Source organism: Lynx rufus, unplaced genomic scaffold (genome assembly GCF_022079265.1).
Source record: "Lynx rufus isolate CCGP_SWC_20201006 ecotype Redwood Valley unplaced genomic scaffold, mLynRuf1.p SCAF_16, whole genome shotgun sequence".
In the NCBI taxonomy this organism is placed as follows: Eukaryota; Metazoa; Chordata; class Mammalia; order Carnivora; family Felidae; genus Lynx; species Lynx rufus.
The window spans coordinates 8,259,265-8,320,212 of NW_025814830.1; the positions used below are offsets into that span (position 1 = coordinate 8,259,265).

Sequence of the window (60,948 nt, forward strand, 5' to 3'; positions counted from 1 at the left end):
CACGAAGAAAGACCATAGGCCAATATCCCTCGTAAACACAGATGCACAATTCCTCAACAATTACTATTAACAAGCAGAAAACAACAACATTTGAAAAGAGCAATACATCATGTCAGGTGGGTTTATCTCAGGAATGCAATATCATTCCAACATTTGAAAACTAATGTAATTTACCATATTCATAGACTACAGAAGAAGTGTATGACATCTTAACAGATGCAGAAAAAAAGCACGTGAGAAAATTTAACATCTGTTCATGATGAAAAAATTTCAGCAAACTGGGGATAGAAGGATTGTCCTTAACTTTATAAAAGACATCTACAAAAACCTACAGTTAATGTAATACTTAAAAGACTAAGTGCTTGAAGAGAAAGGCAAAAATGACTTCTCTCAACATTCCTATTCAACAGCACTCTGGAGGATCCAGACAGTACAATAAGGAAAATAACCAAACAGACACAGAACCAGATCGGATAAGAAATAACGTTGCAGACAACAGACAATTTGCAGACCATATATATAGAGGCTATAAAGAATGGAAAAAAAATCAGGAAATACTTAAGTATAGGTCTAACAAAACACAGGCAACATCTGTGTACTGAATAACAAAAATTACTGATGAAATAAAAGATCCAAATAGAGCTATGCCACATCCACAGACTGAAAGATTTAAGATGTGAAATATTCCAACACACTTCCCTTGAAAGTCCCAGCAAATACTTTTTTAAAGAAATCAACAAGATACTTCTACAACTCAAAGCAAAAGACCTAGAATAACTAAAGCAAATTTGAAAAAGCAAAGCTTCTCTACTTGATTGACAGGCTTATTATAAAGCTAGAGTAGTTGGGAACACAACAAGTTGTATTGATACAAGAATAAACACAAAGATCAATGTGACAGAATAGAGTCCAGGAAAAGAAAAAACCCATTCATATATGGTCAATCAGTTTTTGACAAAGATGGAAAACCCAATTCAATGGAGAAAGGATGGTCTCCTGAACAAAAGTGGTGTTGGAATAACTAAGCATCCACGTTTTAAAATGAACCTACATTTTGTACCATGTACAAGTATCACAATGAATGATCAAACATGATCAAAATGGATCAGAGACCTAAATGTAAAACCTAACTTATAAAACTTCTGGAAGAAAACATAGGAGAAAATCATAGCGACCTTGGATTAGGCACAGATTTCTTCTGTATGACACCAAAAACATGATCTATAAAAGAACAATTTCAAAATTGACCTCATAAATATTTAAAATTTCCACTTGATAACTTGGTGAAAATCTTTGCAAATCACATACCAGATAAACGATTTGTACTCAGAATATACAAAGAATCTGCAAAACCGAAAATGGGTGTTCAGTTTGGTTACAAGTGGCGAGTTAAAGCTTTCAACATGGCTGTTTTTTCTCAGTTTGAGTTAATTTTCAGAGTTGGCTCTTGAGTCATCAAAGAAAAATGTTAGAAAACTCATGGCATTAGTGAAGTCAGAAACAGTCAAGGAAATACAGAATATAAAACGTATCCCTTAGGTTATTGATTTACTATAAACAAAAAAATAAAAGCCTGAGTAGAAATGTAACAAAGGCTTCCTAGATAAATCTGGTATTTTTCTATGGATTTTCCATTCTTACATTCATGATTCATTCATGTGAGACAGGGAGAATGCTCTATAGAGCAATTTTAGGGGTTCTGGCCCTGCAATGTAATTCATGCAGATGGCAGTTAAAAGTAGCTTCAAAGTCTGTGAGAATGGAGTTCAAACTCTGGTCGTGCTATTTATTATCTACTGTCTTGGGGAAAATAACCTCTTAAAGCCTAAATTTTCTTACATGCAAAAATGGAGAAATAAATAACCTGTATTCTTAGCACTGCAGGTTAATCAGACATTAATAATAGCATAATAGCATATTGCTTCTTCATAAATGGCCAGAACCTTGTATTAAAAAAAAAGTTTCCTGATGTTGCTTTGGGCATTTTTTAGACTTCCTGAAGGCTTAAAGTGCTCAAAGTTTTAAATCCTGTGGTTTGAGAAGTGCTAAATTGAGCTAAAACTCTTCTGTATTATCACATATTATGTATATATCTCAGAAGAGTTTTTGAGAAACTGAAATTTGCTCAGACCAGACGATGGCAAACTTTTTATAAAGGCCCAGACAGTAAATGTTTGAGGCTTTATGGTCCATACTCTGCTTTCTCCTTACAATTCTTTACAAATGTGAAACTCCAAGGTCTCAGGCCATACAAAAATAGGATACAAGCTGGCTTTGGCCAAGAGCCTATAGTTTATTAGTCTCTGGCTTAGAATTTAATTATATAAATATATAGTAATAATTTCATCTGTCGAAGATAATACCTAAATACCTACAGCTCTATTATGGTTTTAATCCCCATAACAGAAGAGCTATTACCCACACTGAACACACAAGCTGCAGAACAGAGAGGTTAAGCATCTTGTCTGCACTTACTCAACTAGCAAACAGCTCCACTGGACAAGTCTGGTTCCAGAATCTGCTTTTTAGTTACAATATACTGCTTCATAACCAACATTCTGGTTTGGTCTCTTTAACATTAGTTTCTCCTAAAATACTTTAGTTTTTTTTCAAGAAGCAATGGAGGGGTGTGGTCCTCAATGGCCTGAAAATTGTCAAGCTCCTTCTAAGTATAGGGGGGAATGGGAGGTGAATAGATGACATAATGCAGGGCTGGTCAATGGCCAGAACTGCTCCCCAACTCACCCTTCAAAGGAACTATTCCTTTACATTCGCTGTCCTAGTATCTGCAAGGGATCATTAACCGGTGGGTTCTCATCTGGATATGCCCATCTTTGGATTAATGTTTCTATCAGATACTTTTCTTCATGGTCCAACAAGGATATTTTACTTGGTTTAGAGTTGGTGACCTGAGACTGGGAAAACTTATGGTGGAGACTATGCCATTCAAAAGTCGCTTCTAGCTTTAGTTGTCCAATACTCCATTCTTTTCCCATGAACAACAGAACCAAGTTGTAGCTGGGAGTGCATGTCCATACTCTTCAGTTAATATGTGGATGATACTGGGAGTAACATTTTTTATGCTTAGAGAATGAAGATGCAATTTGTAATGGGGCAAGGCTAGGAAAGAACACTATACTGTTGAATTAAGAATTGGTGGTTCGAACTCATGGTTCATTCTTTCTACCTGTGAACATCCTTATCTACCTACCTATTTAACATTTTCATCCCCTCCGTAGTGAGGGGCATATCTATTTCTCAGGCCTTAATTTCTAAATACCATTCCACACTGTGAAGAACAAGGTCTCCTAAAGAAATAACAGATTCCATGGCTGGGGTGGGGGACTACAAGATAAGTATGGGACATTATATTGTGCCAAAGTTAGGATGTGGTCAAATTTATGAAGAGTAAATAAGTAGGGGCACTGGCGGCGGGGGGGGGGGGGGGGGTATGTCAGTTAAGTCTCACTCTTGATTTTGGCTCAGATCATGATCTCACAGTTCATGGGATCAAGGCCCGCATCAGGTTCTATGGTGACAGTGCAAAGCCTGTTTGGGATTCTCTCCCTCTCTCTCTGTCCCCTATTCACCCGTACACTCTCTCTCAAAATAAATAAATAAACTTAAAAAAAATGAGCAAACAGTACAGATATTGGCTAACATATGCTGAGGGAATGATGATGGTAGAAAACCACTCTTTTGCAACCATCAGTAAGTCGATTTAGGCCACATTTAGCAACGGATGCTAAAACTAGCGGACAAAAATTTGTTGAAAAACAAGCTATTTAAGAACCAGAATATACCTCCCCACAAAGTACTAATTACAAAGGTAAAAATGGTAACTTTGCAGTGGAAAAACCCAGCTTACCTACCTTAATCGAGTTAACCAAGTTAACATCACCTATAATAGGACTAACATACCATGTTTCCTTATGGGATACACCAAGGACACATCACTTGTGGAATCCTTATGCCAAAAAATGCGTAATTTAAATCCAATAATGAGAAAACCTCACACTAATCCAAATTGTATAACACTCAAAAATATCAAGGTCATTAAAAATAAACAGTAAGGCAGTGATCCAGATTAAAGGAGTCTAAATGAAATGTATAAACCTTGACTAGATTCTAAACCAGAAAGAATGTGATACATTATCAGGACAACTGATAAAATTTGAATAAGGTTTGTAAGTTAAACAGTGTTATGTATCAGTATTAAATTTTCCTGATCACTATACTTGTAGCTGTGTAAGTAAATTAAACATCCTTGTTCTTAGCACATACACTGATGTATTTAGCTGCAAGGGGCAAGAGGTCTGTAACAAACTCATGGTTAAAAATTCTATGTGTGCAGGGACACCTGGGTGGCTCAGTCGGTTGAGCAGTTAAGCATCTGACTTTGACTCAGGTCATGATCTCATGGTTTGTGAGTTTGAGCCCTGCATCAGACTCTGTGCTGACAGCTTGGAGCCTGGAGCCTGCTTTGAATTCTATGTCTCCCTCTCTCTCTGCCCCTTCCCCACTAGTACTCTGCCTCTCAAAAATAAATAAACATTAAAAAAAAAATTTTGGGATTCTGGGAAGATGGCGGCGTAGGAGGACGCTGGGCTCACCGCGCGTCCTGCTGATCACTTAGATTCCACCTACACCTGCCTAAATAACCCAGAAAACCGCCAGAGGATTAGCAGAACAGAGTCACCGGACCCAAGTGCAGACGAGAGGCCCACGGAAGAGGGTAGGAAGGGCGGCGAGGCGGTGCGCGCTCCACGGACTGGCGGGAGGGAGCCGGGGCGGAGGGGCGGCTCGCCGGCCAAGCAGAGCCCCCGAGTCCGGCTTGCAAAAGCGGAGGGGCCTGACGGACTGTGTTCCCACAGCAAGCGCGACTTAGCGTCTGGGAGGTCATAAGTTAACAGCTCTACTCAGAAAGCGGGAAGGCTGGAGGACAAAGGGAGGGTGAGCTGCGGAGCCCCCGGACGACAGAGCTCAGTTTGGCGGGGAACAAAGGCGCTCGCCAGCGCCATCTCCCCCGCCCATCCCCCAGCCAAAATCCCAAAGGGAACCGGCTCCGGCCAGGGAAATTGCTCGCTCCGCGCGAACACCCAACTCTGTGCTTCTGCGGAGCCAAACCTCCGGCAGCGATCTGACTCCCTCCGGCTGCACAGGGCCCCTCCTGAAGTGGATCACCTAAGGAGAAGCGAGCTAAGCCTGCCCCCCCTGCCGCCGTGCACCTTGCCTTCCCACCCCAGCTAATACGCCAGATCCCCAGCATCACAAGCCTGGCAGTGTGCAAGTAGCCCAGACGGGCCACGCCACCCCACAGTGAATCCCGCCCCTAGGAGAGGGGAAGAGAAGGCACACACCAGTCTGACTGTGGCCCCAGCGGTGGGCTGGGGGCAGACATCAGGTCGGACTGCGGCCCCGCCCACCAACTCCAGTTATACACCACAGCACAGGGGAAGTGCCCTGCAGGCCCTCACCACACCAGGGACTATCCAAAATGACCAAGCGGAAGAATTCCCCTCAGAAGAATCTCCAGGAAATAACAACAGCTAATGAGCTGATCAAAAAGGATTTCAATAATATAACAGAAAGTGAATTTAGAATAATAGTCATAAAATTAATCGCTGGGCTGGAAAACAGCATACAGGACAGCAGAGAATCTCTTGCTACAGACATCAGGGGACTAAGGAACAGTCACGAGGAGCTGAAAAACGCTTTAAAGGAAATGGAAAACAAAATGCAAACCACCACGGCTCGGATGGAAGAGGCAGAGGAGAGAATAGGTGAACTAGAAGATAAAGTTATGGAAAAAGAGGAAGCTGAGAAAAAGAGAGATAAAAAAATCCAGGAGTATGAGGGGAAAATTAGAGAACTAAGTGATACACTAAAAAGAAATAATATACGCATAATTGGTATCCCAGAGGAGGAAGAGAGAGGGAAAGGTGCTGAAGGGGTACTTGAAGAAATAATAGCTGAGAACTTCCCTGAACTGGGGAAGGAAAAAGGCATTGAAATCCAAGAGGCACAGAGAACTCCCTTCAGACGTAACTTGAATCGATCTTCTGCATGACATATCATAGTGAAACTGGCAAAATACAAGGATAAAAAGAAAATTCTGAAAGCAGCAAGGGGTAAACGTGCCCTCACATATAAAGGGAGACCTATAAGACTCGTGACTGATCTCTCTTTTGAAACTTGGCAGGCCAGAAAGAATTGGCACGAGATTTTCAGGGTGCTAGACAGCAAAAATATGCAGCCAAGAATCCTTTATCCAGCAAGTCTGTCATTTAGAATAGAAGGAGAGATAAAGGTCTTCCCAAACAAACAAAAACTGAAGGAATTTGTCACCACTAAACCAGCCCTACAAGAGATCCTAAGGGGGACCCTGTGAGACAAAGTACCAGAGACATCACTACAAGCATAAAACATACAGACATCACAATGACTCTAAACCCGTATCTTTCTATAATAACACTGAATGTAAATGGATTAAATGCGCCAACCAAAAGACATAGGGTATCAGAATGGATAAAAAAACAAGACCCATCTATTTGCTGTCTACAAGAGACTCATTTTAGACCTGAGGACACCTTTAGATTCAGAGTGAGGGGATGGAGAACTATTTATCATGCTACTGGAAGCCAGAAGAAAGCTGGAGTAGCCATACTTATATCAGACAAACTAGACTTTAAATTAAAGGCTGTAACAAGAGATGAAGAAGGACATTATATAATAGTTACAGGGTCTATCCATCAGGAAGAGCTAACAATTATAAATGTCTATGCGCCGAATACCGGAGCCCCCAAATATATAAAACAATTACTCATAAACAGAAGCAACCTTATTGATAAGAATGTGGTAATTGCTGGGGACTTTAACACCCCACTTACAGAAATGGATAGATCATCTAGACACACGGTCAATAAAGAAACAAGGGCCCTGAATGAGACACTGGATCAGATGGACTTGACAGATATATTTAGAACTCTGCATCCCAAAGCAACAGAATATACTTTCTTCTCGAGTGCACATGGAACATTCTCCAAGATAGATCATATACTGGGTCACAAAACAGCCCTTCATAAGTTTACAAGAATTGAAATTATACCATGCATACTTTCAGACCACAATGCTATGAAGCTTGAAATCAACCACAGGAAAAAGTCTGGAAAACCTCCAAAAGCGTGGAGGTTAAAGAACACCCTACTAACGAATGAGTGGGTCAACCAGGCAATTAGAGAAGAAATCAAAAAATATATGGAAACAAACGAAAATGAAAAGACAATCCAAACGCTTTGGGACGCAGCGAAGGCAGTCCTGAGAGGAAAATACATTGCAATCCAGGCCTATCTCAAGAAACAAGAAAAATCCCAAATACAAAATCTAACAGCACACCTAAAGGAAATAGAAGCAGAACAGCAAAGGCAGCCTAAACCCAGCAGAAGAAGAGAAATAATAAAGATCAGAGCAGAAATAAACAATATAGAATCTAAAAAAACTGTAGAGCAGATCAACGAAACCAAGAGTTGGTTTTTTGAAAAAATAAACAAAATTGACAAACCTCTAGCCAGGCTTCTCAAAAAGAAAAGGGAGATGACCCAAATAGATAAAATCATGAATGAAAATGGAATTATTACAACCAATCCCTCAGAGATACAAACAATTATCAGGGAATACTATGAAAAATTATATGCCAACAAATTGGACAACCTGGAAGAAATGGACAAATTCCTGAACACCCACACTCTTCCAAAACTCAATCAGGAGGAAATAGAAAGCTTGAACAGACCCATAACCAGCGAAGAAATTGAATCGGTTATCAAAAATCTCCCAACAAATAAGAGTCCAGGACCAGATGGCTTCCCAGGGGAGTTCTACCAGACGTTTAAAGCAGAGATAATACCTATCCTTCTCAAGCTATTCCAAGAAATAGAAAGGGAAGGAAAACTTCCAGACTCATTCTATGAAGCCAGTATTACTTTGATTCCTAAACCAGACAGAGACCCAGTAAAAAAAGAGAACTACAGGCCAATATCCCTGATGAATATGGATGCCAAAATTCTCAATAAGATACTAGCAAATCGAATTCAACAGCATATAAAAAGAATTATTCACCATGATCAAGTGGGATTCATTCCTGGGATGCAGGGCTGGTTCAACATTCGCAAATCAATCAACGTGATACATCACATTAACAAAAAAAAAGAGAAGAACCATATGATCCTGTCAATCGATGCAGAAAAGGCCTTTGACAAAATCCAGCACCCTTTCTTAATAAAAACCCTTGAGAAAGTCGGGATAGAAGGAACATACTTAAAGATCATAAAAGCCATTTATGAAAAGCCCACAGCTAACATCATCCTCAACGGGGAAAAACTGAGAGCTTTTTCCCTGAGATCAGGAACACGACAGGGATGCCCACTCTCACCGTTGTTGTTTAACATAGTGCTGGAAGTTCTAGCATCAGCAATCAGACAACAAAAGGAAATCAAAGGCATCAAAATTGGCAAAGATGAAGTCAAGCTTTCGCTTTTTGCAGATGACATGATATTATACATGGAAAATCCGATAGACTCCACCAAAAGTCTGCTAGAACTGATACATGAATTCAGCAAAGTTGCAGGATACAAAATCAATGTACAGAAATCAGTTGCATTCTTATACACTAACAATGAAGCAACAGAAAGACAAATAAAGAAACTGATCCCATTCACAATTGCACCAAGAAGCATAAAATACCTAGGAATAAATCTAACCAAAGATGTAAAGGATCTGTATGCTGAAAACTATAGAAAGCTTATGAAGGTAATTGAAGAAGATTTAAAGAAATGGAAAGACATTCCCTGCTCATGGATTGGAAAAATAAATATTGTCAAAATGTCAATACTACCCAAAGCTATCTACACATTCAATGCAATCCCAATCAAAATTGCACCAGCATTCTTCTCGAAACTAGAACAAGCAATCCTAAAATTCATATGGAACCACAAAAGGCCCCGAATAGCCAAAGGAATTTTGAAGAAGAAGACCAAAGCAGGAGGCATCACAATCCCAGACTTCAGCCTTTACTACAAAGCTGTCATCATCAAGACAGCATGGTATTGGCACAAAAACAGACACACAGACCAATGGAATAGAATAGAAACCCCAGAACTAGACCCACAATCATATGGCCAACTCATCTTTGACAAAGCAGGAAAGAACATCCAATGGAAAAAAGACAGCCTCTTTAACAAATGGTGCTGGGAGAACTGGACAGCAACATGCAGAAGGTTGAAACTAGACCACTTTCTCACACCATTTACAAAAATAAACTCAAAATGGATAAAGGACCTAAATGTGAGACAGGAAACCATCAGAACCTTAGAGGAGAAAGCAGGAAAAGACCTCTCTGACCTCAGCCGTAGCAATCTCTTACTCGACACATCCCCAAAGGCAAGGGAATTAAAAGCAAAAGTGAATTACTGGGACCTATGAAGATAAAAAGCTTCTGCACAGCAAAGGAAACAACCAACAAAACTAAAAGGCAACCAACGGAATGGGAAAAGATATTTGCAAATGACATATCGGACAAAGGGCTAGTATCTAAAATCTATAAAGAGCTCACCAAACTCCACACCTGAAAAACAAATAACCCAGTGAAGAAATGGGCAGAAAACATGAATAGACACTTCTCTAAAGAAGACATCCAGATGGCCAACAGGCACATGAAAAGATGTTCAGCGTCGCTCCTTATCAGGGAAATACAAATCAAAACCACACTCAGGTATCACCTCACGCCAGTCAGAGTGGCCAAAATGAACAAATCAGGAGACTATAGATGCTGGAGAGGATGTGGAGAAACGGGAACCCTCTTGCACTGTTGGTGGGAATGCAAATTGGTGCAGCCGCTCTGGAAAGCAGTGTGGAGGTTCCTCAGAAAATTAAAAATAGACCTACCCTATGACCCAGCAATAGCACTGCTAGGAATCTACCCAAGGGATACAGGAGTACTGATGCATAGGGGCACTTGTACCCCAATGTTCATAGCAGCACTCTCAACAATAGCCAAATTATGGAAAGAGCCTAAATGTCCATCAACTGATGAATGGATAAAGAAATTGTGGTTTATATACACAATGGAGTACTACGTGGCAATGAGAATGAAATATGGCCCTTTGTAGCAACGTGGATGGAACTGGAGAGTGTGATGCTAAGTGAAATAAGCCATACAGAGAAAGACAGATACCATATGGTTTCACTCTTATGTGGATCCTGAGAAACTTAACAGGAACCCATGGGGGAGGGGAAGGAAAAAAAAAAAAAAAAAGGACGTTAGAGTGGGAGAGAGCCAAAGCATAAGAGACTGTTAAAAACTGAGAACAAACTGAGGGTTGATGGGGGGTGGGAGGGAGGGGCGGGTGGGTGATGGGTATTGAGGAGGGCACCTTTTGGGATGAGCACTTGGTGTTGTATGGAAACCAATTTGTCAATAAACTTCATATAAAAAAAAAATTTTAAGTTCTATGTGTACATACAGATATCAATATGTGTGTATATACACACATTCACATACAAGGAGAGAATGATTCAAACATGTTAACTCATCAATCTGAATAAAGGGAATACAAGAGATGTTATAGAACTTACATTTTTTGGAAAGTTTGATATTATTTCAAACTAAGAAATTTAAAGAAATGCAAAAATACATATGAAACAAAATATCATCACTTAGCGATAACCAGAAATACCTATTCATCTATACCTTTTCTAATGAGATCACACAAAACCCCATGCCTTGTTTTTTTCAGGTTAATATATTCTGGACATCTTCCAATATCCCAAACTACAAATTTACCTTTTCCCATCTGATGTTTGCATAGTGTCCTACTGGATTAATAAATCATAAAATACTCTATCCAACTGATTGTTTCCTATTATAAACAATGATGCAATGACCATTTTTTTTTATACATCTGTAGCAAATACAAATTTACTTCTGAAGATCAAAGCTTCATCCCAGGGGATCTATTCCTTAATTTTAATCCAATATACCATATGAAATAAAGCAATCATAGTATGAATTCTTGGTTATAGGAAATTTAAGTCAGTAATTTTATTCACTTTTCACAGCTTTACAGCTTTCGTAAAAATAATGGTCACTGTAAATAAGTATAAAATATAAGTTAAAGTAATCCAGAAACCTCCCTGACCACCCCCACCCCCCCACCAAAAAAACTAGCTAGAATATATATGGCAAATATCCTTTTCACAGTATCTTTAGGCATGTATTTACTTTTAAAGACTGTAGCAGATGGATCTTGCCAAGAGGGTTACAAGCTATTCCTCCCCCTTAATATTAGTTCCATTCCTGGCATTATGGTTCCACGTCATCATTTTAATGGATGTTAGAGAGATTCCATCTGAAGAAATCCCTTTCCACTCTCAATACTTGATAGTTTATCACCAGTAACGACCCTCCAAATATGTGACGACGTACATCCTGACAGAAGCCATTAAGACATTCTTCACTTTTAACGATTCTTGCCAGTGTGGACTTTCTGATGGTACGTGAGACGTGAAGGGTGACTGAAGTCCTTACCACATACATCACATTTGTATGGCTTCTCACCAGTGTGTACTCTCTGATGGGCTTGAAGACGCGAACTCTGACTGAAGCTCTTACCACACTCTTCACATTTAAATAGTTTTTCCCTAATGTGAACACTCAGATGGACTCTCAGATTTGAGGGGAGACTGAAGGCCTTACCACACTCTTCACACCTATGGGGTTTCTCTCCTGTATGGACCCTCTGATGATGGCGAAGGTTCAAGCTCCTCCCAAAGCCTTTCCCACACTCCTCACATTTGTAAGGTTTTTCTCCAGTGTGGCCTCTCTGGTGGTATATAAACTGTGAACTATATCTGAAACCCTTTCCACAGACATCGCATTTGTATGGCTTCTCCCCAGTGTGGACTCTCTGATGGGACTGAAGACCAGAGGACTGACTGAAGCCCTTACCACATACACCACATTTGTACGGTTTCTCTCCAGTATGGACTCTCTGATGTACCCGAAAGTCTATGGCCTGACTGAAGCTTTTGTCACACTCCTCGCATTTATAGGGTTTCTCTCCAGAGTGGACTCTCTGATGAGCATGAAGATTTGATCGCCAGCTGAAGCCCTTCCCGCACTCCTCACATTTATACGGTTTTTCTCCAGTGTGAATTACCTGGTGCAGTTTAAGATTTGAGCTGTAACTGAAGTCCTTACCACACACATCACATTTGTATGGCTTCTCTCCGGTGTGGACTCTCTGATGGGTTTGAAGCTTTGATGACTGGCTGAAGCCCTTCCCACACGTTTCACATTTGAATCGTTTCTCCCCAGTGTGGACATTCTGATGGACTTGAAGATTAGAAGCCTGACTGAAGCCCTTCCCACACTCCTTACACTTGTAGGGTTTCTCTCCTGTGTGAACTCGGAAATGGATATGAAGATCTGTGTTACGGGTAAAGCCCTTCCCACACGCCTCGCATTTGTATGGTTTCTCTCCAGTGTGGACTCTCCGATGGCATATTAGCGGTGAATTATGACTGAAGCCCTTACCACAGACGTCACATTTGTAAGGCTTCTCCCCAGTGTGGACCCTCTGATGTATGTGATAGTGTGCAGCCTGAGTGAAGCCCTTACCACACTCCTCACATTTGTAGGGTTTCTCACCCCTGTGGACCCTCTGATGAACACGAAGATTAACACTCCAGCCGAAGCCCTTACCACACTCTTCACATTTGTATGGTTTTTCTTCAGTGTGGACCCTCTGATGGCATTGAAAATTTGAACTCTGGCTAAAGCACTTACCGCACTCTTCACATTTGTAAGGTTTCTCTCCGGTGTGAGTCCTGTAATGAATGATAAGGCCTGTGCTGCTACTGAATCCCTTGCCACAACTGTCACATCTGTAGGGCTTTTCCCCTGTGTGGTTAGACTGATGAGGATGAAAAGCGCTCTTACCGAAGCAATCGCCAGGTTCATGACATTTATTGTGTTTCTCTCTTGGGCGAATTCTCTGAAGAGCCTGCAGGTGTGGCCACCGCCTGGAGCATTTCTCTCCTGGGTGAACGTTGTGAAGTGGAAGCACTGAGCTATAACTGAAACCCTTTCCACACTCACGACACGGAAAGAGATCCCCTCCTGGGGGTACATGTCGACTGAAACCATCGCAAATGCTTTTGCCGCATTCATTGTATTCATAGGGTTTCTGTTCTGTGCCAGTGCTAATACAATCACTAAGTGATTGCTTCATGAAGGCCTCACATATACTCAGGTTATTTTTCACATTTACTTGCTGACCTCTATTCTGCTCCGGTGACTCACGCGGGTAGGTATTCCCACAAGAATCCTGAGTTCTCAAAATAGATACACCTGCAGTGTAACTGGAGCTACCTGCTTTAGGATTCATTCCGTTATTCTCACTTTCAGAAACCTGAACAGAATCACCGTGGAGTAACTGGGAACGCTTCCTCTGAAGACAGCTGGTTAAATCACTTGCCACCTGCTTCCAGATTTGCCAGCAGGATAGTTCTTCGTGTGAAAGGTATTTTAATGCAACTTTTCGAAGAGTCTCCATCTCCTTTTGATTCTTGCTGCCTATAAGAAAAAGCAATATTCAGAGATAAGGACAAGTGAATGCTTAGGTCCAGAAACGTCAGGATTTCACATATAGGCCCTACGATAAGGCCTCCACAAACCATGGGGAGGGTCACGTCTATACAGTATCATGTAACCTTTTATGTGTTTCCATGCAAGTGGAAGCAAAAAATGGGGTCAACAGACCCTTAGCCACTAAGTGTAAATGTAACCCATTTTAGAACCATAAATTTCATAGATTAAAAGGAGAGCTTTAAGTTTGAAATCAAATGACTGCAGGGCAACAAAGACAAGCCACATTCTATCCTCCAATAACATCAATTAAAAGCCTACTCACCTTTGCCCTAGTAGGCTTATGGTAAGAGGCATCCTCCCCAGTAAGATTAAAAAAGCTTATAGGCATTAAATAGTATTTTAGGTCCTGGCAGAAATCACACATAGTAAGGACACCACTTACTATGAACAAGTGGTGAAACAAGTATGAAATGCTTGTTTCAAAAAAAAAAAAAAAAAAAAAAGAAACAGAGAAAGAAATGCTTGTTTCAGTTCTAAACACACACCTAAATATTATATTTATGCTGGATAAAGATGTAAAATATCTGATCGAAGGTCATGGCTAAAAATGTATGGAAGCCACTGGCTTAAAATGTTTGAGTGGGGCTGGGTACCAAAAGTCCTTCATTAATTTGCTTAAGCGGAAAGTTACATTCTAATAACATAAGCTGAAACATCTCAACAGGTACATACACACTTCTAGGTATGTTAGGTGAAGATGTCCATGCCCTAATCCCTGGAACCTGTATGTTCATGTATGTAGCAAAGGGGCTTTAGATCTGATTAAATTAAGGATCCTGAGATGGGGAAGTTATACTGGATTATGTGGATGTGTCCAAAGTCATCACAAGGGTCATTATCAGAGGGAGGTGGGAGGGAACGGTCCCGGGCCTCACCCTATGCATCTCTGCCTTTTGCTGGTTCGGATTTGTATTCTTTTCGGGGCACCTGGCTGGCTCAGTCGGTTGAGCACGTGACTCAATCTCGGGGTGTGAATTCAAGCTCCACGTTGGGTGTAGAGATTACCAAAAAAAGAAAATCTTTTAAAAAATAAATAAATAAATAAAAAGGTTGAACCTCACTCCTGAGGCTAAGTCTGCAGGTGAAAACAAGACCCAGTGAAGGGAAGCAAGTATCCAACATCCTGAGCGCATCAACCATGAAGCGACATAGGAAGGGAAAAGGAAAAAGAAGGGGTACATCCATCACTCGCTCACAGAATTCATTGCGTTTGTATTCCTTTGGCTATAATGCAGTTATAATTGTAAGTATAGAGCTTTCCTATGTTCTGTCATTTTAGTGAGTGCCAGCTGGGTCCTAAGAGGGTGGCCCTGGAGAGCCCAGCTGGTGTCTGACGTCTTGGTGGGTAGTCTTGTGGAGGTCTGTGCCCTTAACCTGTGACGCTGGAGCTAACTTCGGGTGTTTCATATCAGGACTCACTACAGCATGTCAAAAGGCTTCTCACATTACTCTGTGAGCTAGTTAATATCACTAGGATGCAAATTACACTGGAAAATTTAGAAAGTCTGTAATTTTCTTTCCTGTCAGGACCCTTCTCATGTCCACAGGTACGTATACCAGTCTTCTGATGCCTGGAAATGTCCAATTTGAAATTAATGAACATCTACCATATATGCGTTCTGTGATCGTTTAGGTGTTAGCGAGAGGGGCAGGCGCTCAGCTGGGAAGCTGGTGGCTTCCATTCATATGTAGACAACCTGAGCCTCTTCCCTGAGAACTGATGAACTGAAATGCCTTGCGTCCTTGGCACTGATAATTTCTGATAGTTAGTTATCCATTCTGATAACTGGGAATAGCTTTTATCTTCTAAGTTTACTCAGTATAAATCTTTACATATTCCAAGACATCTTAGAAATGAGAACTATGTTAGACATTCACTGGGAGACGATGTTCCAGAACAATCCATTAGTCACATTAGTGTGCTCTAAACCTATGAGCCACCTCTAGAAGTGACGGAGATGGGATGCCCACTTGTCTCCAGTATCTGTAAGCTTTTTGTTTTTAAGAATCTACAAAAATAAGCCCTTTAATTTGTCCTCTTGTGACCCGCAAAGAGCACTTTAGCACAGTTTTTGTATGTGGGGCATGGCTGCAAAATCCTGAAACATGCTGATGGTGAAGAGGTCAAAAAACCTTTGAGACAAGGTGACAGCAAATGCTACAAGATTTGTTAAAAGACAGACTTGGTCTATTATGCAAAACTGAGAAGTGACAATACTTAGGGTCGGCATTCCTGAGGTTGAGTCTGCATGTGAAAACGAGACCCAGTGAAGGGAAGCAAGTATCCAACACCCTGAGCGCATCAATCATGAAATGACATAGGAAGGGAAAAGGACAAAAGAAGGGGTACATCCATCAGTCACTTGCAGAATTCATCGCCTAACTTACCATGTTTGCAGACAAGCTACTGTTTCGTTTTCAGGCAGAGGGAGAGCCTATGAATTTACTTGATCTAGGAATATCTAATTTTTAACTTCTAAATGGGTAGAACTGAGAAATATGCCAATTAAAGAGAAAGGACACTAGGGGAGAGAAAGGAAAGGAGATCAAAGAGTGAAGTGAAAGGTGAAGGAGAGAGAGAGGGCAGGAGAAAGGAGGGCGGTAAAAGGCTGGGCGGGAAAGTAATCAGCCTGTCTGAGGACATGGACAAGGCATTCTTCCCATCCGGGAAAGGCTGCTATTGAAAGGCTGGTATTGTAGCTCACTTCTACAAGAACAGTAACTGGGTAACTGACTTACTCACTTAACAAGCACGTATGGGATCACCTTCTGTGCAGAAGGCCCACCCAAGGCTTTGAGTAGACACAGCAGATAAAACTGCCCAAATTCCTACTTCCTGGAGAGACAGAGGATGCACAAGTAAATAAAACTGTGTTACCAGGTCAGGAGGTGATCGGTGCTTAGACACAAAATAAGGCAGGGTGAGGGGATGGAGAAGGGAGAGGATGACACATTAAACAGCAGACACAGAAGGCCTAGCTGATGTAGGTGAAACCCGAGCAAAGACCTGAGTAAGGGAGTGGCTGTGAACTCTATGCCCAGGCAGAGGGGGAGCCAGTCAAAGGCCCTGAAACAGCAGATGACACTCCAAGGGGGCCAGGACACCAGGGATGATGGAATCCAGGGTAAAAGCAAGGCTGATCATAGAGGAACCTGGTGAGGCATCCAGATGAGGTAGGGCCGTGCAGGCCACTGTGAGGACACGGAGAGAAATGGGAAGTCTCTGGAGGGTTTTCAGCAGGGGAACGGCGTGATCCCACTTGCTCCCTAAAGAATCACTCAGGTCCCATGTTGAGAACAGATGATAGGAGTGCAAGGGAGGAGGCAGGGAGACCAACGTGGAGGCTGCTTTCCCAGTCCAGGCAAGGGATGACAGTACTGGGACAAGAGTGGTAATCACGGGCGTGGTGAGAAGCAGATTAGCTGGTACCTGAAGGAACAGCCACATGGTTCTCACTGGAATATCCATTTCTTTGGGTTTCTCTTTCCATCATCCAAAGCTTTTCTTCTGCCTCCAACTGGGACATCATATCTGGCTTGAAGGGAAGATGTCCTATGAAAAGGCAGATATATATTTTTAAGATGAACACAAAGCTGTATTTTTGTCCAAATTCTACAGTCCTTAGAACCTCTAAGTGACAATTTAAGAACTTTTTTGATCACAAACCATAAGAAATGGATGGAGGTCATGACCTAGTCCGTGTCTGGACAGAGATAAAATTAGATCTAGCCAATGGCTGTTCTCATCCTATTTCCCACTCTCACACCACTCACTGCAAATGGTCAGTTTGTGCCTCAACGTGAGCAGGTCTTGATAAGGAACTTTGATGGTTTCTGCCCTTATTCTTGTTTATTCTATTTCACTGAAAAATAAAATTCCAGTACAATGTATTAATTCCATGACCCACCAATGGGTCACAGCCATAATCTGAAAGATAAAGTATTTGAAAAACATAGAAGCCAATTTATAATTTATAATTCCCATTTATAGTTAATTTTTTTTTATTTTGTTTTTAATGTTTATTTATTTTTGAGACAGAGGCACAAAGCACAAGCAGGGGAGGGACAGAGAGAGAGGTAATACAGAATCTGAGGCAGGCTCCAGGCTCTGAGCCGTCAGCACAGAGCCCAATGCAGGGCTCGAACTCACGGACCGTGAGATCATGACCTGAGCCGAAGTCGGACGCGCAACTGACTGAGCCACCCAGGTGCCCCTCATTTATAGTTAACTTAAAGAGGATTTCTCAACTGCGGCACTATGAATATTGTGGACCAGCTACTTCTTTGTGGTGGGGGTTGTCCTACACGCTGTAGGTTTAGAAGCATTGGCAGCCACTAGGTGGCAGTAGCACCCCTCCCCTCTAGTTGTGACAATCAAAATAGTCTCCAGACATTGCCTAATGGGGGGGGGGGGGGGGGGGGAATCATCCCTGGACAGAACTTTGCCTGAGCAGAAAGACCAGGACAAACTATGCCTGCAGTCCCAGGGATTAGAAAAACTTGCGCTTTCAAGGTCAGGGAACCATTTTAAAAGGTCCAAAGCTTTGAAATGAGGACACGGGCTCTCAGTAGGGGTGAGGTTCAGTGTCACAGTGCGCCTGTTCTCACCCACTGAAAGCAGGTTCTCGAAGTTCTCCACCATCACATCTCGGTACAGCTTCCTCTGGGCAGAGTCCAGCAGTCCCAGCTCCTCTATAGTGAAGACCACAGCCACGTCCTTGAAGGTCACTGCCTCCTACGACATCAAACACACACAACCTCGATCCCATAATCTCCACTGGAAAAAAGCCGGGATTGAAAAGGGTAAAGAGGATTACCAAAAATCTTGTTGCTGATTTGAAGGGAACCCAGGCAGATTTCAGTCCCAGAGCTGTCCCCCATTCACCGTCCCCTCCCGATCGCCCCACAAAGCTTGGATTCTGTCCCTGCGATTTTCACAGGCCTTTGGCAGTCCTCCAGGACAGGCACACGGCTTTCTGTGTTCAATGCACATGCTGTATCCACCTGCGGCATTCACAGCTGGTGAAGGCACAGACTGAGTTCAAATTTCAAAGTTTTAATTACAGGACCTTGGGGGAAGTTCCATAACTTGCCACTATCCCAATTGCCTCTTTTCTTTAATGGTGTCTAAACCACAAGGTGTTTGAAAACGTTAGATGAGTAAGTGCATGTAAACCACAGACAGTGGTGCCTGGCACATCTCAAAGTGCTCAATAAATGTGAACAATTACTATTATACGGTCTCATTCCATTTTGCGACCAGAGACTCTAACATTCCTTAGAATTTATGATTTGTCTTTAATCAATACAAATCATGTATAATTAGTTCCAGATTTTTATTTTGTATTTATTTTTTCAGTTCATTTATTTTGAGAGAGGGAGAGCATGCACACCCGAGTTGGCGGAGGGGCAGAGACAGAGGGAAAGAGAATCATAAGCAGGCGCCACACCCAACACGGAGCCCAACACAGAGCTCGATCTCACGACCATGAAATCATGACCCGAGCCAAAATCAACAGTCAGTCGCCCAACCGACTGAGCCATCCAGGCGTCCCATAGTGACAGATTTTTAATTTTAATCAACGCTGCAAAGACCCTTTTACAGAGATTTTGGCTAAGAGCAGCAATTGCAAAGTCACAGAATAAACACTTCCAGATTTTTCAAAGAATAGCAGATTTCCCTCTCAAAAGGTTTTCCCAGTTCACCTTTCATGCAAGAGTACAAGTGTTCCTGAATCTCTAGACTCTGGCCAAAGAGGACAGAACTCCTGTTTAAAAAAATCTCCGACAACCTAAGTGATAAATACACAGAAAGACTTTGTTCACATCTGCATACGTTTACTTATGAGTGACCATTATTTTCTCCATAAATTTGCCTTTTTTAACACTCCATTTCTTTTTTTTTTTTTTAATTTTTTTTTTTAACGTGTATTTATTTTTTGAGACAGAGAGAGACAGAGCATGAACAGGGGAGGGGCAGAGAGAGAGGGAGACACAGAATCTGAAACAGGCTCCAGGCTCTGAGCTGTCAGCACAGAGCCCGACGCGGGGCTTGAACTCACGGACCGTGAGATCATGACCTGGGCTGAAGTCGGACGCATAACTGACCAAGCCACCCAGGCGCCCCAACACTCCATTTCTTTTACTCATATACCAATTAAGTTTTTCTTTATCATACTAGTCTTTTTTTTTTTTTAATGTTTATTTATTTTTGAGAGAGAGAGAGAGAGAGAGAAAGACAGAGCATGAGCAGAGGAGGGGCAGAGAGAGATAGAGACACAGAATCTGAAGCAGGCTTCAGGCTCTGAGCTGTCAGCACAGACCACAGCCCGACACAGGGCTCAAACTCACGAACTGCAAGATCATGACCTGAGCTGAAGTCACACATTTAAACAACTTAGCCACTCAGGCGCCCCTCTTACTAATCTTAATAGAGTTATTAAGCCTTTCTTTAATGTATGTAAGTACAGCTGACCCTTCAACAAGGGTTTGAACTGCATGGGTCCACCCTATATACAAATTTTTTACAGTATTGTAAATGTATCCTCTCTTAAAATTTTCTTAATAATGTTTTTTTCTTCTAGCTTATTTTATTGTAAGAACATAGTATATAACATATACAAAATATGTACTAATCAACTGTTTATGTTATTGGTAAGGCCTCTGGTCGACAGTACGCTTAAAAGATAAGTTTCTGAAGAGTCAAAAGTTAATATGTGGATTTTCAACTGTGCAGGGGGTTCAGCATAGTTTGAGGGTCAACTGTAGATCCCACCAATGCCAATACTGCAAATACAGAGTTAAGAATGCAAGTGAAAAAGGAATGCGGGAAAGTGCAAAGAGCTGGTTTGTAAGCAAAGCAGGAGTGTACATTACTTTTGTCTATTTCAAATTGCTATTACTTTTTTCAGAGATCATTTTGTGAAATAATAAAGATAAAACAGCACACACACATGCACACAGAGTCTGGCCAGAACATGCACTCACAATCTGTTGTTTTCCACTAACCTTTCCAAGGAAGAGAAAAAAGGATGTGCCTAATCTCTGAAAGGTAAAAACACACCTTGGGAGCCACAAAAGAATGCCTTATTTACCTGAAACTTGGTCATTTTCTCCTGCTCCTTCTCGGAAAGGTCAGAGTCCTGAGAAGGCATAACTGGGGAAGGACAAAGAAGCCATGAGATGCAGGCCAGGGCGGCCATGAGCCCATGTGGATCTTTGCGGAAATTATACAAGAGTTCTCCTACTTCCAGGCAGTTGCAGTCACATCCAGCATGGTAAGGAAAGCATGGAGTAGATTCCAACTACTAATAAGTCTGTTAGTCAGGGGCCACTGGACAGTCAATAGCCTGCAGAATCAAACGCAGTAACCCTACTATAAGAATTTTCCATCCTGGGGACAGTAGGAAATGAAGGGCATTGTTAACAACATGTATAGGCTTAAAAAAAAAAAAAATGTGGTTCTAAGTCAAAGGCCTCGGTTTAAATCCTGGAAATGATACTTGCATCTATGTAATGTCAGGGGTGTTAAAGAAAACACTCTGTGCCTCACTGTGGTCATCTGCACGTGAGGACAGGATACGAACTGCAAATCATACTCACCTCATAAGGTTTTCCCCGGATTAACGGCAGATGGAAAGTTCAAAGAGCCAGGAATCCTTTTTTCCTGCACCTGCAAAAAAGCAGATGATGCTTTGCATTATAAACTGTATTTGCACAGGTCTTTTCTCAAAGCAGCAAAAAAGACCAGAAAAGTACCTGGACTTCATAATGCTCTCCTATGAAACTCACCTTTCTTCTCTGAAAATCCTAATTTTGACTTAAAATTTTCTCTCACTTAACAACTCTTTCCCCGGGAGTGCCTGGTGGCTGGGTTGGTTAGACATCTGGCTCTTGGTTTCGGCTCAGGTCATGATCTCCTGGTTAGTGAGTTCTAGCCCTGTATCAGGCTCTGCGCTGACACGGCAGAGCCTGCTTGGACTTCTGTGTCTCCCTCTCTCTCTGCCTCTCCCCCACGCATGCTCTCTCTCTCAAAGAAAAAATAAAATAAACATTTAAAAAATAATAATTTGTTGCCCAGCTAGTAACATTTCGACACTGGTATTAGTTTTCTAAAAAGCATCATTTCGAGTCAATTTACTTCATGAAGTCAATAAAAGGCTTATTAGTAAGAGCCTTTTAATCCTATGTGCATAGAGATAAAGAAAGATACAAAATAAAAATCAAGAAACACAGAAGACAGATTGAGAGGCTCCAACATTTGTCCAATAGGAGTATGAGGAAAAGAGAATGCAAGAAATGGCAGAGAGGTCTTACTTCAAAAGATAATTGTGAGTTCATACATAGAAATTCTCAACAGTATAAATAAAAATACTCTCTTAAATCATACTGAAACTCAAGAATGCAAAGAACTAAAAAGTGTACGTAAATAAGAACTAAAAACAACAACAAAAATCCTTAAAGCTCCCAGAAAGAAAATACGGTTTACCTAACAGAAATGACTATTAGACTGACAGAATCAGGGAAACAGAATGGAGATGTGAAACAACTGAACGAGATCTCCAAAAGGAAGGAAAAAAAATAATGGTCAACCTTGAATTCTATGCTCGACAGAGTGACTACTGACACAAGGGAGGGAAAAAAAAAAAAATTTCAGCTGAACAAAGATGAAGAACATTTATAACTAAATGAGCCCTAAAGAAGAAATGGTAAAATAACAAAACAACAACAAAAAAAACCCCAAAACAAACAAAAAGACCCTTGTAAGTATGTTGGTAACGTCTTTGTGATTTAAAACAAACAAAAAGCCCAAGAAAGATCTGACCAATTTGGAGGGTGGTTAGAACAAAAATATAACCTATCCCACAGAACCTACCCTACAGTTTAAAAAAAAAAGGGGGGGGGGGGCCCTGGGTGGCTCAGTCGGTTGGGCGTCCGGCTTCAGCTCAGGTCATGATCTCATGGTCCGTGAGTTCGAGCCCCACGTCGGGCTCTGTGCTGACAGCTCAGAGCCTGGAGTGTGTTTCGGATTCTGTGTCTCCCTCTCTCTGCCCCTCCCCTACTCATGCTCTGTCTCTGTCTCAAGAATAAATAAACATTAAAAAAAAAAAAAAAAAAAGGTGGTGGCGTTGGGGCGCCTGGGTGGCTCAGTCAGTTGAGCATCAGATTTCGGCTGGGGTCATGATCTCACAGTCTGGGTTCGAGCCCCACATCCGGCTCTGTGCTGACAGTGCAGAGCGTGCTTGGGATTCTCTTTCTCTTCCTCTCTCTCTGCCCCTTCCCTGCTTGCTCTCGCTCTCTCTCAAAAAAAAGAAAACATTAGTCTCAGAGACAGATAACCGTTTTTTATCCCAAAGCAGTTGCGAGTAAGTAAAAGAGAAATAAGAAGAAAAGAGAGCAAAAGGAAGAAATGTAAAACGTGGTAAACTGAAAAATGAAGACATATTTAAAACATATGCGCGTGTGGTATAAAATCCACACTCACACCTACCAACGGGGAGATTAAACACCGGCAGGCTGATGCGACAAATATTTGCACATTTTCCTACTGCGAATTTACTGACTGAAAGAAACCTGATGAACTGAAAACAGAGGACAGGACAAGAAAGTGCCTTCGCTGGTACGTACCCGGGGCTATGCCGTGGGCAGCCAAGAAGTCCGTCCTTTCTCCCCTTTGCGACCCCAGGGACGCGGAAGAAAAGGACGCGGTGGGACGGCACGGCTGGCTCTGTCTCCGGGATCAAGCGTAGCGGACATCCCCAGGCGCTAGCGCGGGGTGCCTCGGAGCTTCCTAAAAGAGATCGATAGAGCTGGGGAAGACCTCGGTGCCCGGGACGATGACAGACAGCAGGGCCACGCTGTCGATGCCCCTAGAGCCCTGAGCTCCCTGTCTTCACTGGGGCTTCCAGGCAAAGGGGCGCTGGTGACCGAATTACTCTATCACGAGCGAGAGCCAACCCGTCATCCCGTGCCCCGCCGTTCTAAGCTCTGGACACGTACGGTCTCGTTCAGTTGGAATCACAACCCTACCCAGTAGTTTCTCGCTCGCTCGCTCGCTACCGTACGGAGGAGGAAAGTAGAGCGCAGAGAACAACTCGCCGGGTATTGTACCGATAGAAGTAGCAGCGCTGCTCGGTAAGTGGGGGAGGAGAGCTGAGGGAATCCAAACTTCTGCCCTCCGTCTCTCGGCCTCCGCCGGCGGCCGCGACTCCTCCATCCTAAAAAGGCCGCCTCGGTAGCGACTAGTCCCACGCTCAGGCCGAAAAGGCTCGGAGGGGTGGGGGGGAGCAAGGCTGACTCACCTCCCGACCGAAAAGATGGTGGCAGCCTCGCTTTTCCGGGGCGGAAGTGCCTCTGCCTACACGGCGCCCCAGAACTACACTTCCCGGAAGCCCCAGGGGGAACAGGCGGCGCAGCGGCCCCTTGTTTCCGGAAAGAGTTAAGGACTACATTTCCCAGAAACTCCAAGAGGAGGAAGAACTTTGCCCGCCCGCCTTAGGCAACTCCCTTCCCTCCCAGCAAATCTCCCAGCTAGTAATGCGAGGACTACAACGATCAGAAACCGCTTTATGGCTTCCCATTTTGCCGCCCTAAAGCTGTTCTGTGACGCCAGTGAAACTGAGTTTTTCCCACTGACAAACAAAACGCAATTAGCAAATATTTGAAGAGTCAGAGACTTAAAAACAGTTTGTAAGAAGATCACGTGATCCTTTAATAACGAAACTGTACCTACTACTAGACGAGAGAAAACGATAGCCTTTATTTTGCAGTTTCAGACACTTTTTAGATATAAAAACGAATGAAAGACCAAAAACAAAAAATGAAGGCAAAACGTATTGTAGATTTCAACTTTTGTGAATATCACAAATAATTAAGAACTTGGCTACTGAGGACAGCCAGGCATACTCAAGAGCAAAAAGACAAGCTTCAGCATATTTGTATGATCAATTTCCCAACGGGGGGGGGGGGTGTTGTAAACATTCCTCAGAGAAATTTCCGAATTTGAGGATGAATACATTATTAATTAGATTTTTATGCAACAGTCACTGTAAAACTCTTGTTTGCTGATATCTATGATAGAACAGATGTTTCAAAGAAATGAGGGTGGAGAGCAGAGAGGAATACCTAAAAATATCTACGTATCCACTACAATATATGTTTGCATTTCTTATTTACTGAACATGTTAGGCAGGAAAATAGGCATAAGCGACAGGAGGATGGACCTTAGATGTCCCGACAGAGACCCCCAACCAAGGACCGCCCAGGGACCACCCCATTCCATCCACCTAGCGGTAGGTTTGCGTTACAACATCCCAGCAGAGGAAGAGTTAAGTTTGTTGCACTTGTGCAGAAAGCAGCCTGTTGTCCTTATTTAGCTTAGATCTCTAGAAATATGAATAGAAATAATGTTGCGGTTTCCTTCCCCTGCAAGCATTTCGAATACATATTGGGAAAGGACATGTGTACCTAATTAGCATGTAATCCAGGCCCGTCAATCAAATGTTGAGATCCAAGGACCCTCCAAAAGAAAAAATTGATATAAGCACATAGCCCAGAGTTTCTGTGGGGCCATTCCTTCTGTTATACACCGTTTCTTGCGAAGTACTTTGTGCATGCTAGGGACTATTCCAAACACTTGAGACTCTGGGATTCTCCATTCACAACTGTCTTTTTGAGGTAAATACTATAATTTCCTCCATTTTACAGTTTAGGAGGCAGAGGCAGAGGAAGGGTAAGTACTTTGTCCACGATACTAAATTAGTAAGTGCCAGTGCCAGGTTTCAAAATTTGGCATTTGACACCCAGAGCCTGAGTGCTAACCACTCATTAGGCACATCTTGTATAATCAACACGAACAGATACTTAATTTCAATCAATTTTTTGGCCTCCCTGATGCCAAAGAGATAGAACATAACATGGAAATTCAGTTATCTTCACCTGCATTTCTATCCAGTGCCCTCAAGGCAAGTCACACAAACAGGAATCTTCTATGTCGTTTTCCTCTTCAAACCCGTCTTCCACTCATGTCCGGCCGTGGTGAATAACTTGTACTCCTACAAAAAGCCTCTTTGTATCTACTGTTCATTACATCACACCCCACTGCTCTATTCCCTTCTAGGGCTTAGTCTTCATCTACAGCTTAAATCTTCCCTGTTCCCGTAAGACTTCTTGTGGGTTTTGTCTCATACATGAATAAAAGCCGTGTGTAATAACACAGACTACAGATTTGGAATCAGGCTGCCTGGGTTAAAATTCAGTTCTTCCACTTATTCTGTGAACTCTGTTCCATTTTTATTCACTTGCAAAATGGAAATAATACTATGACTGATATGATAAACTAATTAGTAACTACACTGAAGGGCACTGGAAACTCTACCTGACTCATAACCACCCTATAAAAAGCAAATATTATCCTCAGGTGACGGGAAACATGAATAAGGGATGAGTGGTTTAGCAACTTTGCTTTAAGATCATTAAAATTAAGAGCAGGGCGCCTGAGTGGCTCAGTTGGGCATCCAACTCTTTTTTTTTTTTTTGAGAAAGAGAGAGAGAGAGAGAGAGAGAGAGAGAGAGAGAGAGAGAATCCCAAGCAGGCTCTGCAGTAGTAGTGGGGGGCTCAAGAACTCAGCTCAAGTTTGGGGGGCTCAAACTCAAGAATTGTAAGATCATGACCTAAGTCTAAATCAAGAGTCAGACGCTTAGCCAACTGAGCCACCCCAGGCACCCCAAACTCTTTATTTCAGCCCAGGGCATGATCGCAGGGTCATGGGATCAAGACCCACATTGAGCTCCACGCTGATAATGGAGCCTACTTAAGATTATCTCTCTCCCTCTGCCCCTCTCCCTGGCTTGTTCTTTCTCTAAAGTAAATAAAAAATAAAATAAATAAAATAAAATAAAATAAAATAAAATAAAATAAAATAAAATAAAATAAAATAAAATAAAAATAAATTTTTAAAAAGAACTACTTCCTATGTTTGTTTTAATGTACAGCGTTGAGATTAAAAACACAGACTTGAGGCTGTAACACCTTGGGCTCGAATGGCAGTTCTGCCTCTTAAAGCGTTAAGTTTTGGGCAAACAGTGTAAACTCACAAAGAGTAAACGAAAAAGAAAAAAAATAATTTTCCTTGTCCTAAAGATGCATTTTCTCTGCCCTTTTTCTTAGAGCATTTCCATAGGAAACCCAGTGCTTTTTGGATCTTTTTTCTGACCTTTAAATACATATGTAAATCTTGTTAGAGGCTAAGTAACTTCTTACCAAGTTTCCAGAAGTGTTTTTCAAAGGTCTGGGTTTTGTCCCTTTTAAATGTAAATGTCCGGGCAAATAATCTAGTGTCCCTATCACTGTGGGAGTTTAACCAAGGTTTCTTTCTCTGCTAGCAGGGGAGATAAGATACATTTCATTATTCCCTCGGATAAAGTCAATTAACTAAGAAAATTCCCAAGAAAAATTAGCCTAAATTTATCAACGAATTTGCAGCAAATGGTGTAATCAAGCCCTCTTATAGGAAGACAAGATATCGTTAATACTGAGAATACGTGTACCCAGTAGTTAAACATTTAACAGTATAAAAAGCTTGTAACTGCTTGCCTGTATAAACAGGGCGAAGCTTCTTTACTTGTAATCTCTTCCCGCAAATTACCTACAATACGGTACTCTGAATAGGAGTATTCAGTAATAAGCTTACTTTTCTACATTATGTAGCGAGAACTTTGTGTTAGTAGGAGGTTGTATTTCCAGCTACCTCTGCTGAAAAAATAAATAAAAGGCGAATAGCATTACCTGGCTCATAAGGCTGTTGAGGTCATTTCATAAATTAATTCGTATAAAAATGATGAGGGACCACTATACCAATGACACTACTTGAGAGATGAGCATAATGAGACCAAGAGAGATTAGGTAACTCGCATAGCGTTGTTCTGCTAGGAAGTGGCAGCGCTGACTGGTAGGTGAGGAAAGCCGGCTGGAGCGCCGGGAGACCCGCAGACCAGGCGACACGGAGACCTGGGCCGCCCCGACCCAGGGAAGCCAGAGGCGCTGCAGACGGGAGGCTTGGCAGAGGGGAACGCAGACCTCTTCCAACTCCACCCTCCGCTGCCTCGGGCAGCTCCGGGCTCGGAGAGCTCCCTGGGAGGGAAGACTCCTCTACTGGACAGGAAGGCGCGCACCAACCTCGCCCTCCTACCGCGAAAGCGGCTCTTTTCGACTAGAGGGAGCTCATGGACCACTTCCCAGAATTCCCTCGCCAGGCCTTCCAGAAGCGGAAGTGCTCCAGGCTACATGTAGCCCAGACTACATCTCCCAGAATGCCCGAGATAAACGATGCCCTCAGCTCCGCCTCCTAAAGCGGAAATACTTCCGGGTACGCTGAGCGGCTGGGTATTAACTCCTTTAATGCCACAGTGAATCTTGGCGGAATTGTGTCATTTTAGACTGCAAGGGTCTTCCACGGTGGCTCCTACAGATTCTGTTGCTGCAAGCTGATCAGCACTTTAGTCGCGTTCAAGGCGCTCGTAAGGAGGTCGGGGTAGGGCAGTGAAGAATCCCAAAAAGCTGCCCTGTAGGAGTAAAAATAAGAGGGAAGTGGATTGTCTTTGGTAGAGACCGAAGACAAACTCCAAATCACCTCACTAATTGAAATTGGATTAGAGTGAAACGTTTGTTACTGTCTTCAACCACCTAGCAAAAACAAATGAAAATCTTTTCTAGAGAAAGAGAGCATCATCCTAGGCTTCAAATTATTTCTGTAATACTAAAATATATTAATAGCGGGCAAAATAGCCCTTGGAGATAAAACCATTATGAGGCATGGAAAGAAACACTTCATAAGTTTCAAATTATCAAGAATAACAGCTTTGCATGGTCAAAAGCAAACTTTAAAAAGCAAAACTGACAGAATTATAGGGAGAAAAACATTCACAATTAGACTGGGAAGTTTTAACACATATTTAGGAAGAATGTAGAGTCTGGAGAGCATTTACTAAAACAGAAGAGAAGCTGAAAATTAAAATGGAAACATCCATCTGAGGAATTTAATAAACAGAAAAAAAAACCATAGTAAGTAGATAGAAGGAAATGATGAAAATAAGAAATTCATGAAATAGAAAACAAAATAGACTGAAGTTTTTGTGAAGGGCCAAAAGATGAGTCAATGAATAAACCAATAAAATTGACAACATCCAGTAAGAGTGGCTAAGAAAAAAAAAAAGACAGAAATGACATACTACCAATTTCAGTGATAAAAATGGAAACACCAATAAAGATATTAAGATAAATTTGAAAATACATGTCAAATGGTTATAAACTCCTAGAAAACTCCAGCTTAAAACTAAAATCAATTTCTACTCCTGAAACCAATATTACACTATATGTCAACTAACTTGAATTTTTTTTAATGTGGAAAGACATCTAAAATAAACGTATACAACAATTACACATAATACTTAGTGATAAAATGTTGAAATTTTTATCTTTGAGAACAGGAAACAGAAGAGAATGCTAAATACCACCCCTTTCATCAAATTGTACTGGGCCTTGTATCCAGCCAACTGGTCAAATTTACTTGTCAATTCCAATAACTTTGTTGTAAATTATTTTAAATTTCCTAAATACATAAACACGCCATTGGTAAATAATGACAATTTTGTTTCTTCTTTTTCAATCTTTACATTTCTTATCTATTTTCCTTTCATTTGTATGTTGAAAAGAACTCTTGTTCCTTTTAGCCTATTCACACTTTTTAAAAAGATTTTTGCGGGAGTATTTTAAAGCAAGTTGCAGAACCTTTTTTTCAGTAAAATTAAATTGAAATCCTGGACACATGTGATAAAATAATTTTGTATTTATTCCTTTCTTTTCCCCATCGAACACTTTCATTTGCTCCTCTGACCCATAGGATATTATTTCATCTGAAGTACAGTTGATTCGAACAACACAGGTTTGAACTGTGCAGGTAGACTTATATGTGGATTCTTTTTCAATAAATACAGTACAGTACTATAAATGTATTTTCTCTTATGATTTTCTTTAAAAAATTTTTAAAGTTTATTTTATTTTTTTTAATTTTTTTTTCAACGTTTATTTATTTTTGGGACAGAGAGAGACAGAGCATGAACGGGGGAGGGGCAGAGAGAGAGGGAGACACAGAATCGGAAACAGGCTCCAGGCTCTGAGCCATCAGCCCAGAGCCTGACACAGGGCTCGAACTCACGGACCGTGAGATCGTGACCTGGCTGAAGTCGGACGCTTAACCGACTGCGCCACCCAGGCGCCCCTAAAGTTTATTTTTAATGAGACAGAGACAGCAGGAGAGGGGGAGAGGGAGAGAAAAAGGGGGACAGAAAATCCCAAGCAGGCTCCGCGCTTCCAGGACAGAGCCTGACTTGGGGTTCGAATTCACGAAACCACGAGATCATGATCTGAGCCAAAACCAAGAGTCAGACACAGACTGAGCCACCCAGGAACGCTTCTCTTATGATTTTCTTAATAACATTTTTTTTTCTCTAGCTTACTTGAAAACACAGTGCAACATTCAAAATACATGTAACAACATATTTGTGGGGAATAAGCTTAGGAATCCCCTGGGCTTACACCAATGGGTTAACAAGGCATAAAGAATTACAAAGCGATAGGATGCTCACACCTGAGTTTGGGTAAACAAGATTAGCAACCCAGAATAGGGAGGTGCAAAGGCACCAAGAATAGGGAGATGCAAAGGCACCCCAGAATAGAGAGGGGTGCAAAGGCCCCCAATACAAAGTTATATGAGGTAAGCAAGATTAGGCATTCAGGGCGAAAACGCCCCCCAATTTAGTGTTATAGCATAAAGCTGCTTTCGCAGGAGGGAAGGAACAAATTAGGTAAACAGGTAAATTGAGTTATAGACCACTGTGCTGCGGGTGAAGTTGCCCAGAGTGGAGATGATTAACAAAAGAAAAGGTGTCTTGTTAACCTTGAGGTTATTTCCCTATCTGTCTTATCCCCTAGGCTAGCTAAGATAAACATATACAGCACCTCCTGTCTGCCATTAACAACCATCTGCCCATCTTCCTGGCACCAGGATTTTGTTTTATATTGACCCAAGCCCCAAACACTGTGTATCTTCAAAACCCCCTTTTCCCCTCATGCCCATGAGCTAATGTTCACCGATTCAATGTCTCTTTGTGCACACCCATCGTGTTTATAAGGCTTTTGATCTTAATAAATATGGGGCAAGGACACTTATTCGGGGCTCTTGTCTTTTCCTGGACATTAACCATCTCTCACTTTTTATCCTGCATCCTTCTCTCTCGCTAGACGGGAGAGAACTTTAGACCCAGAGTCTATGACAGATATTAATTGTTTATTGGTAATGCTTTGGTCAATAGTAGGCTATTAAGTTTGGGGGGAGTCAAAAGTTATACACAGATTTTTTACTGGGTGGGTTAGTGTCCCTAACCCCTGTGTTGTTCAAGGGTCAGCTGTATTTCTTTTTGTGTGTCTTCTTATGCAGAATATGTGTGGTGTGTTTTTGTGTGAACATATTTTTAATTTATGTAAGTAGTATTGATGAGGGAGCCAAAGGCAAGTTGAGGGTAAAGCTAACACCATGCAACTCTCCCCTCTCCCCCGAGGTGGGATATGTGTAACATTTCTCAGGTACCCCTAGCTGCCCAAGAACAAAGGAAAGGGAAAAACAAATGGTTAAATGATGGAGATCACAATCATGCAGGGCACGAATCTCCATCAGTTTGCAACTGTCTTAATGATTTATAAGAAAAAAGGAAATCTCCAGAAACCTATAGACTCAGTTTCCTGGAGCCTCAACGTCACCCTCCCCTCCATAGTGATGTGGGTAATGAAGGCAAGAAGAAAATGTACACAAAATTAAATTTGTTTATAACCTGCAGCCCATTGACAAATACTTGAGATAGGCAGAGTAAAACATTCCTCCAAGAAACTCCCATCTTTCTTAATGTTAATGCCTTACTAGAGGGAAAAATAACTTTGGCTCAACCATAGCAAGATCTCCAGTATCTTGTGAGTCTTCTTTAGCATATGAAGGTCCTTTTGGGAACTTCCCCTTGCCTTTACCCACCCCCTCAACTCCCAGGTATACAATCAGTCACTCCTCACAACCCCAGTGCCGCTCTTTCTACCCACTGATCATGTCCCCTTTATTTAGTAAAATCATCTTTTTGCACCAAAGACATCTCAAGAATTCTTTCTTGGTCGTTGGCTCTGGACCCCATCATCACTCCAAAAACACGTCAGTATTGTGTTATAAAACTTAATTGATTTTTTTAACTTTCTTCATTCAGTATTATATCTTTAAGATTTGTCCATGTTTTTAGCATACATCTAATTTATTTTATAAAATTCACACACAACATCTTATCTATTTACTCTTCCATGAAAGATACCCAGTTTTCCATTGCCAATAATGATGTGATATGTCTCCATACTCCTATACAAATGTATGAGAATCTACTTAGGACACATATCTAAGGAGTGCATTTGTTGGTTCACAGCATATTCATATACTTATATTTATTAATAATAGCTAGTTTAATCTTTTCTTTTCTTTTTTTAAAAAAAATTTTTTTAACGTTTATTTATTTTTGAGACAGAGAGAGATGGAGCATGAATGGGGAAGGGTCAGAGAGAGGGAGACACAGAATCTGAAACAGGCTCCGGGCTCTGAGCTGTCAGCACAGGGGCCCGATGCGGGGCTCGAACTCACGGACCGTGAGATTGTGACCTGAGCCGAAGTCGGCGCTCAACCGACTGAGCCACCCAGGCGCCCCAATCTTTTATTTTCAAGAGAGAGAGAGAAAGAGCATGTGTGAAGGAGAGAGGGAGGAAGAGATAAAGAGAGAGAGAGAGAGAGAGAGAGAATCTTAACCAGGCTCCATGACCAGTGCAGAGCCCAACATGAGGCTCCAAACAGGGCTCAGTGTGGGGCTCGATCCAACCACCCTGGGATCATTACCTGAGCTGAAATCAAGAGTTGGATGCTCAACCAACGAAGCCACTGAGGCGCCCTGCTAATTTAACCTTTTGAGAAAGTGCTGGACTGATTTTCCAAAGCCTTTGCACATTCCAAAACATCTCTACTCACAGCGTATGGTAGTTTCAATTTCTCTACTTCCAATCATTTTATTATCAAGTTTTGTTTTGTTTGGTTTTGTATATAGCCAATCTGGTGAATGTGGAGTGCTATCTCATTATGGTTTTGATTTCCATTTTCCTAATGTTGACCATCTTTTCATGTGCTCACCAGCCATTTGTGTATCTTCTTTGGAAGAATGTCTATTCCCAAATGCTTTGGCACATGGTTTAATTGGGCCATCTGTCTTTTTATTGATGATGTGGGCTATTTGTCTTTTATTACCAAATTGTAAATGATCTTTATATATTCATTCTAGTTATAACTTCATTATAAGAGATACAACTTCATATATGATATGAAAACAAATATTTTTTTCTCCCATTCTGTGGATGTCTTTTCGCTTTCCTGGTGGTATTTTTTGAGACACAAAAGTTTCTAATTTTGATGATGTCCTATAGATCTATCTTTTATTGTTGTTCCTTGTGCCTCCATGTCATATCAAGAAACCACTGACTAATGCTAAAAGTTTTATAATGTTTGGTTCTTACATTTAGGTCCTTGATCCATTTTGAGTTGGTTTTTGAAAATTGTGTGTGGTACGGGGTGCAACTTCATCTGCGTGTGTATATCCATTGTCTCAGCGCCATTTGTTGAAGAGACTGTTCTTTTGCCATTGAGTTGTCTTGGCACCCTAACTGGATTTTTAAAATTCATTTATCGTGCCCTACATTGGATAAACAACCTTAATGATGAAGAAATCAATTTAACAAACTTTGTCTTAATTTCTGTGCTTTTGAAACTCCCAAGTTTCAAATTTTTAAAATTAACTTTATAATTTATCCTTTATATTTAGGGCCTTTAATCCTTTTGGAGTCTACCGATGCATGTGTTATTAGGTGAGGAACCACTTTGTTTTTCTGCATATACAAAAGAAATGCTTAAAAACGAGTAGTGCTATTTATGGATAGAAAATTCCATAATTTAAAATACGCTAAACTAGTATAGTGATCTACAATATCAGTGCAAACCCAACAGAAATGCTGGCTTTATGGGGTACCTGGGGGTCTCAGTCAATTGAGCATCCAACTTTTGAGTTTTGTTCAGGTCATGATCTCAGGGTTGTAGAATTGAGCCCCATGTCAAGTTCTGCACTGAGCATGGAGCCTGATTAGATTCTCTTTCTCTCTTCCTCTGCCTCTCTCTTCCACTTGCATTTTATCTCTCTCAAAAAAAGAAATACTGGGGTGCCTAGGTGGCTCAGTCAGTTAAGCGTCTGACTTCAGCTCAGGTCATGATCTCACGGTCTGTGAGTTAGAGCCCCGCTTCGGGCTCTGTGCTAACAACTCGGAGCCTGGAGCCTGCTTCAGATTCTGTGTCTCCCTCTCTCTCTGCCCCTCCCCTGCTCATGCTCTGTCTCTCTCTGTCTCAAAAATTAAAAAAAAATTTAAAAAACATAAAAAAAAAGAAATACTTTTTTTCCTGGAAATTGATGCAGTAGTTATAAAAATTTTGTAAAGAAGCAAAGGGCTAAAAATAGTTAAGATAATGTTAAGACAACAAAATGGAAGCCTTTATCTGATATTAAATAATATTATACAGCTACAGTATCTGAGACAGCGTGGTGTTTGCTTAAAGACGGCCAGATAAAAAAGGGAGGAGAATAGAGACCAGATCAAAGCAGACACTTTCATCTGATTCATGAAAAGGAGACATTGCAATAGAGGGAGAGAGAAGTATTTTTATGTATGTCCTCCATCAATCGGACATCCATATGGAAAAGTATATTTACTTCTACTTCACAGAATCTACAAATATAACTTTCATAAGGACTGTAGATCTAATTTTGAGAAGTAAAATAATGAAGCTTTTAAGAATAAAACCTTAAAAATTTTTTTATGTTTATTTTTGAGAGCAAGAGAGACAGAGCTCAAGCAGGGGAGGGGCAGAAAGAGAGGGAGACACAGAATCCAAAGCAGGCTCCAGGCTCTGAGCTGTCAGAACAGAGCCCAAAGCAGGGCTCAAACCCACGGACCACGAGACCATGACCTGAGCCGAAGTCAGACGCTTAACCAACTGAGCCAGCCAGGCACTCCTTAAGAATAAAACCTAAGAGAGAATGTTCGTTACCTTAGAACAGGGCAATAGAATTCTTAAACAAGTCCAAAAGCAAACTACTAGGTGTTGACAAGGATATGGAGCAACCATAACTCTATCACTTTGCATGTGAGAGCGTACATTAGTTCAGTGACTTGGAAAATGTTTGGCAGTGTCTGCTAGAATTAAATATATGCATCACCCATGACATGCAATTCCACTTCCAGCAGCAGAAAAATAAACACACTACACACACATCCCAAAATATACGCAAGATTTGGCCCCTAGGATGTAGTTTGCCTACCTCTGCTCTACAGTAAACACGTAAACAATTGCTTATAAACAGCAACATGGTTCAAGCTCACAAACACGATGTTGAGCAAAACAAGCGGGGCACAAAAGAATATATACAACTTAATCCCATTTATGTAAAGATAAACAAAAGGAAAAGTAGTCAATAGTAATAGAAGTTAGGGAAGTGCACTTGAGGCGGGTGGGTAGCAACTGAAAAGGAGCAGCAGAAATGGTTTGTTGTGTCTGTTAGAGCCTACCGATGGTAATGGTCTTGGTTATGGATGCCTGAAGTACTGGCCCAGACTCTGTATTACTTTTATAGAGCCCCACAGACATTTCCCCAACTGGGGCCAATGTTGTGGCTGGACCAGCCCTTATTGGTTATTATGATCACAGGACACACTTCAGCAAAAAACCAGGAGTAAGATTTATAACTCCCATGTCCTGGAGGGTACATGGCATGCCAAAGGACCATACAGCGAGATCAGAGAGAAAGAGCAAGCTGAGACCTGGGGCTCTGCGTTTAATTGGGTCCAAGGGTGGGGTGTCTGGGGTTTCACAAGAGTTCACTTAATTATTTGAAACATACAAGTGGGATTAGAGGATGGGAGAGTAGAGACAGGGTCACCCAGGGTTTCTGAAAGGGAAGTTCATGAATGTGGGTGGCCTAGTTCCTTATCTGGTTGTTTTGCTAGAAACTGCCATATAGCTGGCAATATGTTTATCCAAAATGAGTAAGCGGATGCCTCAAAATTTTTAAGCGGATGCCTCAGGAATCAATAGGCTAATGTCAGGCACTTACACTGCAGGGTTCAATATCAGCCAGGGTTCAATCAGAAAAGTTGTGTCATTATGATTTTAGAGATAAGTGTATTTTTAAAAAGTAATTAGATTTGGGGCACTTGGGTGGCTCAGTCGGTTAAGCGTCTGACTTCAACTCAGGTCATGATCTCGCATTTCATAAGTTCAAGCCCCACATCGGGCTCTGTGTTGACAGCTCAAGCCTGGAGCCTGCTTCGGATTCTATGTCTCCCTCTCTCTCTGTCTCAAAAAGAAATAAACATTAAAAAAAAATAGGAATTAGACTTTACACAAATGTGGGAGGAGAAATCAGAGTTTAGGAATTCTGAGAAGCCCAGCTCATCCAGCTTCTGAAGCAGAATTGTTAATGGGGAACATCGTGTAAGATCTGTGAATCCTGTGAACATTAATTTTGCTACAATTCTTTTTTCTTTTTGTAAAATTCTTTGCCTGGTCACAAGCAATGGTGGATGGAATATCATGAGAGAGAATAAAGCATTTTGTGAGGTCCACAGATGGTGTTTCTGGTAGAAGCACTGGACCGGGAAAGGCAGTTCCATATCTAAAAGCAACTTTTTTCCAGTGAAAACAAAATGCTGTCCCTTCCATGATGGAAGTGGTCTTGTGTAATCAAATTCCTAGCAGGGGCCTGGGTAGTTCTCTTTGGAGAACAGCACCAAAATTTTCCCTTCTCATTCAGCTGATCATAGACACCTCCTCATGAAGCCACAGGCATGGGTTGAAAGATGGGACTCACAGTAGCAAGAATTGGAGCTATGGAAATCTGAGTCACTCGTTTATGCAACTTACTTGTGACTTCTATTTAGACCCAACTTCATATGGATCACTTCAACATCAGCACCAGTATAGCTGCTGGTATACTCAAATTTATGACTTCATCACATGGTAATTTTCTGGCTTATGGCCAGATAGTTTCAATTAGGGATTGAAAAACCCAGAAGTTGCTTTCTCAGGATTAATGCTATCAGCAGAGAATGGCTTAATTTTGTTCCCAAATCCTAAATATGTATGCTGTAAGTTCCGTGCAGTGACCCTACCTGTCAGACACTTCATACACCATCAGATATATATCAGGGGTCACAAAATTATTTCAGTCAAGAACCAGATAGTAAATATTTTAGGCTTTGCAGACCACACAGATCTCTGTCACAACTACTCAACTCTGCCATCTTAGCATGAAAGCACTGTGGACAATATGTATAGAGTCATCATGGCTATGTTTCAATAAAGTTTTATTTACAAAAAACAAGTGGCAGCCAGATTTGACCCATGGATTGTAGTTGGCCAATGCTTGGAACTAAACTATGAAGACTGGAAAGTTGGTGTAGCCCTGAGCTGGAGCTATAAAAGTGTATTGATGGCCCTACCAGATGAAACTCAACTTCTTTGAACGTTTACTAACATTCAAACAGGTATAGGAACAGGTATAGGGAAAAAAAAGAAAAAGAAAGCATGTTGGTGTAATGGTTGCATATCAGGTGCCAGCAGATGATTGACGTGCTCCAGCAATAAAACCTCATCTGACGCTACAAGTGATGTCAAGTCCTAGTTAAATTTACAATAATCCCAGGTCATTCCCCCAAGACCCACCTGTCTTTAAGTAAATTAGGGGCGCCTGGGTGGCTCAGTCAGTTGAGCATCCGACTTCAGCTCAGGTCATGATCTCACAGTTTGTGGGCTCAAGCCTTGCATCCAGGCTCTGTGCTGACAGCCCGGAGCCTGGAGCCTGCTTTGGATTCTCTGTCTCCCTCTCTGTCCCTCCCTGACTCACACTGTCTCTGTCTCTCCCAAAAATAAACACTAAAAAAATTTTTTTTTAATGAGTAAACTAGAGGGATATGATAGAATAACAGGACTCCTATCTATGACTTTCAAGATACTGCTGTGGCACTAATCTCTAGAATCCCTTGAATAATATGGCATTTCTTTTGTTTTTCTATTTTGGTACATACAAGGCAGTTAGTGTTTATTTGTCCTTTCTTACCAAAATAGCCTTTGTCTCATGGGTGAGGGAACCAATGTGAGAATTCTGCCAGTGGTTGGGTATTTCTATTGCAATTCGGCATTCTGGAACTTGGGAAATAACCATACAATGGGTTCCACTACATATGGACCTGAGCAAAAGTTAGGTTATTATTTGTTGTTTATAAGCCCCAACTACTAACTGGTGGGCACAATGCATTTGAGGTTCCAGGAATTAATGTCATGTCTACCGTCCAGTAATCCCTCCGTATTCTACTTATTTCCACTTATCTAATGCAAAACTTCCATAAATATGGCTGCAAGTCACTTTGAGGAAGTCTAGAACAATTTATGGTATATACTTTTGGCAGTGTATCAGATGCTTTCCTCAAGGGAACCTGGCCTGTTCTTTAAGATGCTCTGGAAATGGGAATGGACTCACTCACCAAGACTGCCAATGCTCCCCTCACCAATGAACTTCTTAAATCTTTGGCAAAGGCAGTGTTCTTTAAACCCTCCCAGGGCACATAGAGGGTTACGTTGAGCGGGTCTTGCATGACAAATTCACTTCAGCAGTCTGACATTCCCATGTCTTTGTATACCTTCTACAGCAGTTCTTAGCTGGGGACAATTTTGTCCCCCACCCTGGGGCATTTGGCAGTGTCCTGAGACATTTTCTATTGTTACGGCTGTTGGGGGGGGGTGCAGCTGGCATCTAGTGGGTAGAGGCCAGAGATGCTGCTGCAGAGATGCTACAATGCACAGGACAGCCCCCAACACCAAAGAGCTACCCAGTCCAAAATGTCAGTTGTGTCAAGGTTGAGAAAATATTTTACAACATACTTATAAAGTTCTAGCATTTTGACTTTAGTGTATATAGGGTAACTAGGTTCAGGTTTTAGTCATTTTACTGAACAAACTGTTGAAGGCATTCACAGATGCTCAAACAGTCTGAAATTGATGTTCAGGGCACTCATACCAACAAATCCACCCTACTCCAATATTATATTACTTCCGCCTGATTCCATACCCTTAAGACCCACAACCATATAGATTTCTCAGGTTTCTATTGATACAAATTATGTAAAAATATTTAGGCAAGGTATAGCGTCTCCTCATGGTTATACTTTATACCCGATGGCTCCCTCCACTCCCACTACTTTCCCCTTCCCTGCAAAGATTTAGTTATGATTAACAGGTCTAGAAAAATGAGAGGCAGTAGAGAAAAGTCTTAAGGATCTAGTTTCCTGCAAGGAACCCATCTTGGGGGAGATCATAACAGGTTCTTCAGGCAAGAAAAAACTACATCAGAAGAGAGAAAAAGGCTTCCTTCTAATGGCAAAGGAGGCTCACCTGAGTTTAGAGATCAAAGGCCTCCGTTTTGTTGGAATCTACCCATATATTTCTTCCTCAATTTTTCAGGATTCTAGTCCTTCCCTTTGATGCTCTGTACCATAAGAGAATCTACAAGTTTGTGAATCGATGTGTTATCATTCAGCTGCTTACTGAATTTGACTTTGGGTCTCCTTTTTGTTAGAAAGAAAGAAAGGAAAGAAAGGAAAGCAAGGAAAGCAAGGAAAGCAAGAAAGCAAGAAAGCAAGAAAGAAAGAAAGAAAGAGAAAAAAGCCAACTCTTTACAACAAGCCCTCAAAGTATTAATATGCAGCCAAGTTCAAATCTAAGATAGGAAAATCCTCCAGAGGCCATGAGTGTGGGCCCATGGTGTCAAGTGGGAGTTGAAACCGAATGGCCTACAAAAGCCAATGGAACTGGATACACAGCTAGAGGTTTAATCTTTTTTTTTTTAATTTTTTTTTCAACGTTTATTTATTTTTGGGACAGAGAGAGACAGAGCATGAACGGGGGAGGGGCAGAGAGAGAGGGAGACACAGAATCGGAAACAGGCTCCAGGCTCTGAGCCATCAGCCCAGAGCCCGACGCGGGGCTCGAACTCACGGACCGCGAGATCGCGACCTGGCTGAAGTCGGACGCTCAACCGACTGCGCCACCCAGGCGCCCCAAGGTTTAATCTTTATGTAGATGGGAGTCAAGGTCAGAGGAGCCAGGCACGCTGGGAGAGAATAGTGAACTACCCAGTATTACAAAGGAAATTCTCTTTCACTGACTGTGAAGAAACAGGTAGTCCCCACTGCTACCAGCATCTTTGGGCCAACCCAAAAGAACAAGATCAACCAGAAGGGCAGATACAAGAATCAAAAGGAAACCATTCTGAAATCCTGACTGAACCAGGTTTAAGTTCTGTTCTACTTGTAGTCTTTCCAGTTATGGGAGACAAATGTCTTTGGTTTAACACAGGGATTAACAGGCATTTTCTGTATAGGGCCAGAAAGTTCAGTATTTTAGGTTTTGTGGGCCAGTGTTTGTCACAACTACTAAAGTGTCACTGCAATGAGAAAACAGTCACAGATGATATATAAATGGGCATTGCTATGTTCCAATAAAGCTTTCAATACCTTGCCAAACTTTGGTTTAACCCATTAAACTACAAATTACCTTGAAATGACAGGCTATCCTGGTATCCATTAAACAAAACAAAACATGCAAGGCCTAGGATTTCTCACATCTAACGCAATTTGAGGTAGCATGGACTTCACATAGCATGTGAAGGTGTGGTCCAAGAAATCAACTTGGAAACCTTTCACATTATATACATTATATATACATATATGTGTATATATATGTATATGTGTATATATATGTATATGTATGTATATATACATGTGTATATATATGTATATATATATAAAATCTCCATTGCTGAGCAAAGCCCTTTAACCAAATAAGCATTAAATATCAGTAAAGTGACTAAGTAGAAATGATATTCAAACCTCACACAGCTTGCTTCCATCATGCTAGATGTTCCCCTATGCACATCTTTTCCTTAGGAAATCTTTGTTAAATTTTACCTCAAAACAGGTGTACTTTCGTTCTCCATCTTCAAGATTTGCCCAGTTACTCTGTAAACAAGTTTTTCATCATCCCTTTTCTCCCACAGCTCAAGGTTCTGTTTCATGGTGTCTGGAAAGAGCCAGCTACCACCCTGATCAGAACAAGCCAGTACTGTGGGATTCCGTTCACCCAGGAGGGAAGTCTGACAAGAAGTAGGGGATGTACAAATCTCCACTGTTGGAGTTACACTAGAATCTTCTAAGCCACATGGATTTATGCCTAAGCTTCAAATATATTAATTACAAATACACAGTTACGCTCACTGTATGTATCTGTATCTTTGAATGACTACAGAATTTTTTTTTTCTTTTTACAACTGATTTCCAGGGTTCTATTCCTTAATTTTGGCCTTACATGCCACATGATGATACGATTTTACCGTAAGAGGTATGTTCTTAGAAATTTTTAAAATTATATTTTACATAGCTTACTCTGCTGCTGTAAAATAACAGTATTTTACTATAAAACTGATGCTCAACGAAAAATCTGAGTTAAATACTATAAAATCTCTGAGAATCTTCCTTGCCACGATTTACGTAATGGAAATATCCCTTCACATGACTGGATGCATTATTAACACATTCATAGACACACACACGTTTGATTAAGGTACTTGATGTGCCTAAACTGCCTTAAACTGTTACATTCTTGTCTTGGCTTTAAGCCTTAGCCATCATTTTAATGAATGTTATTGTATATCAAAACATATTTATATAAATCCCTACTGATGAACATTTATTTCCACTTTTAAAAAATTCAGTTACGGGGCGCCTGGGTGGCTCAGTCGGTTAAGCATCCGGCTTCAACTCAGGTCATGATCTCGCGGTTTTTGAGTTTGAGCCCCGCACCGGGCTCTGTGCTGTCAGTTCAGGGCCTCCAGCTTGCCTCGGATTCTGTGTCTCCCTCTTTCTCTGCCCCTCCCCTACTCTTGCTCTTTCAAAAAATGAATAAATGTTAAAGAAAAAAAAATTTAGTTAACAGCACTGATGTGCTACTCATCTTTTCTATTTGAAACTCCAAATCATAAGTTCATATTCTACCTTCTCCAGATCAAAGGGATTCCACATTCTACATTTTGATAAATACTGACCAGTTTCAAAACAAAAAACAATTATTCAATCCACTGCTAGGAAAAAGCGTGAAAGTCAGTCATGCCTCAACGGTCAATGTGTTTGAGGAAATTCTCAAATACCAACAAATAATTTTTCTTTCCTTCTTTCTCAGGGTGGGGAGAGGATGCAGTAATGGGATAGAGAACTTGACAATAGTAATCTACTTCAAATAGCCTCTCTACCTAAGAAGTTTTGATGAAAGTAATGCTAAAACTCTTAGAAGGCAATGACGTCAAAGTCTGGATGGAAATATGGAGAATAAGACACCAATGATCAATTCAACATTTACTAAGAGATGTGTGTCATTAGTGGAACTTTGACACTTAAACCCCTGCTTTGACATTCTTGAAAATAATAATCGACAGTGTTAAGGTCTTATTATTGTAAGATCAGCAATTTTTTGGTCTATGCTCTCACAAAAGGTAACTGTCTGGGATTCTATTGATTTTATGCAGACTAAGTTCAAGGTCCAATGATAAGACACAACCTGATGAGAGGCTGGAGAAGACAGGAGCTCCTCACAACAGGGCAACGTCAAACTACCAGGACAGACTGCAGTACTGAGTGGTCTCAGTTCAACTGTCTCCCTGAACTAATTTTATTAAGGCCGATTTTAGGTCACCTCTTCTGAATATAAATTTTTGTGAAATTCCGGAGGTGATCTCAACACAATTTTCAAATATACCATTTCCGCCATTCATTAATTTAACAAACACTGAGCACCTCCAAAGTCCCCAGCATGTTAAGACTCTGCAGATCCAGAACAAGTCTGTGCATTTATGGAGCTTACATTCTAACGGGCATTCATTCTAGCATGTCCATCAGACTTTTGTACAAGGCCTGATAAAACTCGTCCTTTCCAAAGCCTCTCCCCTGAATAGTATTTAATAATAAAGCTCAAAGTTCAAACTGTACTTCGCTATACAACCCACAAGCATTCTCTGCTGCGTGCCCTCCTGACTACTGGGATATGTTAAGCTGGGGCTGAACACTGACTTTAGTGAAACAAACAAGTTCTTTTGAACTTTATGATTGGAAGAATTCACGGGACACTGGGGTTTTCTTTTTAAAAAATCATTTTATGCAACTATTTTCCTGTGTAGATTCTCTGCTGTTCTTACCACTCCCATTGCTTTTGTAAGATTTATCACCGGCATGGATTCTGTGATGAATGGTAAGGTTGGATCGCCAGCTGAAGCTCTTACCACAGGTCTCACACTTGTAAGGTTTCTCCCCTGTGTGAACTCTCTGATGAGACTGTAGCTGTGAAGAGCGACTGAAGACCTTGCCGCACACATCACATTTGTACGGTTTCTCTCCAGTGTGGACGCTCTGATGCAGCTGAAGACTTGAGGCCTGACTGAAGTGCTTACCACACTCCCCACACTTGTAGGGTTTCTCTCCTGTGTGGACCCTCTGATGCATGTCCAGATTCAAGCTCCACTTGAAGCCCTTCCCACACTCCTCACACTTGTATGGCTTTTCTCCGGTGTGCACTTTTTGATGGGCTTGCAGGTGTGAACTGCGACCAAAGCTCTTCCCGCACTCTGCACACTTGAAAGGTTTCTCTCCGCTGTGAACTCTCTGGTGCGCCAGAAGATTTGAGGCCTGCCTGAATACCTTCCCACACTCCTCACAATTATATGGTTTCTCTCCTGTGTGGATTCTGCAGTGAATTTTGAGATCTGCTCTACGACTGAATCCCTTCCCACACTCTTCACATTTGTGTGGCTTCTCTCCGGTGTGGATCAGCTGGTGAATCTGAAGTCGGGAACTCTGATTGAAGCCCTGCCCGCATTCCTCACACTTGTAAGGTTTCTCCACGCTGTGGGCCTTCAGATGGATTTGAAGATATGAACTCTGACTGAAGCCCTTCCCACATACCTCACATTTGTAGGGTTTCTCCCCTGTGTGGACTACCAGATGAACTTGATAATGGGAGTTCCTCCTGAAGCTCTTCCCACACTCATTGCATTTGTATGGTTTTTCTCCTGTATGGACTCTCTGATGGGCTTGAAGATTTGAACTCAGAGTAAAGCCTTTACCACACACATTACATATATAGGATTTCTCTCCAGTGTGGACTCCCTGATGGGCCTGAAGACTTGAAGGCCGACTAAAGCCTTTACCACATTCCTCACATTTGTAGGGCTTTTCTCCCGTGTGGACCCTCTGATGAATGTATAGATTTGAGCTACAAATGAAGCCCTTCCCACACTCCTCACATTTGTATGGTTTCTCTCCTGTATGGACTCTCTGATGGGATTGAAGATGTGAATTCCGACTGAAGCTTTTACCACACGCATCACATCTGAATGGTTTCTCCCCAGTGTGGACCCTCTGATGGTCCTGCAGATGAGAGGCCTGACTGAAGGCCCTCCCACACTCCTCACAACTATAAGGTTTTTCTCCTGTGTGGACTTTGCAATGAACGGTAAGTGCTGATCTACGACCAAAGGCTTTCCCACAGTCCTCACATTTGAATGGCTTCTCTACAGTGTGGACATTCTGATGGGTTTGCAGAAGTGAGTTCTGACTGAATCCCTTGCCGCACTCACCACACGTATAGCCTTTCTGTCCCACGTGAACTCTCTGATGAATACGAAGAACTGAGCTATAACGGAAGCCTTTCCCACACTCACTACATGTATGAGACTTCACCTTTGAGTGTAACTGTTTATGAAGACCAAAGGTGGAGAGGTCACTGAAGGTTTTTTCACATTCATTACATCGGTAAGGTTTCTGTCCTGTGTGAATCACACTATCCTGGTTCAATGCTGAAGCCTTCATGCCGTCTTTCTCATAATCATCGTGGCAATAAGATTTGTCACTTCTGTGTATTCCATGATTGAGGGGATGTGAAATCCAACCGATCGCGTCAACATCTTGTTTACACCGACACAGATGATTTTTCATGGAAATTTGCTGATATCTGTTCTGATAACTCTGCGACTCAGTCAAAGACGTTTTCCTCCAAGAGTCCTGGACTCTCAGAATTGGAAACTCTGAGTTTTCAGTACCACTGGGACCAGCCACTTTACAATTTAGCATACAGTTCTCATCTTCAGAAATTTGAATAGACAGTCCCGCTCCAAGCTGGCAGGGGGAATCACCCTGCTTGTGAAACTGAGGACTATTTCTCATGGAGTTCTGCCATCTGGTTAGGTCACTTGCGATGTGTTGCCAGATTTGCCAGCAGGTAAGCTCTTCACGTGGTCCTCTGTCTTGAAGAGTCCTCAGCTCACTTTGACTGTTCCCTCCTATAGGGACAGAATTCAGACATGAGGACAAGTGAAAGCACTGTTCAGGGTCACGATTTCACACTTAGGACACAGCACAAGACTTTACTGAACCTCAGGATGGTCCGGCTTATCTTTTTCACCACGTATGAAATACTCTGGCTTATATACTGATAGAAACCAAGAGGTAGTCCATTAAACTCCCAACCGCTTAGCATCAATGAAACCTACTTGAAACAAAATTACTGCCATCTGACATACTATTTAAATCATGTCAGAAATGACAGGTCTTTCCCACCACAATGCATTATCAGTAAGGACAAGCGTGTTGCAGTGTTGACAGCTTTTGACAGTGCATCGCAGTTAGCAGGCACTCAAGAAGCACATGCATAGATGAATCCCAGTTTGAGGTCTGAGATGATGATGATGATGATGATGATGATGATGATTAGAATTAGAATTATAAATCCCAGTTTAAGTGTGAACAGGACAGAGGAGCCAAAGAACTTTTACAAGTATTTGAAGTAAGAAAAGAAGGGGCACCTGGGTGGCTCAGTCGGGTGAGTGTCCGACTTCGGCTCAGGTCATGATCTCATGGTTTTTGAGTTCGAGCCCCGCATCAGGCTCTTTGCTGACAGCACAGAGCCTGGAGTCTGCTTTGGATTCTGGGTCTCCCTCTCTATGCCCCTCCCCTGCTCACACTCTTGTCTCTGTTTCTCTCTTTCAAAAACAAATAAACATTAAAACAAAAAAAAATTGAAATAAGGGGTGCCTGGATGGCTCAGTCGGTTAAGCAACCGACTTTGGGTTGGGTCATGATTTCATGTTCGTGGGTTCGAGCCCCACCTCAGGCTCTCTGCAGACAGCGCGGAGCCCAGACCCTGCTTTGGATTCTGTGTCTCCCTCTCTCTCTGCCGCCCCCCGCTTGTGCTCTTTCTCTCTTTCAAAAATAAACATTTAAAAACATTTTTGAGGGGTGCCTGGGTGGCTCAGTTGGTTAAGTGTCCAACTTCGGCTCAGGTCATGATCTCACGGTTTGTGGGTTCGAGCCCCACATCAGGCTCTGTGCTGACAGCTCAGAGCCTAGAGGCTGCTTCAGATTCTGTGTCTCCCCCTCTCTCTGCTTCTCCCCTGCTTATGCTCTGTCTTTCTGTCCCTCAAAAATAAATTAATGTTTAAATAAATAAGTAAATAAAAATTAAAAACAATAAAAATAAAACATTTTTTGAAATAAGAAAAGGACGGGTAAATACAGATTACTAAGAAAGTGAAAGGCGGCACCAGAGGCAGCAGTACACCAAGGGGGTACTGAGGAGAAAATCAAAGGTGCTAAAGAAAGAAAAGCATGAAGACTTATGCACTAGATCCTTCTGAGACTTTTGTATTATCTAAAATTTTTTTTAATGTTTTTATTTTTTGAGAGAGAGAGAGAGAGCTCATGCGCATGAGCAGGGGAGGAGCAGAGAGAGGGGGAGACACAGAATCCGAAGCAGGCTCCAGGCTCCAAGCTGTCAGCACAGAGCCCGACGCGGGGCTCAAACTCACCAGCCGTGAGATCATGGATGACCTGAGCCGAAGTCGGACACCTAACTCACTGAGCCACCCAGGCGCCCCTGTACTATCTCTCTAAATATACCCTAATCACCCTCCCCACACTACCCTGCCAAGTAAGAATCAAATTTAGAGGCCAGGGACGAATGCCGACTCTTTGAAGACAGCGTGGAAAAATTTTGGATATAGATCCATTGGTCTTCAACAAGAATCATTTTCAAAGTGAAGAATGGTTTCTTAGTGAGCTGGGAAATCAATTCCATAGCTTACAATATTTAGAAGAAACAGATCAGAAATGATTAGAGAATCATTACAAGCAATAAAGGTGTCATTATATGAAACGCCTTCAAAAGTCATACATTTAAATACATACACAAACACAATGTCTGAGGTAACAACGTTAAGATCCGCTTCTTATTATACATGTGGATTTTGGAAGCAGCAAATGGGATGCAGTTGGGCAAATCTTTCAAGGGAAAGGCAAACTCACAAGCTTGCTATTTTCTGAGACCTTTCATTCTCTGATACAAGAGACACAGAAACTGAATATTTTCCCTTCTATGGAGGAGCTGCCTAACTGGACAGAAGAATCCACAATTAAAAAAACAATTCCTCCCCAAATGAATATGCTCTGCTACTAATGGAAAGTCACAGGGAAAGAATGTTATTCAGTTTGGTTATAATGACAGTGCTGCAGGTTCTGTATAGGTTTCTGTACAAGTTGGTGCGGGTCAATTTGTACAGAAAGGCAAACACACACATGCACACGCACGTATACCAGGGGCACCAGAAACATCGGAATCAGGTCAGGAATTCATTTAAAGACAAAAACTGGTTTGCAATATCCCCTATTCACGTGGATCTGTTCACCACCTATCAGCTATCTCCATTGAAGGCAGGTTTCCCTCTAAGGGAACTCATTCATTTATTCAACAAATATTTACAGATCTCCTGCCACGTACCAGGACTGTTCTAAGCACTAAGGATAGTGAACAAGAAACAGAAAAATCCCCCCACTTTTAAAAATTACACTCCAGTGAGGAGAGAAAGGTAATAAGCAATGAACAAAAATATATGTGAGGTGAGGACCAGGGCTCAGACACAGAATAAAGCAGGGCACAGAGAGTAGAAAGGGGAAGGCATTTTCAACAGGGTGGTCAGAGCCCAACATGATATTAAAACTGAGTGACCCAAAAGGAGAGAAGGGGCCTGAAGGATTGGAGGTGGAAAAGTATTCCAGGCAGAGAGAAGAACGAGTGAAGGGCTCTGAGGCAGAAGCTTCCTTTGCGGGTCTGGGGAACGGCAGAGAGGACGCTGTAGGCAGAAAAGATGGGGCAAGAGGGAGGACGGATGTATTCGGAAAGGCAGTGGGGGATGAACAGCAGACCACAGAGGACGTTCTGGAGGCTGTCGTCAGTGGTTCTCATTCTACGTAAATGAAGCCGTAAAAGAATTCTGAACAGAAGACTAGCCTAACCTGGCCTGAAGTTACAAAGGATCACTCTGGCTGCTACTTGAAGAACAGACTGTAGGAGGAGTCACACAATCCAGGAAAGAGCTGTGGCAACTTGGACACGGGCAACAACACAGGGGTGGCGAGAAACAACAAGGATGGTCAGGAAACTGAGAACTCACACGTGCTTGGTTCTTACCCACATTTCTCTCCATCTGGGCTGCGGTCTTCATCGACCAAAGCTTCTCTTTTTCTATACGCCATTTATCTTGTTTCAAGGATTGGTGTCCTAAGAACATGCAAAGTCACGAGTTAGAACGAACACATGAGAGGGGTGCCTGGGTGGCTCAGTCAGTTAAATGGCCAACTTCGGCTCAGGTCATGATCTCACAGTTCATGAGTTCGGGCCCCGCATCGGGCTCAGCGCTGACAGCCTGGAGCCTGCTTCAGATTCTGTGTGTGTCTCTCTCTGCCCTCCCCCCACTCTTGCTCTGTCTCTCTCTCTCTCAAAAATAAATAAACGTTAAAAAAAAAATTAAAAACAAAGAATGCACACACGAGGGCTAAAATTCACTGGAAACTTTTTGAGTTCCAACTGCATATTCGAGGTATCGAAAGTTGTGTTTTTCCAACCTGTTTTAAATCATGACCCAAAAGCTAAATACATGGCATTTATTTCATGACCCAAATACATACCTAAAGATACGTACTGTTGAAACAATGTTTGAATGCTCTATTTCTGACCAATGTCCGTGCTCACTAAATCCCTCCCACTGGCCCTCACACACTCCTGCACTCAGCCAGTTTTTGCTGCAATGCGTCCTCAGAAGCTCATATCCTCTACCTTATTTATTTCATTCAAAGTTGCTCACAGACCTCAATAAACCAGTTTTATAATGCATTAATGGGATAGGAGTGAAATCTGAAATCGAATAGGCAAAGCGTAGCAGTATACATAGTCCATTTATAGTTCTTTACCAAACCCAAATAAAAAAGACCTGAAAGATCCCGTTCACAAAGACCAGAGACATCCTGTGTCCCGTAGGAAATGGAAAAGTTCACTCCCCAAACTCAGAGAACCATCTCAAGAGCCCCCAAAGGTCACAAAGATACTCCAGAGGGGGGCTGTCCTCACCCACGGAGACCAGGTTCCTGAAGTTTTCTAACATCACATCCTGGTACAGCTTCCTCTGGGCAGAGTCCAGCAGTCCCAGCTCCTCCTCCGTGAAGGCCACTGCCACATCCCTGAACGTCACTGCCTCCTACGACAAACACACACAACCTCCATCTTACACCCGATGTCCACTGCGAGAGGTGGGAAGGATGGGGGGGAAGTTGCTCTGGCCCCCGAGCAATGTGTAGGTTTCCCAGCGCCACTCCTACCCTACCAGTGCCACACGCGGATTTCCCGCAGCCTCGTCACAAGTGCTGCTATGAGGGGCACCTGGGCGGCTCAGTCGGTTACACATTCGACTTGATTTCAGCTCACTCACGGTGTTTTGGGTTCGAGCCCTGCATCAGGCTCTGCACGGACAACGTGGAACCTGCTTGGGATTCTCCCTCTCTCTCTGCCCCTAGCCCACTCACGCTCTCTCAAAATAAATACAGAACCTTAAAAAAAAAAAAAAAAAAAGTGTTGCTATGGAAAGGAAAGCTTGTCTATTCACCCGGCCCTCTCAGTGAACACTATAAAAAGCAAACTCCCTAGAATTTGAATCGCTGTATCCTATACTAAAAAGGTTTTACTTTTTAACCAACGTTGCTAATTACCCCAGGAACATTTAACAGTTTAGCCGCAGCAGTGTTTGATGGCACCTGCCGTCCCACTGAGGTGGGATCAGATGAGGAGTAGCATTCTGTGTGGAAATAATCCAAAGGGAAGCCAGGTCCCTGAATGAAACACTCTCGCCTCCTGTACCTGTCTTCACTTGCACACCACACTCTGCCTCCAGATCCCTGGTTTTCTTGTGTGAACTTAAGCAGGTACCTTTTTCCCAACTCCTTTTCTTTATATTTAAAATGAAGATGGGGATGCCTGGGTGGCTCAGTCAGTTAAGCGTCCTACTCTTGATTTTGATTTTGGCTCAGGTCATGATCTCGTGGTTTGTGAGTTCGAGCCCCACATCGGGCTCTGTGCTGACCGCTCAGAGCCTGGAGCCTGCGTTGGATTCTGTGTCTCCCTCACTCTCTGCCCCTCTCCCGCTAGCTCCCACTCACTCTCTCAAAAATAAATAAATGTTAAAAAAAAATTTTTTTAACAAATTTAAAAGACAAATAAAAACTAAAGAGAGAAGAACCTATGTCCAGCCTTGGAGGACTAAAAGGACATTTTTAACAGCAAAAAAGGCAAGCCCTACTCACCTTGAACAAGCTCATTTTCTCTTTCCTTCTGGAGAAACAGAATCCTAAGAAGACAGACTGAGAAAGGAGAAAGAAGTCAGTGGCAATCAGTCAGGTACGTCACTAACCTAGGGGGCGGCTCACTGTGAATCAGCAAGGGCACTCCTTCCTCGGCACAGTGCAGGTGAACAAGCCTTCACAAGCAGAATGAGACATGTATACCAGATACCCGCCCTCTATCCCTTCCATAGTAGTTCAAGGAACACCTGCCCAACCACAAAAATGGCTCCACCACAGTGCCCCTGTAGCTTCCGCTACAGGGAATCCCCGTAGGAATTCTTATCCCGGGTATGATATATATTGAGACTGCACCAGTAAGAGTTGGCTCTGGAGTCAGCGTGCATGGGCTGAAATCCCAGCTAGGCTATTCAGTAGCAGTGTCATCTTGGGCAGATCATTAACATCTCTCTGCCTCGATTTTGTCATGTGCAAGTGGGGGAGAATAACGCTACCAACGTCCTGGGACCACGGAAGAGGTGGAAAGCTCCCAGAGCCCTGCCAGTTCCTTATTTCTTTGCAAATGCAGGGACACATTCTGCAGAATAAGACTCTACAGTTTAGATTCTCTCTACCAAGAGAATATTGTTAAAATACACAGAGATCAAAGGTTGTCGCTCTGTCGGGTGAGAGTCTTATTAACTGCTCCACATCTCCGGTTGTCTTCCTAATAATTTGAAACCTCAACAACAATATTTAGAGAGACATGGCCAACTTTTTATAAAAGTTACAAAAATAAGTGAAGTTTCTTTCTTTTTTTCTTAATGTTTATTATTTATTTTTGAAAGAGAGAGAGAGAGTCTGGGCAGAGAGAGAGGGAGACACAGAATCCAAAACAGCCTCCAGGCTCCGAGCTGTCAGGACACAGCCTGAAGCAGGGCTGGATCTCACGGATCGTGAGATCATGACCTGAGCTGAAGTCAGATTCTTAACCCACTGAACCACCCAGGCACCCCAAGTGAAGTTTCTTTTTAAGCAGGAAGTGCACTTTTGACAAGTATGCATGGAGATAAAGAAAACTAATAAAACCCAAGCTTCTACAACAAAAAATAGGTTGACAGTCCTGACCTAATTTAAATAAAAAAGACAGACATCTGAGTTGTAACCATACTGTTATAAATAAAGGAATGTATAAGAAATAAATAGGTAGGAAGAAAAAGTTCCCCCTCTGGCAGAAGGCAAGGTAAAAAAAGTAGAATGAAAGAAAGATAGTTAGAAAATCATCAAAGGATGCCAAAAAATGGTGAAAGTTTGGGAATAAATAAATAAAATATTAACTGCAAAATGGAAAACAGGAACCTGGCAGACACCTTACCCAAGAAAACAAATTTGACACCAGCAGTTGGGTCAAACCAACAAACTGACAGGTGCCTCCCGTGATGCACCAAGAAGGTGGCCTTACCACTGACTTCTGTAGCATCCCTGTTGCTAACGTACAGCCTGAATCAAATCATAAACAAATATCAAATAAACCAAAAAAGAGGGACATTCTACAAAATAATTTGCCAATATTCTTCAAGAATACCATCCTCTAAATTACATAAATGAAGCCTGAGGAATTATTCTATCTTTTTGTTTTAGGTAACCTTTAAAAATTTTTTTCAAACGTTTCATGTTTAATGTTTATTTTAATGTTTAATGGGGCAGGGGGGGAAGTAGAGACACAGGCAAAGAGAAAATCCGAAGCAGGCTCCAGGCTCCAAGCTGTCAGCACAGAGCCCGACGCGGGGTCTGAACTCACGGACTGTGACATCATGACCTGACTTGAAGTCGGATGCTTACCCAACTAGCCATCCAGGTGCCCCAAGGTGTTTTAAATTTTTTTTTTTAATGTTTAGTTTTGAGAGAGAAAGAGAGACAGCATGTGAGCAGGGGAGGAGAAGAGAGAGAGGGAGACACAGAATCTGAAGCAAGCTGCAGGCTCTGAGCTGTCAGTACAGAGCCTGACATGGGGCATGAACCCACAAACCAAGAGATCATGACCTGAGCCGAAGTCAGACACTCAAATAACCAAGCCACCCAAGGCGCCCCAAGTTTTAAGTAATCTTTATATCCAACAAGGGGCTCAAACTCATAACTCCAAAATCTGGAGTTGCATGCTCTACAGACTGAGCAAGCCAGGCGCCCCAGAATCATTCTAGAATAAAGACTAACAAAACAAAAACTAAGTTCAACGCATATCACAGGACTGAACCCTGAACTAGAAAAAGGAAATTGCTCTCAAAGACTTTCTTGGAAAAACTGAAAAAAACTGAAATTTGTACTGTGGATTAGATAACAGTACATTATTATCATAATTAATTCCATATTGACCAGTCTACAGCTCGCTCTCAAATGGTTCAGCAAAAAAACATAATATACAAGTATGATAAAGCTGCGAAAGAGAAAAAAAAGGGGGGAGGCCTTGAAAGCTAACAGCAGCAAACAGCTAGTGCTTGGTGTTTGCCACCGATCAGTGAGAATCTGACAGGGCCACTCAGTGATCATGATGTGACACATCTTCCTTCGGAAGAGGACAAGACACAGGACGCCTGGGTGGCTCAGTCAGTTAAGCGTCCAACTTTGGCTCAGGTCATGATCTCACGGTCCAGGAGTTCAAATTTTTTTTTTTTCAACGTTTATTTATTTTTTGGGGGACAGAGAGAGACAGAGCATGAACGGGGGAGGGACAGAGAGAGAGGGAGACACAGAATCGGAAACAGGCTCCAGGCTCTGAGCCATCAGCCCAGAGCCTGACGCGGGGCTCGAACTCCCGGACCGCGAGATCGTGACCTGGCTGAAGTCGGACGCTTAACCGACTGCGCCACCCAGGCGCCCCACGGTCCAGGAGTTCAAACCCTGCATTGGGCTCTGTGCTGACAGCTCGGAGCCTGGAGCCTGCTTCAGATCCTTTGATTCCTCTGCCCCTCCCCTGCTCGTGCTCTCTCTCTCTCACTCTCAAAAATAAATAAACATTAAAAAAAAATTTTTTTTAAAAAGGATGAGACACTTTGTTACACAGACACAAAGACATTCTTTGTTGTAGCCCACCCCCAGCTAACATGAGTGACTAGTTTATTAATAGTGACAACTGCAGTCTCATTTTGTTTCTCCCATCTACTAGACAAAAATTATTACAACATTCAGTCATCAAATTGCTTCTGCTTCCTGACAGCATCCAAACCAGATCAAACTCTCACTGCTTAAAACTCCCCGACTCAGTTAACACAAGGCAAAAACCCTGTTAGCAGCCCCACTTAATAGCCTCTTACCAAGACACCCTGGGTGTGTGGGCTTCCTTGCTTCCCACAAGCTGAAACCAAGCTAATGCTTTGATTACAGAGACGTCCCTGGTGGTTTGGGGCTGACACTCACTGACAGAGCAAATAGACAAAATATAAGTTAGTAACTGATGAATCTGATGAAGATATGAGACTTCGTTATGCTATTTTTGCAACTTTTCTAGAAGTTTGAAGGTACATAAAAAGAAAAAGTGAGGGGTGCCTGGGTGGCGTAGTTGGTTAAGCGTCCAACTCTTGATTTCAGCTCAGGTCGTGATCTTGCGGTCCCTGAGTTCAAGCCCCACATCGGGCTCTGTCTGCACTGGCAGTGTGAACCCTGCTTGGGATTCCCTCCCTCTCTCTCTCTCTCTCTCTCTCTCTCTCTCTGCCCTTCCCCGGCTCTCTCTCTCTCTCTCAAAAATAAATAAACATTTAAAAAATATATTTTAAAAAAGTGAAAGAAAATAGGAAATAGTCATAGCTATAAGAACAGTAATGGGGCTCCTGGGTGACTCAGTCAGTTAAGCGTCTGACTTCGGCTCAGGTCATGATCTCACAGTTTGTGAGTTCGAGCCCCGCGTCAGGCTCTGTGCTGACACCTCAGAGCCTGGAGCCTGCTTCGGATTCTGTGTCTCCCTCTCTCTCTGCCCCTCCCCCACTCACGTTCTGTTTCTCAAAAACAAACATTAAAAAAAAAAAAAGAATACTAATGATAGCAGTAGTTCTGATAAAGGTGACTATAGCAAAAATATCTTATGTTAACAGTAACTACTAGCTGATCTTCAAACTTCCGGAAGAATTTCTCTATTACAAAAGATGGCAACAAATTCACTCCCCAAAGTACACACATCCTCCAATTCCCTCCAGTTTGACTCTACACTTGCCAGCTGCCTTCTGCTCAAGTCAATACACTGCAAGCCAACATGACAGCTGACAAGAACGAGTCGGGGGGGGGGGGGGGTGGGGGGGGGGAGAAACCACTGGACTGAGCTGGGCTATGGTGTACCCAGCTCAGTTTTATCTGTGACCTCCAGCAAGGTCCATTTTCCAGGTCTCAGCTTCCAGACAAGAGCCTTTTCCTGAGCTTCTGGACTTTTCACGTGCATAGGAATCTCCCCAGAATCTTGCTGGAATGCGGATTCCTGGGTCCCATGGGCAGAAAGTTTAAATAAAAGGTCTCGGAAGGGGCTCAAGGATGAGCATTTCTACCCAAGTGATGCCAAGGCCACTGCTCTGTGGGCCACAGTTTCAGGAGCATTGCAGTATCCCATCTGGCCCAAAGAAAGCAACCTCCACTAAACACAAATATACATAGAGCAACCAGACAGGCTAAAATGTTGTTGTTGTTACTGTTACATTCCAAGGTTATGGGTAGTTAACATTTGTATTTACATGCATTTCTGTATTTTCCATAATGATTAGGTTACTTCTATGATATAAGTATTATTTAGGGGCGAATGGGTGGCTCAGTTGGTTAAGTGTTTGACTTTGGCTCAGGTCATGATCTCACAGTTTGAGTTCGAGCCCCACATCAAGCTCTGTGCTGATGGTGCAGAGCCTGCTTGGGATTTTCTCTCTCTCTCTCTCTCTGCCCCTCCCCCACTCGTGCTTGCTCTCTCTCAGATACATAAACTTTTAAAAATTAAAAAATATGTATATTATTTAAAACAAATGACACAGACCAAAAATCTACTTTAGAGATTTTGGACACCGAGGTGCCTCAGTAGGTTAAGCATCAGATTCTAGGTTTCAGCTCAGGTCATGATCTCATGGTTTGTGGGATCAAGCCCTAAGCAGGGCTCGGCGCTGATAGCAGGGAGCCTGCTTGGGATTCTCTCTCCCTCTCCCCCTCCCCCACCTGCGCGCACGCACTCTCAAAATAAATACACTTAAAAAACGGTTTAAAAAAATATAAGAAATTCTTAGAATATCCTAAACCTTGCTCTCAAGGTCCCTGCAGTCAAGTCCCAAAATGTTTTCACAATGATTCTAGCCAGTCCCTTATGCTCAAGGAGAATATATCAAAGAGATTCATGAACTCAGGTGATGGCTTCCGAATGTCCCGCTCTGCCTCCTACTACCTGGATGCCCATAGACAAATGGGCTATATTCTCCACCTCAGTCTCTCCTCATCTTTAAAGTAGGAAAAACATGGGGGCACGTAGGTCCGTGAAGCATTTGACTTTAGTTCAGGTCATGATACCCAAGGTTCGTGGGTCAGGCTCTGTGCTGACAGCTCAGAGCCTAGATAGAGCCTGCTTCGGATTCTGTGTCTCCCTCTCTCTCTGCCCCTCTTCCTGCTCCTGCTCTCTCTCAAAAGTAAATTAAAAATATTTAAAAAAAAATTTTTTTAAGTAGGAAAAACAGCAGTACTTCAAAGAGCCATTGTGTGAGGGGGGGAATGTGTTCATCTGTGTAAAGCTTTTAGAATGGAACTCTGCAACGAAGGCTCAGTTGTAATCATGCCCAAGTGCGTGTCCCACACTTTCTCCAGTTTACGTAACTATCTTGGTAGAAGAATGGCAAGTCCTACTCACGTGGGGCTCTGTTGCCTCCTCCCTGCAGTGCTTTTTGAGAAGTCAGGGCTGGGGAAGGAAAGGAGGTTGTGAAATACCAGTATTCTTTCCATTCCCAATAAATCACATTCCCCGGTATCAACTAGAAGCAACCCTCTCCTTCCAAAAAAAGGTCAGGAGTCCAGGACAATTCAGCATCCTGGGCTCGCAGAGTCTGAGAAACGGGCGCTTCTCGGATAATTACAGTAGTATTAATAACCACAACCCTCCCGCCAGGTACTTTTAAATCTTTTGCATGTACTATCTTGGTTTTCTCCCCACGGCACTGTATTAGGAAGGTATTACTTTTACTCCCCTTTTATAAAACAGCAAACCAAGGCATAGAGGGATTAAGTAACTCACCCAATGCGATACCGCACGAAGAGGGGTAGGTCGTAGGTGGGGAGCCAGAACACAGGTGCAGAGAGCCCGGGACACCCTCTAACCCGGAGAAGCACAACCAGAACCCGCCCCATCCCGGGCACTTCCCCAACGCGAAGAAGCTCCGCCCAGGAGAACGCAAATCACCCCCCCTCGGCCATCTAACCTCCGTTTTTAGCCGCTGCTCCTCTTTCTCTCCCAATGAAAGGCTGGTGGCTGCTGGCCCCGGGTGCGTTCCGGGGAAGTTTGAACGAGTCGTGAACAGCGGACCTGAAACCCTACAATCAGAGAAAAGATGGCTGCTACGGCGTCCTCCTGGGGCGGAAGTGCCTGCGGTCACCGGAGCTCCTGGACTACACTTCCCAGAATTCACCAGCACCACCGTGTTGAATGGAAGTACCTGCGACTACTCGGAGTTCCTGGACTACACTTCCCAGAATGCCGCAGGGAAAAACGTTTACAGCCGGGGCTTACAGTCGCTGCGGAGTGCGAGACTATACGGAGGTCTGGACCGCAGGGGCCAACCTGCGTCGCGTTGCGGCTACGGTGATAATAAGGCTCTCCAGACTACCCTTCGCCTAAGGTCGGAGCGGAAAACAGACAAAGCCACGCCCCTGATGCGGAAGTGCTCGACTCTTCTATTTCACTTCCAGGGATGCCTGAGAGGGTCTCCTGCAGTTAGTTGCCTTGCCATTTTAGCACGTCATCTCAGCACTTAGAAGAGTGTAGATTCTGTTCACGAAAAGCCGAGAAGCTAAGTAGCATTTTCGATATGCTCAAGGGACTAAAGCACGTAAATCCTTTTTTTTTCTTTCTTTTTTTTTTTTTTTACCACAGATGCTTCTTAGTAAATCCCAAAGAGCTCCACCATAGGAATAGGAGCAAAAGGAAACTGGGCCTTCATTGGCAAACGTTAAATCAGCTCAGTCCTTGAAACTGCATGAAAGTGAATTGTTGGCATCTTCTGACCCTTGCAGAAGCGAGTGGAAATCCTTTGTACGGGAAGATGTCGGTCATCATCCTAAACCTCAAATTATTCCTATCATTATAAAATTTGTCATATCAGTATTAGGCCAAATGAACTTTAAGGTGGAAAAACATTACTTGGCATAGGGCCACTTTTCGTAATGATAAAAGTTTCAAGGTACCAGAAAGTAATAACTTCAGTTTGTATTTTATAAAGCGAAAATTGAACTATGACAGAGAAAGATTCAAACTCAGTTGGAACTGGAGATTTTAACAGGTACACACATAGGGGGGAAATGTTGAGCCTTAAATGCATGTATTAAAATAGAGGAGAAGCTGAAAATCCCTCCGGAGAAAAACTAATCTCAGAAATGTAATAACGAATAACAAAACCAAAGAAAGCAGATAGAAGGAAAAAAGAGCAGATTAGTGAACTACCAACAAAATTAAGTGGATCCTGCCTTCCACAGAAGGTCAAAAGATCACCCTGTGGGGAAAGCAATGAAATTGATAAAAGTATGGTGAGAATGATTTTTAAAAAGACATATATGAAAAATAGTAAGTATCAGAAATTAAAGAGAACATCATGAGATACCATGATGATATTGTGAACAACTTTATAAAAATATATTTGTAGAGGTGTAGACGCTCAGTCAGTTGAGCGTCCAACTCTTGATTTTGGCTCAGGTCATGATCCCAGGGTCATGGAATCAGGCCTGGCATCAGCTCTGAGCTGAGTGTGAAACCTGCTTAAGATTCTCTCTCTCTTCCTCTGCCCTTCTCCCCTGCTTGTACTACTTTCTCTCTGTAACAACAACAACAACAACAACAACAATATATATATATATACATACATATGTATACATACATATGTATACATATATATACAACAACAATATACATATATATATATATGTATATATGTAATACTTGATGAAATGACAGAAATTTCACTTGCCAAACTCATCTATAAATTTCAGTGTTAACACCACATTCATCTGGACTTTCTATACACTTAATCATGTTAATTTAAGTGGGGTGCCTGGGTGGCTCAGCCAGTTAAGGGACTGACTCTTGGTCTTCGATCAGGTCATAATCTCAAGGTTCCTGAGATTGAGGACCGAGTTGGGCTCTGCACTGAGAGCATGGAGCCTGCTTGGGATTCTATCTCTCTCCCTCTCTCTCTGCCCCCTCTCCTGCTTGCTCACTCTCTCTTTCTCAAAATAAGTAAACTTAAAAAATCATGTTAATTGTAAGTAACAACCATTTTATTTCTTCCTTTCCAATTTGTATACCTTCTCTTTATTTTTCATTCCTTCTTGAACTGGCCAGGATCACTTATTTCCTCTAACACATTCTCAATTTTTATTTTTGCGTTGACTATTTTAAAGCAAATTCCAGAGAGGTACTCTCACATATAAATATATTAGTATCCATCTCTTACTGGTAAGAACATGTTTTTTAAGTAGGCTCCACCCCCCATGTGGGGCTTGAACTCACCACCAGGAGATCAAGGGTCACATGCTTCACTGCCTGAACCAACAAGTACCCCTGATAAGAACATTTTTAAAGCCTAAAGATATTGTGCAATTATGTTTAAGAAAAATAAAATGAGGGGGCACCTGGCTGGCTCAGTCAGAAGAGCGTGCAAGTCTTGATATCAGGATCATGAGTTTAAGCCCAAGGTTGAGTGTAGAGATTACTTAAATAAATAAACTTAAAAGAAAAAAGGAAAAGGAAAAATCTTTGTTTAATAACAATTTATATTCAAGCCCGGGTTAAAAAAAATTTTACTATTGTGTGAAATATGCCTAAACTAAATTTTTTTGAATCCAGATATTAAAAAAACGATCCATACATTTGAATGTATTGGTTATCACTATTAAATAGTTCTATAGTCATGCACTCTTCCTTTTTTTTTTTAAGTATGTGACTGAATTCATGGAAAATCACATTATTTTCCCTACACTTGCAGTATTTTGGATTTGGTTCATTGCTTCAACAACATTGAAATGCAGAAGTCAGTGGAATAATAATTACAGTATTCTTGTGTCTTTTTTTAATGTTTTTGTGTTCCAAATTCTGGGAAATCATCCTCTAAGAACTGTGCCTGGCTTAATGCAACATGGCACACAGAGCAGACACAGAAATTCTTCCCAATGGACAAGTCAATTGAAATCTTGAATGTAGTATGATGCAGTTTGTGCACATGTGTTTTTACTTTATATAAGTGATACTGTGTCTTAAAATTTATCCTGGTGTTTATATTATCCACTCAGGTGTATGTTTTTAAGATTTATCCACCCATCTTATCTAGTTTATAGAACTCCATTTTCTGCACCCACATTTTTTTAAAGTTTGTATTTAAATCCGAGTTAGTTAACATACAGTGTAATATTAGTTTCGGGTGTATAATTTAGTGATTCAGCACTTACATACAATACCTGGTACTCATCACAGTAAGTGCACTCCTTAATTCTATTCTATTCTATTCTATTCTATTCTATTCTATTCTATTCTATTCTATTCTATTCTATTCATTTAAGATTTTATTTATTTTTTTAAGTAGGCTTCACACCCAACATGGGGAGTGAACTCAACAACCCTGAGATCAAGAGTTGTATTGCTCTACTGACTGAACCAGGCAGGTGCCCCTCCCATCACCTATTTAACCCATCCCACACACACCTCCCCTCTGGCAACCATCAGTTTGTTCTGTATAGTTAAGAGTCTGTTTCTTGGTTTGCCTCTACCTTTTTTCCCAACATTTCATCTATCTACTCTTCCAATTCCTACTGCCAGAAACAATGAAATGAACACACATGTTCACTTACAGACCTATGTGAGAATTTCTTGGGAAGACATATCCAAGAGGGAAATTACTTCATAGCATGCATGTATACTTAAATTTACTATCAGCCAGATTGAATCATTACACCAGTCCACGTTAACAAGAGCTGTCTTTTTATGTAACTATCTCTTCACCTCCATTTGGAAGACTTGTCACCCTAACTTTTGCCAGTTGTTACTACCGGCAGTATAACTATGATACTATTAAATGTATAGTAGTATCACACAGTTTTATTTAAAAAA

General features: G+C 42.0%; 2 protein-coding genes across 9 annotated transcripts; both read right to left on the reverse strand.

Moving 5' to 3' along the window:
• Window positions 1-10,619: 10,619 nt before the first annotated feature.
• Window positions 10,620-24,056, reverse strand: ZNF227 (zinc finger protein 227). Of its 6 annotated transcripts, none has more exons than XM_047077899.1 (7): window positions 24,007-24,056; window positions 23,333-23,495; window positions 21,308-21,377; window positions 20,800-20,861; window positions 18,314-18,440; window positions 17,136-17,258; window positions 10,620-13,630 (listed from the first exon to the last, which is right to left on the reverse strand). In XM_047077899.1, exons 4-7 carry the CDS (start codon window positions 20,857-20,859, stop codon window positions 11,514-11,516), a joined length of 2,427 nt encoding a protein of 808 aa, XP_046933855.1. In that variant the 5' UTR covers window positions 20,860-20,861; window positions 21,308-21,377; window positions 23,333-23,495; window positions 24,007-24,056; the 3' UTR covers window positions 10,620-11,513. The 6 variants fall into 6 exon arrangements, with proteins under 6 accessions (XP_046933855.1, XP_046933856.1, XP_046933852.1 ...); XM_047077900.1 differs by having other exon boundaries at window positions 18,314-18,482; XM_047077896.1 differs by having other exon boundaries at window positions 20,800-21,054.
• Window positions 24,057-41,852: 17,796 nt separating this feature from the next.
• Window positions 41,853-57,186, reverse strand: LOC124511050 (zinc finger protein 226-like). 3 transcript variants are annotated; one of them, XM_047077903.1, is made up of 5 exons: window positions 57,056-57,186; window positions 56,491-56,538; window positions 49,432-49,558; window positions 48,496-48,585; window positions 41,853-45,313 (listed from the first exon to the last, which is right to left on the reverse strand). In XM_047077903.1, the coding sequence occupies exons 3-5, from the start codon at window positions 49,463-49,465 to the stop codon at window positions 43,128-43,130; spliced, it is 2,310 nt and encodes a 769-aa protein (XP_046933859.1). In that variant the 5' UTR covers window positions 49,466-49,558; window positions 56,491-56,538; window positions 57,056-57,186; the 3' UTR covers window positions 41,853-43,127. The 3 variants fall into 3 exon arrangements, with proteins under 3 accessions (XP_046933859.1, XP_046933860.1, XP_046933858.1); XM_047077904.1 differs by lacking the exon at window positions 49,432-49,558; XM_047077902.1 differs by lacking the exons at window positions 56,491-56,538; window positions 57,056-57,186 and adding an exon at window positions 50,658-51,458.
• Between the last annotated feature and the right edge of the window lie 3,762 nt (window positions 57,187-60,948).

Excerpts from the sequence above, each read along its gene's own strand:
- LOC124511050 (XM_047077902.1), bottom strand. Across the intron at positions 48,586-49,431 it reads CAGGAACCTGGTCTCCGTGG|GACACCAATCCTTGAAACAA; the intron begins GTGAGGACAGCC and ends GCATGTTCTTAG. Across the intron at positions 45,314-48,495 it reads CCAGATGGAGAGAAATGTGG|GAGGGAACAGTCAAAGTGAG; the intron begins GTAAGAACCAAG and ends CTGTCCCTATAG.
- ZNF227 (XM_047077896.1), bottom strand. The coding sequence starts at position 20,907 with ATGGCCGCCCTGGCCTGCATCTCATGGCTTCTTTGTCCTTCCCCAGTT. Across the intron at positions 18,441-20,799 it reads AGAAAATGACCAAGTTTCAG|GAGGCAGTGACCTTCAAGGA; the intron begins GTAAATAAGGCA and ends TTGATGTCGTAG. Across the intron at positions 17,259-18,313 it reads CGAGAACCTGCTTTCAGTGG|GACATCTTCCCTTCAAGCCA; the intron begins GTGAGAACAGGC and ends GCCTTTTCATAG.